This window comes from Pelmatolapia mariae, linkage group LG17, assembly GCF_036321145.2.
Source record: "Pelmatolapia mariae isolate MD_Pm_ZW linkage group LG17, Pm_UMD_F_2, whole genome shotgun sequence".
Lineage (NCBI taxonomy): Eukaryota > Metazoa > Chordata > Actinopteri > Cichliformes > Cichlidae > Pelmatolapia > Pelmatolapia mariae.
This window is the reverse complement of record NC_086242.1, coordinates 21,627,083-21,699,171: the sequence shown is the minus strand read 5'-3', so window position 1 is coordinate 21,699,171 and position 72,089 is coordinate 21,627,083. Positions and strand designations below refer to the sequence as shown.

The 72,089-nt window shown below is 40.4% G+C and overlaps 2 protein-coding genes and 1 long non-coding RNA gene across 3 annotated transcripts; all 3 read right to left on the bottom strand.

Annotated features, from left to right (window-relative positions):
- Positions 1–10,215: 10,215 nt before the first annotated feature.
- LOC134615939 (nuclear factor 7, ovary-like) lies at positions 10,216–11,889 on the bottom strand. The gene has a single exon (XM_063460626.1). It carries the CDS (start codon positions 11,887–11,889, stop codon positions 10,216–10,218), a length of 1,674 nt encoding a protein of 557 aa, XP_063316696.1.
- Positions 11,890–32,855: 20,966 nt separating this feature from the next.
- On the bottom strand, positions 32,856–34,084 carry LOC135932165 (uncharacterized). The gene is made up of 4 exons (XR_010573303.1): positions 34,044–34,084; positions 33,898–33,930; positions 33,410–33,593; positions 32,856–32,936 (listed from the first exon to the last, which is right to left on the bottom strand). It is a non-coding gene; the product is annotated as an uncharacterized LOC135932165 (long non-coding RNA).
- Positions 34,085–41,850: 7,766 nt separating this feature from the next.
- On the bottom strand, positions 41,851–46,113 carry LOC134615977 (uncharacterized). The gene is made up of 8 exons (XM_063460697.1): positions 45,971–46,113; positions 45,484–45,630; positions 44,746–44,906; positions 43,997–44,133; positions 43,734–43,827; positions 42,781–42,947; positions 42,541–42,604; positions 41,851–42,165 (listed from the first exon to the last, which is right to left on the bottom strand). The coding sequence occupies exons 1-8, from the start codon at positions 46,053–46,055 to the stop codon at positions 41,851–41,853; spliced, it is 1,170 nt and encodes a 389-aa protein (XP_063316767.1). The 5' UTR covers positions 46,056–46,113.
- Between the last annotated feature and the right edge of the window lie 25,976 nt (positions 46,114–72,089).

Here is a 72,089-nt window from a genome sequence, read left to right as displayed (position 1 = left end):
TATTTTAAAAATTAAATAGAATAAACAATAAAATAAAATATACAGAGGTTGGCAGTTGGAAATGTGCAAAACAAGTGGCATTTATATACAGTATGGAGTGCAAAATGTTGAAGTTCTGGTAAGTGAAGGTGAGGTGTCTATGAAGTGTTCAGCAGTCTGATGGCCTGATGGAAAAAGCTGTCTCTCAGTCTGCTGGTACGGGACCCGATACTGCAGTACCTCCTTCCTGATGGAAGTATTCTGAACAGTTTATTGCTGGGGTGACTGGAGTCTTTGATGATCCTCCCCGATTTCCTCAGGCACCGCTTCCTGTAGATGTCCTGGAGGGAGGGAAGCTCACCTCCAATTATCCTTTCCGCACACCGCACCACTCTCTGGAGAGCTTTGCGGTTGTAAGCGGTGCTGTTGCCATACCAGGTGGTGATGCATCCAGTGAGGATGCTCTCAATGACACAGCAGTAGAAGGTCCTGAGGATGCGGGGGCTCATGCTAAATCTTTTCAGCTTCCTGAGAAAGAAGAGGCGCTGCTGCGCCTTCTTCACTGTTGTGTTTATGTGTACTGACCATGTGAGATCCTCTGCCAGATGTATACCAAGGAAACGGAAGCTGCTCACTCTCTCCACAGCAGCTCTGTTGATGGTGATGGGGGTGTGTGCTTCTCTGCACCTCCGGAAGTCCACTATCAACTCCTTTGACTTTGCGACGTTGAGGATGAGATGGTTGTCTCGGCACCAGTGGGTCAGGGTGCTGAACTCCTCCCTGTAAGCCGTCTCATCACCTTTGGTAATAAGACCCACCACTGTAGTGTCGTCCACATACTTCACAATGATGTTGGAGTTGCTAGTGGCCGTGCAGTCGTAGGTGTAGGTGTAGAGTGAGTACAGGAGAGGGCTCAATTCAATTCAATTCAATTCAATTTTATTTATATAGCGCCAAATCACAACAAAAGTCGCCTCAAGGCGCTTTATATTGTACAGTAGATACAGAGAAAAGCCCAACAATCATATGACCCCCTATGAGCAAGCACTTTGGCGACAGTGGGAAGGAAAAACTCCCTTTTAACAGGAAGAACCAGGCTCAGGCAGGGGCGGTCATCTGCTGCGACCGGTTGGGGTGGGAAAAGGAAAACAGGATAAAGACATGCTGTGGAAGAGAGCCAGAGATTAATAACAGATATGATTCAATGCAGAGAGGTCTATTAACACATAGTGAGTGAGAAAGGTGACTGGAAAGGAAAAACTCAATGCATCATGGGAATACCCGGCAGCCTACGTCTATTGCAGCATAACTGAGGGAGGATTCAGGGTCACCTGGTCCAGCCCTAACTATGTGCTTTAGCAAAAAGGAAAGTTTTAAGCCTAATCTTGAAAGTAGAGATAGTGTCTGTCTCCCGAATCCAAACTGGAAGCTGGTTCCACAGAAGAGGGGCCTGAAAACTGAAGGCTCTCCCTCCCATTCTACTTTTAAATACTCTAGGAACAACAAGTAGGCCTGCAGTGCGAGAGCGAAGTGCTCTAATAGGGTGATATGGTCCTACAAGGTCATTAAGATAAGATGGGGCCTGATTATTTAAGACCTTGTATGTGAGGAGCAGGATTTTGAATTCAATTCTGGATTTAACAGGAAGCCAATGAAGGGAAGCCAAAACAGGAGAAATATGCTCTCTCTTTTTAGTCCCTGTCAGGACTCTTGCTGCAGCATTTTGGATTAACTGAAGGCTTTTCAGGGAGTTTTTAGGACATCCTGATAATAACGAATTGCAGTAGTCCAGCCTGGAAGTAACAAATGCATGAACTAGTTTTTCAGCATCACTTTGAGACAGGATATTTCTAACTTTAGAGATGTTGCGCAAATGGAAGAAAGCAGTCTTACATATTTGTTTAATATGTGCGTTGAAGGACATGTCCTGGTCAAAAATGACTCCAAGGTTCCTCACAGCGTTACTGGAGGCCAAGGTAATGCCATCCAGAGTGAGAATCTGGTTAGACACCATATTTCTAAGATTTTCAGGGGCCGAGAACAATAACCTCGGTTTTATCTGAATTAAGAAGCAGAAAGTTGGCGGCCATCCAGGTCTTTATGTCTTTAAGACATTCCTGCAGTTTAACTAATTGGTGTGTGTTATCTGGCTTCATGGACAGATAGAGCTGGATGTCATCTGCATAGCAGTGAAAATGTATGCTATATCTTCTAATGATACTGCCTAGGGTAAGCATGTATAATGTAAACAGAATTGGTCCTAGCACAGAACCCTGTGGAACACCATAATTGACCTTAGTGTGTGAAGAGGACTCTCCATTTACATGTACAAATTGGAGTCTATTAGATAGATATGATACAACCCACTGCAGCGCAGTACCTGTAATACCTACAGCATGTTCTAATCGCTCTAATAGGATATTATGGTCAACAGTATCGAACGCTGCACTGAGGTCTAGCAGGACAAGCACAGAGATGAGTCCACTGTCAGAGGCCATAAGAAGATCATTTGTAACCTTCACTAAAGCTGTTTCTGTGCTGTGATGAGCTCTGAAACCTGACTGAAACTCTTCAAATAAGCCATTCCTCTGCAGATGATCTGTTAGCTGTTTGACAACTACTCTTTCAAGGATTATTGATATGAAAGGAAGGTTGGAGATTGGCCTATAATTAGCTAAGACTGCTGGGTCTAGAGATGGCTTTCTGAGTAAAGGTTTAACTACAGCCACCTTGAAGGCCTGTGGTACATAGCCCGTTATTAGAGATAGGTTGATCATATTTAAGATTGAAGAATTAATTAATGGCAGGACTTCTTTGAGCAGTTTTGTAGGAATGGGGTCTAAAAGACACGTCGATGGTTTGGAAGAAGTAATTATTGAAGTTAACTCAGAAAGATCAATTGGAGAAAAAGAGTCTAAATGAATATCAATGGTACTAAAAGTAGCTGTAGATAATATTACATCTGTGGGATGATTATTGGTAATTTTTTCTCTAATGATTAAAATTTTATTTGTGAAGAAGTTCATGAAGTCATTACTAGTTAACATTAAAGGGATGGTTGGCTCGATAGAGCTCTGATTTTTGTCAGCCTGGCTACAGTGCTGAAGAGAAACCTAGGGTTGTTCTTATTTTCTTCAATCAGTGACGAATAGTAAGATGTTCTGGCTTTGCGGAGGGCTTTCTTATAAAGCAGCAAACTATTTCTCCAGGCTAAATGATGATCCTCTAAATTTGTGACACACCATTTCCTCTCCAGCTTACACGTTATCTGCTTTAGGCTACGTGTTTGAGAATTATACCACGGAGTCAGGTACTTCTGATTTGAGGCCTTAGTTTTCACTGGAGCTACAGTATCCAGAGTCGTACGTAGTGAGGAGGTAAAATTATTAACAAGATAATTGACCTCTGATGGGGTAGTGTTCAGATAGCTGCTCTGCTCTATGAGCATTGAAGATGATAACAGTGGGTGGATTATATTCTTAAACTTAGTTACAGCGCTTTCAGAAAGACATCTACTGTGATAAAGTCTGCTCTCCACTGCTGTGTAATCAATTATTGTAAATGTAAATGTTATCAGGAAATGATCAGACAGGAGAGGGTTTTCAGGAAACACTGTTAAATGTTCAGTTTCTATGCCATATGTTAACACAAGATCTAGAGTGTGATTAAAGTGGTGGGTGGGTTCTTTTACATTTTGAGAGAAGCCAATTGAGTCTAATAACAGATTAAATGCCATGTTGAGGCTGTCATTTTTAGCATCTACATGAATGTTAAAATCACCCACAATAATTATTTTATCAGAGCTGAGAACTAAATCGGATAAAAAGTCTGAGAAATCAGAGAGAAACTCTGTGTAAGGCCCAGGTGGACGATAGATGATAACAAGTAAGACTGGTTTCTGAGTTTTACAGCTGGGGTGGACAAGGCTAAGCATCAGGCTTTCAAATGAATTAAAAGTCTGTCTTGGTCTTTCGTTAATTAATAGGCTGGTGTGAAAAATTGCTGCCACACCGCCCCCTCGGCCTGTGCTTCGAGGTTTCTGGTAGTTAGAATGACTCGGGGGTGTTGATTCATTTAAACTAACATAATCATCCGGATGCAACCAGGTTTCTGTAAGGCAGAGTAAATCGATTTGTTGATCAATTATTAAGTCGTGTACTAACAGAGACTTGGAGGAGAGAGACCTAATATTTAATAATCCACATTTCACTGTTTTACTCTTTGGTTCAGATGTGGATACTGTATTGTTCTTTCTTTGTGATTTTTTATGTTTAAGTTGTTTGTTGCTGGCTTTAGTTTGTTTTTTGTCTTTTTGGGAGCTGACACAGTCTCATGGAGATGGGTTTTTTTTTGGGGGGGGGGGGGGGGGGGTAGCAGGAGGAGAGAAGCTGCAGAGAGGCGTGTAAGACTGCAACTCTGCTTCCTAGTCCCAACTCTGGATAGTCATATTTTGGGGGGTTTAATAAATTTGTCCATATTTCTAGAAATGAGAGCTGCTCCATCCAAAGTGGGATGGATGCCGTCTCTCCTAACAAGACCAGGTTTCCTCCAGAAGGTTTGCCAATTATCTATGAAGCCCACATCGTTTCTTCGACACCACTCAGACAGCCAGCAATTTAAGGAGAACATGCGGCTAAACATGTCACTCCTGGTCTGATTGGGGAGGGGACCAGAGAAAACTACAGAGTCCGACATTGTTTTGGCAAAGTTACACACCGATTCAGTACACACCCCTGTGGAGCACCAGTGTTCATTATGACAGGGGATGAGGTGATGCTGCCCAGTCTGACCACTTGGCGTCTGTCTGACAGGAAGTGAAGGATCCAGCTGCAGAGAGAGCTGTTCAATCCTAGATCCTGCAGTTTCCTGTCCAGCTTCGAGGGAACGAGGTTGTAGATGGGTGTAAACACTCCAGCCAGCTGAGCCGCGCATGACTTGAGGACGCGGCCAGGGATACCATCCGGACCAGTAGCTTTGCGTGCGTTCACCTTCCTGAAGCACTTCCGCACATCCTCCTCAGACACAGTGTGCACACTGATGTCATCCGCAGTCCGCAAACTGTCCGGTCTCGTGGTGTTCGCTGTGTCAAATCTAGCGTAGAAGACATTTAGATCCTCACACAGAGAGGGCGTGGTCTGCGGTGACAAGTGGTCTGAGTGTCCAAGGTGGGGGCGGGGCTTCGCTCTGCACACACTGGGAATGTTTGTGTAAACAATATCCAGCTCGTTTTTCTCCCTCTTCGCAAAGTCCACGTGTTGATGGAATTTCGGATGCACTGACTTGAGATGTGTTTGTTTGAAATCTCCGGCAATAAACAGTTCATCGGGGTGTGGGCCTGGTTTCCTTCATCAGGCCACTCCCTCATGGACATACTTTTCAGACAAGTATTTTCGTGGCACTGCCTATTTTGTTGCCTGCCTATAATGTGTGCTTTTGTCTTATTATTATTTGTATATATTTCTCCTGTTTACTATTTATACCATCTGTCAGCTATTATATTGTTATTCTGGCAAAGCTGGTGTGGAGTACATACAATGTCTTGTACATGTACAATTACAATAAAGGGCTATTCTACTCTATTCTATTCTATTCTATTCTATATAGGTTGGATGATAGCGCTTTAACCAAGATAAACCAGAATCTTGCTTTACCTCCAAAGCAGAAATGTGGTTGTGATGGAAACATTTTTATCAGCATTTTATTTTCAACTCATTATAGTACAATATATTGAATTAATATTTTTTTAAAAAGACAGTGTGACAGTCCTAAGGTTCACTGCTAATGCCAGACTGGTTTGTGGTAATTTCTGCTGCCTAAAGCTCTCAGCTGCAGGACAACAAATGATCTTATATATTATCAAAGAGAACTTTGAAAATATAAATTCACAAAAATGTGAAATTTTTGCCTTTCATATATTGCAATTAGAGGTAGGAGATTTTATGCAATGTTACAGTTTCCATTCTGTATATATCCTATAACACATTCTTTTGTGTTATCTTTTACATGATACAAGCTGAACATCAAACTTTAGTATATTTTTTCTTTTAGTTGTGTCAAGGTAAAAATTAAGATGCTAGTACTTCCTTCAGACTAACAAGTGTGGTTTTGGGGGGTTTTCAGCTTATGCTTGCACTAAAGTAAACTGACAGCACTAAAAGTGATTTTAAAACTGTTGTCTTGTATGTTGAGGTATTAACCTCTTAAGCCCCAAGCCTACCTGATCTCCTGCCTTTTGCCCCCGTATCAGGGGGCGTTGGGGCTTAAGAGGTTAATGTAGGAGTAATTGTGGCTCTGGAGCTCCCGCTGCCTGATTGGCAGCTCATTTAAACAAACACGGTGAAGGAGATGAGAGACGAGGTTTAGAAACAGGTAGTTTATGAAGCTTGGAGAGATGAGCGACACTTACAACATCACTGATACACTCCTCCTTCTCGCTGTAATTGAAACCTCATTTAGTGAACACAATGCTGATTCTCTACTTTTGTTTTAAACTAAAGGCGACAGAAAGAAAAAGAACCTGGATTTACCTGAAACCAACAGAGGAAAATCTTCTTCTACTCTTTAAAAGCCTCTCTAAAAGAGCTGACATAAGATGGACACGAGCAAAATGAGTCTTGTTAGAAGTTTTAAAGAACCTCACAGAGGATTCAGTGCGATTGAAGGGGTTGTACTAATACTATTCTCAGAGTACCATGAATGTCTGCCAGATTAATGCCATGTCAGTTTCACTCAGCCCATTTTATTATTGTTTTTTTCCAGGCAGACTGAAGAGAACATTTTGGCTGTGGAATTGACGTGTTTGATGTGCTGCTTAGAATTTATTGATACCTAGACTTTTCCACTGGTGCCAAAATAAAGCTGACATTTTAGCTTAATTGTTACATGTCTTCACTGTTACGTACACAGCCATAGCTCTTAGACTGTGCACTGCCGTCTACAAAGCAATGGCCTCTGGTAATATAGACCAATTCAAGGTTGCATCGTACAATGCGTGCAGCATGGTAAAAAAAGGCAAAGCAGAGCTATGGGGAAAAACCAAGAAAGCCCAGCAGTGTCTCTTCTTCCTCAAAAGACTTAAAGACTTCCATCTTTCTCTGAAGGTGCTCAAGAACTTCCACTCATGCTCCATCCAGAGCATATGAAGGGAAATATCTGCACCTGGTGTGGGAACAGCACCAAGCAGGACAGACAAGCTCTTCAAGGAGTTGTGGGCTTTGCTGAGCACATCATTCGCTGAGAGCTTCTTGCCCTGCATTCCATTTACATTAAGCAGTGCAGTACCAAAGCCAGGAAGATTATGAAAGACCTTTCTCATCCCAATAATGGACTCTTCTCACTGTTGAGGTCAGGGAAATACATCTGCTACCTTAAAACCAACACAGAGAGAATAAGGAGGAGTTTCTTCCCCCAGGCTATTCAGGAGTGTCCAGGTGCTGGACTGGACTCTTTACACATTTCTACAAATCACTGCACGTGCACCTTAATAACAATGACAATAATGTACTTCTGATCTGGTCTCATACCACATCATTGTACATGCACTTAACTCTGCACACCATAACTTTGATTTTAATTTTCATTTTATACTTGATTTTTAATTTCAGTTTATTCTTGTATTTTTATTGGTCAGAAATTGCAATTGCAAGCATTTCACTGCATGTCATACTGTGTATGATTGTGACAAATAGAATTTGAATTTGATTTGAGTGGTACAGACACTGATGACTGAAGCATTAATGATTACCAATTTAATTTATTATACAATACATAACATTAATGGGCATCACTGTGGTTAGCACTATGTCCTCATGCATGTCTGGAGGAAGCTTCAGTTTCTGGAGGAAACCAACATGGGCACAAGGAGAAAATGCAAACCCCACACGGAAGGCCCCATCTGGAATTCAAACCAGGAACCTTAATGTCCTAATGTCTTGAGGCAACAGTCCTAACTACTCTGTGCACCACTGCATGATGTAAACACAATGCAACAAGGATGAGAAACTGAGACATGAATGTTTTATGCAATTAAAGTAGAGTTGAGCAGATTTCCTATACATTGTAAGGCTATTACTAATGTCTGTGTTTGAATACACTCAGGGCCTTTGCCACTGCTCTCTTCTAGCTATCACAAAAACTAAAAATGGAGAGAATAAATTTAGGCATGCCCATCATAATCTTGTGATCCATTCAAGCATGGAGTGAAACAGGTCACTTTAGCCTGAGCACATTTCTTTTCACAACGCTGTACTCTGTAAATGTAATTTGAAAGGTAGCATACTTCAAGTTTCCAATTCCATGCTTTTTTTTTTCAGACAGTCTGTCTGAATTACAGCTCTAACCTCAAACCCAGAGGTTCACTTGTGACCTGCTGGACGTTACAAGGCTAAGTCAATATATTGATTTTTGTGCTATAAAGTGGCTTTAAGAAAGTGTAGTGGCCCATATCAAAATAATGATTTTTATTTTATTTAGAGAAAAAGTTACCCCCACATAGGCTCCTGGATTTTACTTAAAAGGTCAGAAACACACAAAACCTGAACAAAATGTATACAAAGGAAAGATAAAGAGATGAAAAATGACAAAAGGAAATACTTGAAGTGAGACAAGACTGCCCAAAATACATGGAACTGCCACAAAATCTGTAAAAGGAGAGGTTAAAAGTAAGAACTGATTCCAGATTTTGATATAAGTGTAATGTAATAATAAAGTGTGAGTAAATGATATTTGAACAGCATTATTTTGCATATAGCTGCACTGCAGGCAGATATCATTGTCTTATATAATGATAGAGAGTGTAGAATAATTTATGTGGATAAATCTAGTGAATGCAAGCAAGTAATTAATTGTAACCTGTTATTTTAGATTCTTTCCCTTCTAATATGGATAGTTAAATTTTGTAAGTTTGTGGTTATTCTCAGTAGAATGTTACAAGTCAGAGTGACAGTTCTCTCTTTAAGCATGCAGCTGTCATAAAACAAGTTCGTTTTAGTCACGAACCGATCCTGAAGCCATCACTGAAATATCTAGCGGCAATAAAACAGCCAACATCTGTCAACATGTATACTACTAATTCAACCCTTGTCTTCCAGGTATTATGATAATTAAAATGCTAAAACTAAAGTCGCAACAGTTTCGACACACCCATGATAGCCTTGTGATCCAGCCAAGCTCTCAGTGAAACAGGTTAGTTTACTCTGAGTGTTTAGTTAATGTTGGCAAATACTCACTTCTAAAGTGAATAGTTGCTTGAAAGCATAACATAAATCTGTCCCCTCACCCCAAACCCATCAAAGCAGATAGCTGCCCCTGCCTGAGCCTTGTTCTGCCAGAAGATTCTTAGTTTTAAAATGGAGTTCTTCCTTCCCAGTGTTGCCAAGTAGTTTGCTCATAGGGGTCCATTTGATTGCTGGGATTTTCTCTCCATTACAGTAGTCTTTACCTTAAAATGTAAAGTGCCTTGCGGTGGCTGTTATTGTGATTTGGGGCTATATAAATATGAATGGGACAAAAAAACCTTCCGACAACCAATACTGTCAGAGAAAGGGTTAATGAGAGTATTATAAGAAATTCTTCATGTAGCACTTAAAAAACCCAAACCAAAACAAAACAAAATCATAGTAAAACAAAACAAAACAATTAAACAGTTTTTTGAAAAAGAGGGAAAAACTATTTGCCACATGTCAAACACTTCTAAAAACCTCAGTAAAAATAGATCAAGTTACTGGTATGCTATTCAGATATGGAGCTGAAACGTTACTGAAAGCACTTTAAAAACACATGAACAAAAAGTTGTACGCTAGTAACTTGGAAAAAAAAACAACAACAAAAAAAGGGGGGGGGAAAGAAAAAAAAAATACCATCAGACTGAGACACCGGCTTTCAGGCAACAATTTTCTTTGATTAAAAAGACAAAGTCAGCACTACACTAGAGGTGTAAGGTGCTGTAAGATCACCTTTCATGTGTGTCAGGGTTTTTCCATCATTCACTATGAGCTACAATTTCAACTCTCTAAAAGACTGGAACGTCGTTGAGATACAACTTTACATTACCATAACAGTCAGTGGCAGGTCACACTAATGGGTAAAACTATTAATTAAACCATGTTTTAACCAGTTGTAATTCCTGCAAACTAGAGATAACAAGATTCAAGAACTACCAACCCCCCCACCCAAAAAAACCCACCAAAAACCCCCCAAAACAACATCAACAACAACAACAAGAACAACAATAAAAAATTAGTCCAATCTTTGCTGTTTGACAGGAGTGATGATTAGGGGGGCAGTGTTTGTGCCACTGTCACTACTACCTGGACTGAAAAATGGATAAAGTTTCTCTGTGAAGGTTTGGCCAGTATATGAGTGAAGAAGAACTGCAGCATTTACATCATAAAAGGAAACCAAACCCTCCTCATAATCCACAAAAACTCTCACCTTCTCTGGGTGATCATTCACAGAGAGAGGGACAGGATGGGCAGCAAGTGCAAAGTACTCATTTCTGTCCCTCAGACATATAGTCCAGTAGCCGTTCTCTGGGTTTAGTTTAATTTCTCCCTTCCTATTGACTGACCCTTTGGCCACTCCTAACGTCCACCCAGTCTTTCCTTTAACCTGGACGTCATAGTAAAGTCTTCCACAGGAGAAGCCGCGTGTCCCTAAAACAGAAATTGCAGGCTCAAATCTTTTTGAGCTGTCTGGCAGTTCCTTCCATTCATCACCACAATGAACTTGCTTCCCATCATTAGACAGGATGAGAGCAGGATGTGCCGTATCGGGATCCAAAGTAACATCCACCGCATTCTGCCGAATGTTGTTGAACTGAGCGTCCTGTATCATCTTCACCTCATTTTTGATGGTCTCTGTCAGCTCATCCACAGCTTTCACCAAAGCTGTCCTTGTGATTCCCTCGTATATTGCTGGACAGATGCTGACATCTGTCCAGTCTTTGGTGGGTGGAGCAGCATTCAGGGACGGGAAGCTCTGGAGGAAACGAAGACGGTCTTTAGAGTGTGAGAGTTCCCCCATCTCAGCACATCTCCTCGTCAGCTCAAAGACCTCTTGCTCCAGCTCTGTGATATAAACTTTGGTCTGTTTCTCTGTCCTTTTCTGGTTCTCTTCAGTCATCACGATTAGCTCTGCCTGAGCTCTTTCCAGAGACTTAATCAGAGCCGAGAAGACCCGAACACCATTTGCTGTCTCTCTGTCTGCAGCTTCTGTGCTGAGCTTGAAAGATTGTTTGAGCTCCTGGACTTTTCTTTGTCTCTCTTGGATCATGTGCAGAATTTTAGCCTCTGTTATCCCAAGTTGTGTTTTTTTTGCTTCATAATCTTCTTTCAGGGGAACTACCTGGTGAAATCTGTGATCTGTGTCCACACATGACTGACATATGATCATTTGTTCATTCTTGCAATAGAACTCCAAAGGTTTGCCATGCTCAGCACACATCTTGTCTTCTTCCTTCTCCACAGAATTAAACAACTGGTGAGTTTTTAAGATGGACACTGTTTGATGAAAATGTAGATTAGCTACAAAGAAGAGTGTAAGAAAGGTTAAGCTAAGAGTTATGAACAGGCAGGACTTCAGGGATGTCCGTTTAGGTGCAGCAGGAGCATCATAAGAAACTTCTTGTGTGGCATCATGTTGCTCCGAGCTATCATCAGCTTTCTTTCCAACAGTTTTTCTAAACTGAACAGCCATCTCAGATATGAAAGTATTCACACCAAGCTTATATTTCCTATCCACGTGCTCTTTGCACATGGGACACTTGCGCTGGGAATTAAAATTCAAATGCTCCGTGATGCAGTCTTTGCAGAAGTTGTGTCCACATGGGAGTGTGACGGGATCCCTGAACACGTCCAGACAGATGCAGCACAAAAGCTGCTCTTCAGTCAGAAGATAGCTGGCAGCCATCATGTTGATGATCTGCAGCCAAAAGAGAGAAAACGTAAAGTGAAACTAGCCATGTAAACGTAACTTTCTCACGGAACACATTGTACTTCTGTTCTGTAGAAACTTACACAGCCTGCAGCAGCCACATTACAAACAGTGATTACTTCATCTTACAATCTGCCTTCATTTTATGGTAACTGAAATTGTACTGACCTGTGCTGCATGTGTTTTAGTCCTCTGCTGTGTTGCCGTAAGGATGAAATTATATGCTGTCACCCTGGTATTTAACAGCAATGCCATGGAACCTTTTCAGGCAAGTGTGCACACACCCACGACTGTGCAGTAAAAGTAAGCAATTACTAAATTATTTCAATTAATTGAGCTCACTTGCATAAGAGGACAAAGAGGACTTACTATGATCCCATCCCGCCCTTCCTCAGAATTTTTATTCTTGGAATCTACTCAGTTTGCTTTACATGATTCACGCTATGTAATATTCCTGCATTACATGAATTCATCACAAAATTATCTTCTCTGAATTGGAGAGGATACCTGCTGAAAACAGCCCAAAGGTGTTCTCACACCTATAATTTCTTTATTCTGGTTACTCCAGTCCACTGATGTGTTTGTGAACTTCACAGATAAAACCAAGTGAACTCAAAGCAATGCATAATGCGTCACTACAAACCATGTGAGAATGTTCCTGTAAATTATCCCTCTGAGCTTTTTATAGACCAGCAATTATATTCAGTTCACACAAGTTCAAGTTCTGACAAAATACATCTCAGCTATTAAACTTTCTCATGCAACATAATTTACTTTTGTGTACAAACTTATACAGCCTTTTTCATCTATGAGTTCTGTATATTACAAACAAAAGTGGTTATTTCATCATACCATTTTAGGGTAACCTAAACTATACTGGCCTGTGGTGTGTGTGTCTTAGGTCTCCTCTGCTGTGCCGCTGGAAGATTGATAACTCTGTGTGTGCTGTCACTCTGTCTTGTTATGCAAATGCAAGTCCTTTTCAGCGTTGTGCACACGCCCATGGCTGTACCATTTAACTGAGAACACTTCCACTAAATTCTGTAATTCAGTTCAGCTCATTTGATAATACATTCAGGGGATTTACTATGTTTTTTCCATATTCTAGTGCCATATTTCTTTGATTTATCACCCAAAATTCACTCTGCTAACCTTGTCCGGTCAGCTTGCAAAGCTAGCGGGGACTATCCCATCTCCATCGGATTGTTTAATGATCGATCCCTCTCCAGCAAGGGAGCTCTTGTCTATGATCTTCTTAATGATCATAATCTGGACTTTCTATGTCTGACGGAGACCTGGCAGCGTCCAAATGATTTCGCCAATCTCAATTTGACCACTCCGCCTGGACACAGGCGCGTGTGTCGGGACGTGGGGGTGGCCTTGTGATCCTGTACAACAGCAAGTATAAGGTATCCTCTTTCTGCTCCTGCCTACTCCTCGTTTGAATCCATGTTGAAACAAATTAATGGACCATCTCCCACAGTATTAGTTGCTGTTTATCGTCCACCTAAACCCAACTCTGACTTTTTAACTAATTTTTCTAACTTTCTCGCTGAAATCCTACTCTTATCGCCAAATATACTACTGCTGGGCGATTTTAACATCCACACGGACAACACATCAAATTCAGCCACAAGAGATTTTATATCCTGTCTGGACAATTTTGGCTTGCACCAGGGGTCAGCAGCCTTTCTGATGATGAGTGCCATCTAAAATTTCCTCAGAAGTCAATGTGCCATATGATTGCACTAGCAATAAATTTAATAACGCTCTATATTAACAGTTATACACTATATAAAACAACTTTATAGAATTATATTTGTTCGCAGATGTTGGCAGCTATCAGCGAATAGTTTTCAAAGTGTCTTTTTTGAAACAAAAAAAGACACTTTTTATCCATAACAAGAACTCCGTAACAGCAAATGAACTGTACAACATAAAATGCAAATGCTATTTATGGTCTCCTCACAACAATGATAAGAAAAATAAACTGGGCCAATATGGTATGTTTGTTAATACAGAGATACACATGTTAATGTGATCGATCCTCTCCCACTCAGAGACACAGGTCTCCGAGTGTCCAGCATTCAGACGACTACTTGAGGACACTCATGTGAGAGAAAATCTGCTCACACAGATATGTAGAGCCAAATACTGTCAATAAGGTCTCTGCAATGTTCTTAAGACAGTTAAACTTGTCAGGTAGTGATGTCCAGCAGGTGAAAATGCAAGCTCCATGAACACGCACAGCTATGGATTCCAGCTGCGTTCGTAGTTCTGCGAAAACGCATTGTGAATTCTGTCTCGAGTCTATGGATGTATCCATAGACTCGATGCTGCACTGAGCGAACAGCTGCTGAAGCATTTGAAGTGTCGGAATGTGGAAATTTCAACATCGCTTGAAAAAACTGCCAGCTAGCATCGTCCCTCTCACCGGTAGGATAAGTTATTTTTAGCCAATTACAAGCTGAATCTGGTAGTTGGGGTTGTTAGCTAAGATACCGTCATTAAGAAGCGGCACAACTAATGTGTCAATGCGAACTAATTTGCGATGTGTACCGCTGGCCCGGCCATTTATTTTTTTTAATGCACCTTCTCAGATTAATTCACTGCGTGTCGTGCCCAGGGCTGGACTGGGACAAAAAAAAATCGGCCCGGGCATTTTGACTAGAGACCGGCCCACCAGGTATTAAAGCCATAAAGCCTTTGAATGAAAACAAACACTGTTGTGACAGTGATGTACACTGTCTTGTTGGTATATTTATGATTTCTATACATTTTATATCAGATATAAACTTTGGTTGTAAGATTCAAATAATTATTTGTTAAAAGCTAGACATTTTAAATGAGAATAAGAAAGAAAAGTATTTCTTTGTGCCCCCCTTTCCCTGTTAATGCCCTACCTGGCCCCACTTTGCTAGACCCGCCCCTGCACAGTTACCAGATGTCAGCTACTTAGAAAAGGATCCTGGTGTTATTTGTCTCTCAGAAACAGTTGATAACTTCCCTTCAAATCATTCATGTCACCTAAAAGGTAAACCTGTTTCTCCATCACCTGTTCAGCTCTGATGATTCAGTAAGGACATCTCCTGGTTTCATCTTCATGTTTCCCTCTCACCACATATACAAACTGATATCATGACCAGCAGCTTTTACAGCTGTGGCTCCAGCAAACATCAGCTGATACTAGAAATTAATATTAAATAAATTCTAACAACAGCTGATCAATCTTAAACGTGCTGCTGTTGTTTAGCGCAACATCCGCTGGTTTCCTCTTTCTGGCGCAAAGTGGGCGATAAACAAACAAGAGAGAAAAGCCGATCAGCTGATCACTGATCAGTTTCATGATTGAAGTAGAAACAGGAGAGAGAGGGGAGAGAATGAGAGAAGAAAAAGGCAGCTGCGCAGCAGAATAACTCCAGCTTTGTGTCTTTTTCCATTCTAGCTGAAGTACGTGACAAACTGTGTTTATGTGTTTTTTACTGGACGGTTGGCAACTCTACTAACTAAACTTATGAACAAAATAAAGTTCACTATCAGTAACATCATAGCACCCGCCCAGCTGTATAGAAACTCCGTCATGCTAGCTAGTACGCAGTACGAGTTATTGTAACTGACTGTAAAAAGTCAGCACAACGAAAATAAACTCCACCTAAACTTGGTTTATATCTGACCCAGTTAGACTGCAGGTCATAACTTCTTACCTGAAGTTCAGTTCACCTGACACTCGGACCGGCGGCCGCCTCGGGTCTCTCCTCCTCTTGCCTTTCCCTTTCCCTCATCCACCCGCTGGCCTCTGTGGACGCTCCGCCATAGCCACCACCAAACAACTGAGTTATTTTTACACATCGGCCAGCATCTGGCCAATCCACCACCTTTCATTGTTTATACCGTTACAAAAAACAAACAAACAAAAAACCCACCGGCCATAAAAATGAAAAATCACCATCAACAAACCGGGCAAATGCCCGGTATGCCCGATGGCCAGTCCAGCTATGGTCGTGCCATCAGTTAACCCTTCGCGTGCCAGCTGTGGCTCCCAACAAAAACTCAAACTGTTTCTTTCTCTCGCTCTGCCCCATGGTATTCATCTGAACTTCACCAACTTAAAGCTAATGGACGCCGCCTGGAACGTCTCTCCAGGAAAACAGGACTTACTCTTCATAAGGACATGTATTTCAGTCATATACATCATTATAAAGAAGCTATTCATCATGCAAAATCTGCCTACTACACCTCTGTTATTGAATCCGCTGAAGGAAACACTCGCACTTTGTTTTCTACATTACATAATATTGTTAAACCCCCAGATACCTTTGCCATACATACACACTCTGCTGCAGTTTGTAATAAATTTCTGGACTTTTTTTTTTTTTTTACACCAAGATTGATAATCTTTGTCAACATTTGCCCTCATCCTGTGATATGGTCAATTGTTCTATCTGCAAATTTTGCCCTTCTCAACTGTCATCCTCTCTATCCAATTTTGAACTTCCCACAATAATTCAGCTATCTTCCATAATTACTAAGTTAAAGTGTAAACTTGATCCACTGCTGACTAATCTTGTTAAACTCACATTCCCATCTCTTGCCCCACTGATTGCTAATATCGTACACTCCTCTCTTATATCTGGTTCTGTTCCTTCTTCTCTTAAAACTGCAATAATAACCTCAATACTGAAAAAGAATGGTTCAGATCTGGAGGGATCTGAACCATTCAAATTATTTAGATTGGAGGATCTAAATAATTTCAGGCCAATTTCAAATCTCCCTTTCTTAGCAAAAATTCTGGAAAAGATAGTGGCTGCACAGGTTCATTGTCATCTGACTGTAAATAACTTGTACAAACAGTTTCAGTCCGGCTTCTGTTCATGTCATAGTACAGAAACAGCTCTAGTAAAAATCACCAATGATCTTCTGACTCTGGACTCCTCTCCATCCTCATTATCCTTGACCTTACAGCATCTTTTTGTTGGAAATAAAGATCCGCTTTATTGTGCTGTAGTGTATCGTCCACCTGGCATCAATAGCCTGTTTTTAAAGGATTTTAGTGACTTCTTATCCTCCACTTTGAAGCTGTCCAGACTGGCTATAGTCGGGGATTTTAATATACACATTGATGATGACTCTGACCCCTTTGCTAGAGGTTTTCTTAGCCTCATGGACTCTTTCCATTGTACACAGCACGTGTCTGGTCCCACACACACTAAAGGACACACATTGGACCTCGTTTTTACTTTAGGTTTAAACATTGATTTTATTTGTTCTGAGGACATTTTTATTTCGGACCATCACTGTATTCTTTTTAACTTGTCTTTCCATCTGTCCATCTCTCCTGTTCCTCATGTGGTTAGCTCTAGCATCATAAATTCCTCTACTGCTGTTAAATTTTCAGATGCTTTTAAGTTAGTTTTACCTCCTTATAACGATGTTGATTTGCTAACAAATGTTTTTAACTCTTGTCTCTCTATTTTAGACAATATTTGTCCAGTAAAAACCAGATTAGCTCCTGTTTCTAAGTTGTCCCCCTGGATAAATGACAGCATTCGCTGTTTAAAGCGTTCCTGTCACAAAATTGAGCGGATATGGAAGAAAACCTGTTTACATGTTCATCTCCTTCACTTAAAGGACCTTTTAGTTGCATTTAACATTTCAGTTCGTGATGCGAGGGCTGCCTATTTCTCAGACCTTGTATCAAAGAGCAGAGGTAACCCCAAGGTATTTTTTGACACCATTAGTGATATTGTTGCTCCTGCTCCACCTGCTGTTTCAATTACCTCGAATGAAGATTGTGAAAATTTTCTTTCTTTCTTTGTTGAAAAAGTTATTAATGTCAGGAACAATATCTCTCCTTCTGTGTCTCTCTTGTCTGCTCCAACCCCACCTAGGCCTGTTATTAAAGAAAGATTTTTACCTGTGTCCTTACCTGAGCTGGTCAAATTAGTTAATTCGATGAAAGCGTCCTCCTGCTCTCTTGATATTTTACCTGGATCTTTGTTTACTCTATCGGTCCCTGTGTGCTTACAATTATCAATACTTCACTGGTTTCTGGTCAGGTCCCTGGTTATTGTAAGAATGCTGTCATTCACCCTCTGTTAAAAAAACCTAAGCTTGACGCTTCTCTTCTTAGCAGCTACAGATCAATTTTAAAATTACCATTCATTGCTAAGATTTTAGAAAAGGTTGTTGCTAAGCAGCTTATAGCTGTTCTAGATGAATACAGCATTCTGGATAAATTCCAGTCTGGTTTTCGTAGAGCACACTCTACTGAAACTGCACTTATTAGAGTCTCCAATGACATCCTGATGAATTATGATGCAGGAGAATGCTCTGTCCTACTGATGTTGGACCTGACCTCTGCCTTCGATACTGTTGACTATCACATTTTGCTAGATAGGCTGAGACATTGGGTGGGTATATCAGGGTCTGCTTTGGACTGGTTGGCATCTTATCTGTGTGAACGATCTTTTTCCGTGGCTAATTCTAAATACAGGTCCTCTTCTACTTTTCTTGAATATGGTTTGCCACAGGGCTCTGTTTTGGGGCCTTTATTGTTTTTGCTGTATATACTCCCTCTTCAGCACTTATTGAGCACTTTTAAAGATATTTCTTATCACTGCTATGCAGATGATATTCAGTTGTATATCTCCTTTAAGCCCCAAGATGTTTCCAAACTACTGATTTTGCATAGGTGCTTAGATTCCATTAGGCGATGGATGGCTGATAACTTTCTTCAGCTAAATGAGGAGAAAACTGAAGTCCTTGTTTGTGCTCCCAAAAAATTGGTACCTTTGGTTATGGAAAACTTGGGCCCTCTCGCTACATTTGCCAAACCTTCTATCAGGAACCTTGGTGTAACTTTTGAGTCAGCTCTGACTTTGGACACTCATGCTAATTTATTGGTTCGCTCCTGTTTTTATCATTTAAAAAATATTGCTAAGCTGAGTCCCATTGTTTCACGCTCAGAACTAGAAATGGTCATCCATGCATTTGTCTCATCTCGTTTGGATTATTGCAATTCTTTGTTCACTTGTTTAAGTAAAGCCTCTGTGGATCATTTGCAAGTTGTTCAGAACGCTGCCGCAAAGCTTCTGACCAAATCTTCTAAATACTCCCACGTTACACCCCTGCTGATCCAGTTGCACTGGCTCCCCATAAAATTCAGAATCCACTTCAAGATTTTGACTTTGACATTCAGGGCTCTGCATGGACAAGCACCAACCTATATCAGAGATCTTTTACATCAGTACATCCCCAGCAGGTCCCTGAGGTCATGTGATCAGGGCTTGCTGGTCGTCCAACATACAAGGCTGAAAACAAAAGGCGATAGAGCTTTTGTAACTGTGGCCCCCAGACTCTGGAACTCCCTTCCTTTAAGCCTGAGATCTGTGGACTCAGTGGGTTCATTTAAAAAACAGCTAAAAACCCATCTTTTTAAACTTGCTTTTGGTTGATTTCTGTTTTTCTGTTTTAGTTTTTCTGTGAAGCACTTTGTGATTTTTGTCTTGAAAGGTGCTATACAAATAAAATTTAGCATCAATTGGCATCAATGGTACAGTACTCGCCTGGTTTACCTCTTATCTCTCTGGCCACTCACAGTTTGTTTAATTACTCACTCACAGATCAGTATCTACTGCAGTTAATTACCCCAAGGCTCTGTCCTAGGTCCTTTACTTTTCATCATCTATCTCCTATTCCTAGGTAATATTTTCAGGAAGCATAACATCCAGTTTCACTGCTAGACACCCAGCTATCCTCCAAACCCACAGCTACTCTCCCACCCACATCCATTTCTGACTGGTCTCAAGGTCTGGTTTACTCACAACTTTCTCAAACTTAATGGCAATAAAATAGAATTAATTTTCATAGGCACCAGATCAAAGTACCAATCAGAAGTATTTCATTATCTATTGATAACTCTATTGTCACACCCTCCCCTCAGGTTAGAGTCTTGGTGTCATCCTCGATAGCACTCTGTCTTTCACAGCACACATAGATAATATCACTCGGTCTTCCTACTTTCATCTCCGTAATATTAACCGCCTTCCTCCCTCACTCACTCCAAACAGTACCGCCATACTTGTCAATGCTCTTGTCACATCTCGTTTAGATTACTGTAATTCTCTTCTCTATGGTCTACCTCATAAATCCCTCCATAAATTGCAGTTAGTTCAAAATACAGCTGCTCGTATTATTTCCGGAACTAGATCCACTGAACATATAACACCTGTTCTTAAACAGCTCCATTGGCTTCCAGCTCACCTCCGTGTCAATTTCAAGATCCTGCTTCTCACTTTCAAAGTGCTTCATAACCTCGCTCCTCCATATTTATCCGATCTTCTCCATACATACTGACTACATTGTACACTCCGTGTCACGATTCTGGGTCTTATGACCCAGCGTTTTGAGTTTTAGTTTATTTTGATGTTTATAGTATATGGTTAAGCTCATTAGGTTTTCTAGTTCATTTGTTATTAGATTCCCCTTGTGTCTTCCAACCCCTGTTAAGTCTCCCTTGCCCTTCATGTGTTTCATGTCTGTGTCTTATGTTGTCAAGTTCAGGTTGTCATGTCTGCGTCTCATTATGTTTCCTGTTTTATTTTGAAGGGGTCCTGTGTTCCTATGTTCAATGTTTTTAGTTTTACTCTCCCCTTGTGACGTCGTTATGTTCATGTGTGTCAGCTGTTTCCCCATGTGTTCCCACTTCCCTCATTAGCCTCCCATGTGTATTTAGTCCGTGTGTTTTCAGTCATTCCTTGTCAGGTCGTCTGCTCATCCACGTCACAACTTCAGGTATCCATGTCAGTTCACCATGTTTAAGGTTTTTTCATGTTTAGTTTTAGTTCACCTAGTTTAGGTTATTGTTTAGTTTCACCTATGCCCTTTGTTTGTACCTTGTTTCCTAGCCTCAATAAACGGCTTGTTTTTTGTTAAATCCACGTCACGTTCAGTTTTTGGTCTGCGTTTGAGTCCTCTCTTGCAAACACATACAGTCTGCCTCAGCCAGACTGTGACAGAACGACCTGACCATATAATGGACTCAGCAGACCGCGAGCTCAACGAGCATCGGGAGGCAGCCTTCGCCCAACTGGAGGAAGAGCTCCGCTGGAAGCCGTGGCGTGCTCCCGACTACGAGCGCATTTTCCGTGGGACTCGGCTGGCTCTTGGAGGTCCCAGGAGCTGCCGAAAGTCCCCACCTGTTGCTCTGCCTGCATCCAAGCCCGCTTCAGGTGGGAGTCCTCCGTGTGGCTTCAGGCACTCACGCTCCGGCCTCAGTGTCACCGTTCTGTGCACCAGAGACTCAGTTGCTCGCTCCGCCAGCTTCCTCTGTTCAAAGGAAGCGGCGCACACGCCACCATAAACTGGACATTGCTGAGCAACTCACGGTGGTGAGGGACAATGACTTTTATTCTCACGTCCCATCTGACGTTAAAAGTAATAAACTCACCTCTGATCCGTGGGGAACTTCCCTTATGGATGATGACATTGACTGGGAAAATTATTTTCATTCAGCTCCCTGGGAAGGGGGATTAATTAAGGACAAGTCACACACTTCAAACCCTTCAAACACCACTAAAACAAAGACTGTAAAACGTGGTGGAAAAAGTGCAAGATTCAATTTTGATATGAAATGTACTGTTGACCCAGTACATTTTGACCCTGAGCCTGCCCATTCTAAGACTGTTTTTTTCTGAGCCTGCTCCTTTGCCTACTTGTGTTCCTGCTCCCAGGGCAGCTCGGGCCCAGCGTGCCCCTGCACCCGTATCAGTTCCTCGGGTGAGGGAGGCTGAGGTCCAGCTCGTCTCTGCTCCGGTTCCCAGGCCGGCTGAGGCTCTGTCAGTTTCTGCACCAGTACCAGCTCCTCGGGTGAGAACGGCAGCTGCCCAGCCGTTGCCGGTGCCTGTCCCGGCTTCCAGGGTCAGGGGGGCCATGAACCAGTCCACTACTGCACCCGTACCTACTCCTCGGGTGGGAGTGACTGGTGTCCGGTCCACCCCTGCACCCATGCCGGTCCCCAGGGTGAGGTCAGCCAGGATACAGCCCGTCTCCACACCCGTCCCTACTCCTCGGGTGGGAGCAACTAGTGTCCAGCAGGTGCCCGCACCCGTTCCTGCTAATGCTGGAGGCTCAAGTGAGCCCGTCCAGCATTTTTCCTTGTGTTCAGGAGGCTCAGGAGAATTGGATCAGTTACCTTCTTGTCCACCATTACTACAACCACTACTACAACCTCTGCTTCAGTCATTAGCTCAGTCTCTAGCTCTGTTGTCAGCTCTGCTACCTGCTCAGGCATCAGCTCGGTTTCCAGTTCAGTCATTAGCTTTTTCATCAGTTCAGTCAGTTGCTCAGGCACTTCCATCCTCTGCTGGAAGCTCCAGTGAGCTAATTCAGCCAGAAGGGCACCGCATCTCTCTAATAAATCCCGGACAGACTGTTTGCACTGCACAGCCCCAGCCGTTGCATCCTGAGCCACCTGTGTGCCCTGTGCAGCTTCAGTTAGCGTCCCTTCAGCCAGAGGTCTCCGTACCTGCTGGCTCTGTGTCGGTCTCTTCAGCTGGGCGTTCAGGAGAACCGCACCAGCTGTCTGTTCCTGCTGGAGGCCCCGGAGAGCCCCTCCAGCAACTTTCCTCGTCAGCTGGGGGTTCAGGAGAACTGCACCAGCCTCATGCCTCGTCAGCTGGAGGGCCCGGAGAGCCCGTCCAGCCTCATGCCTCGTCAGCTGGAGGGCCCGGAGAGCCCGTCCAGCCTCATGCCTCGTCAGCTGGAGGGCCCGGAGAGCCCGTCCAGCCTCATGCCTCGTCAGCTGGAGGGCCCGGAGAGCCCGTCCAGCCTCATGCCTCGTCAGCTGGAGGGCCCGGAGAGCCCGTCCAGCCTCATGCCTCGTCAGCTGGAGGGCCCGGAGAGCCCGTCCAGCGTCTCTCCATGTCCGCTGGTGGCTCTGGTGAGTCCGCTCAGCCACCTTCTGCTTCACCACCTGCGGCTCCCACGCCGTCACCTGCAGCGCCACCGCCTGGTCCTGCCCTGCCTGGTCCTGCCCCAGCTTCGCCTGGTCCTGCCCCAGCTTCGCCTGGTCCTGCCCCAGCTTCGCCTGGTCCAGCGTCAGCTTTGCCTGGTCCAGCCTCTGCTTCTGCCTCTGCTTCTGCCTCGCCTGGTCCTGTGGTTGTTACACCGCCGTCCAAGGTACGTCCAGCACCTCGGCATTGCCGGCCACTAGCCGAACGTCATCGCCGTCGTGGGCGACCTCCGGAAGTGTTTCGTCTGCATCGCCGCCGCTGCCGTCCGCACGGTCGGCCCCCGGAACTGTTTCGTCTGCATCGCCGCCGCTGCCGTCCGCACGGTCGGCCCCCGGAACTGTTTCGTCTGCATCGCCGCCGCTGCCGTCTGCACGGTCGGCCCCCGGAACTGTTTCGTCTGCATCGCCGCCGCTGCCGTCTGCACGGTCGGCCCCCGGAACTGTTTCGTCTGCATCGCCGCCGCTGCCGTCTGCACGGTCGGCCCCCGGAACTGTTTCGTCTGCATCGCCGCCGCTGCCGTCTGCACGGTCGGCCCCCGGAACTGTTTCGTCTGCATCGCCGCCGCTGCCGTCTGCACGGTCGGCCCCCGGAACTGTTTCGTCTGCATCGCCGCCGCTGCCGTCTGCACGGTCGGCCCCCGGAACTGTTTCGTCTGCATCGCCGCCGCTGCCGTCTGCACGGTCGGCCCCCGGAACTGTTTCGTCTGCATCGCCGCCGCTGCCGTCTGCACGGTCGGCCCCCTGAACTGTTTCCACGTCGCCGCCGTTGCCGTCCGCACGGTCGGCCCCCTGAACTGTTTCCACGTCGCCGCCGTTGCCGTCCGCACGGTCGGCCCCCTGAACTGTTTCCACGTCGCCGCCGTTGCCGTCCACACGGTCGGCCTCCTGAACTGTTTAGACTCTGGTGCTGCTGTCCTCCGGGTCGGCCTGCTGAACTGAGTTTTGGACTGTTCCCTGTGCCGCTGATGGACATTTTGTTTTGGACTTTGTTTTGGACTTTTAAATCACGTCTGAAAACCCATCTATTCAGAATTGCATACTCCTGATCCATTTTTACCTTGCTCAGCGTTTATACTAGTGGTGTGCGGATCGATATTGAAATATCGATTCTTCTGATACCAGTAATTTATATTCTAGAATCGATTCTCATATTAAAATATCGATATTTTAGTACTTTAGGGTAAGTTTGTAGTTTTTCATTAACAGGAACACAGTGGAAAGAAACTATATCATTCAGATCGTCTAAATTGGAAGGAACTACTTCCTCTTACACCTTTCTAAGTCATATGCAAAATACGGCTGTATAAATGTGTTGCAGCCCCTGGCGTGCGCACTCACAACAATGGCTGAGCGTAAATGGAGTCATGTGTGGACGTATTTTACCTCCACAAACAGCCAAGATGCGGTTTGCCATACATGTGGCAAGACAGTGAGGTTTTGTGGCAACACCACTAACCTCGTCAAACACCTCAGAGTAAATCATATCACAAAATATAATGAGCTTATGTTGAGGTGAACTGAAGAGGAGGAGAGGGACAGGTGCTGCTAGAGCGAGACAGACGTCTCTAGGGGAGTCCTTTAGTGCTGCAGGCAGGCACCGTGTTCAAATAGTGCACAAATTCTGGTTTTTATTTCTATATGATAATTCTGCATTATTAAGCAATAAGAACAAGTAGTCATTATCATTAATCATTATGAAGCTATATTATTATATTATTATTACAATTACATAATACAATTATATACTGTCTTATGAAATACAATGAAACATTAAGTTTTTGTACAGAGTATCGGTATCGGATCAGTATTGTCTATACCACCCTTAATTTTACTTGGTATTGGATCAGAAAGGAAATGAGTGGTATCGGACATCACTAGTTTATGCTTGCTTTTATACTTTTATGATTGTTTTGTCTTTTTTACCTTATGTCTAAATTTTATTTTGCCATGTTCATTATATTTTATTGCTGCTATTGTTCTTGTGTTATTGTAAGGCGACCTTGAGGGTCTTAAAGGCGCCTATAAATAAAATGTATTATCATTATTATTATTATTATTATTATTATTATGAATCATCACTAAATTGAATTTTATATTTTGATAATGAATTTATTTGCCTTGAAACTGTATTTTATCCTTTAAAAATGTAACTCTCGAATAATTTCATTTTCACTTCTACCGTTCAGTTTCAGTTCTACAATTCAATTTCAGTTCCAAAATTCAGTTTGTCGGGACTTGCATCCGGTTCCGGTTCCAGAGTAATCGAACGCAGATTAATAGAACTACGTTTTACCAGCGGACCGAAAGTGTTACTGACGGGAATCTGCAGCATCATCAGCTGGAGCTGGATTAAGACTTCAAAAGTCATTCGTCACGTCTAATGACCAGCGGATAAACTTTCAGGTTGGTAATAAATGTATTACATGTACAAGAACAAGCGTCATGTTAACAAATGATAGCCGTACAGTAACTTATGCTTATTGTAGCTGTTAGCTAAAACCGCCCTGGGTTCAGCTTTGACGAATGTGGTGGCGAGAAGGAGGATAACCAGTAAAGGTGACTAAAAGATGGTGACAACGCCACCTGGGGAGGGAGTTACACCCCAGGAGAGATTTCTATAGACAATGTAAATGTTATACTAGTTACAAAAGCCCCACGGGCTCGTTATTAGCAAGTAGAGGTGAGGCAGGTCAATTTTCCAAATCAAAATTTATTAGGAAAAACTACTAAAAGCATAGAGCTGTAAAATCAGAGAACTTCTTAAGGTAGCAGGGCTGACAATGCAGGACCATTAATTAAAACACTTTATTAACAAACATAAATTAAAAAGACAATGCTGGCTGCCACAGTGCTACCCGAGTTAAAATAGCAGCTTGGTAAAATAACTAAACAAAATGGTGGAGACCGGCCACTTGAGGAGGCAATCCACAGAGAGGAGTGCCCAAGGGTGCCACCAATTACTCACCCATGTCGTTCCACTGCAAACCTCACTGTCACTGCAATCTAAATGGTGCAATCTACCTATTTCCCCAGTGTGTACACTCTCATGCATCAGGGGAGATTCCACCTCATGTCCCTAGCCCCACAACAAGCCTCTGTTTGAAGTGGTATAAATGATGTGACCATCACTGTGTTTAACTACCATAATAATTCTTAGGTTGCTGAGTGCATGCTATTGTTTGTTTTTTAACATACTGCTCCATTGTTATGTTTGACAGGCAGAAGTTGTCAGGTCACCAAGGCACCTCCTGTTCATCTGAACAGAATCAACTTTTGGGGATTTACTCGCCGGTATGATTGAGCATTCATCAAGAAGGTCCCCCCCCAAGAAAAAAAAAAACAACAAACCCTTAGCCCAATTGCCTATATTGCTGATTTAGTGACTCCACATCTAGATAATATACTGATGGTTATAGTGATGTAGAATGGTAAAAGAATTTGTTAGTTGGTCACAATTTCCTTTTGGGGCTTCAGTAAATTAAGGCTGTGATCAGCTGACCTGTGCTGCTATTGTTTGTAGATTTAGCCAGCTGAACTCAGCCATAATACATCTGCTCATATCTTGCTGATTTTTAAAAACCCTTGACACTTTGAACTGGAATTCAGTGATTTAATAATCAGCTTAAATTTCATTCATGTCTCTTGCCCTGTTACACTGACCATGAACACCACCGCTACCCTGCACTGAACTTAAAAGCTGTCAGATCTGAAGCCACTTCATGTATTGAGTTTGTGTGTTCAGGATAGTTTTTCCATTGTTGATTTAGTTAGTGTTGATCCACCTGACTTCTTAAAATGTCATAGTGCCATTATGGGAAGAGGAAGAAAAATGTTCCTGTCGTAAAGACAAAGATGCATGTTTGATTATTTTCTTTATTTTCTGCTTTTGCATTTTGCTTATGTGAACTTGCTGCATTCAAAAGCATTCCGATCATGTGCCAGTAAAACCAAAACAAAACTGCCTCATCTCTTCCTTTAAAGCCAAGCCACGAACCACAGCCTGCTGGCACAGGTGGATTTAAAAACTGATGTTGAACCTCATGTTTTGCTCATGGGGTGACTTGGGAACTGAAAATACAAGCATGTGTGCATGGGTGTGGCTGTAAGAGGTAGAGGTGAGAATGGCTGAGGGAGTGGCACCTTTAAATGGTCACTTTGTGATGACTGTGAGGTTTCAACAAAGAAAGCAGATCAAAACAGGTGTGTCTGGTAACTGATGTGAGTTAAAAAAAAAAAAAAAAAAGAGCCCCAGGACACCTAGTGCACAGGTAATGAATGGCAGAGTACATGAGCAAATTACCTGGAGTAGTAGTAGACAGGAAATGAGACGCATACAAGTAACTATGGGTTGCACATTAACTCCATCTTCTAAAATATCTCACTAACAAATGAAGCTAGAATGCTGTGGGGACAGCAAAAACATCCCGAGATGGCAACAAGAAAAACTGTCGAATCATGTAGATTGTGCAGAGCAAGGGCGTCGATTTGGCATGGACGGAAGGGACATGTCCCCACCAATATCCAGCGATTATTGAATTGTCCCCACCAATAATTTGATCTCTTCGAGTAAAGAAAAACAAACCCGATAGAAAGGAAAAAAAACCCGATCTGTCAACGTCTCATTCACCCAGTGGAAAGAGTTAAATTACGTTCTCTCCTACATCATGTGACAAATATGGTCAATGTGATTGGCTGTGCCTTTCAGGGAGCTCTGTTTAGTTTTAGCAGTGGCAAGCCTGCGCTGCGAGGACCTGCAAGGAGGAGAGGAGGACGGCAGCAAAAAGGAAGAACCTGGATATAAGAAAGTATTTTTCAAAGAAACCTGTAAGTCACTTAAAGACAACTTAACTCGTAAAATGTGTCCGTCATAATAACGTTACAGGCTATGCTAGGCTTTGGCCCACATCAGTCTAAAATTGTATGTAACCACGAATAACGTGTTTTGGAAACTAACTGCACAACAGGCAGCACTATTAGTTATCTCAGTGTCCCAGAGTAGCATTTCTAATTTTGATTGAAACTGTCAGAGAGCAAGCCAGGATATTAGTTTACAGACGCTGTTAAAATTATATGTCTAACGTTAAAATGTTGGTGACACAATAATTTCATCCTAATGGTACTGACATATTCATAGGGTTAATTTTTGACACAAAATATCATGAGGTAGTCATGATTTTGCAAATATTCCACCTTGTGGTGCAGTTTGCACAAATTGTTTTAAAAATGTACTCACCCTACAAACATTACTGATGAGTCAAGATCTGCACAAATCGACAGAAACACTGAAGCAGCTACACATTTTATTCTTATTGTCATGTATGTCCTATTTGTCAGGTGACAGAAGAACCAACACAAAGCTCAGAGAGTAACGGTGATACAAGATCACAGGTGAAATTGGATGATGACCTGGTGGTTCATGACTGTATTTGAAGCACATGTGTGACTGCATGTATTTGGAATGTCTCACTGTTATTTATCAGGTGACCGAGGCAGCTCTGCCATGTTGTAGCTCAGACAGAGGTGAAGAGGCGAGGTCACAGGTGACTGACTGATGTTTTGGTGCTATAGATTAACTAGTATTTATTATCATGACAATTGTTAGGCGGCTGATGTAAATTGATTCATTAGTGTATGTTTGACAAAGAATGTGAATTGACATGTCTCACTTTTTATATGACACGAATCAATGTGTTATTTTATCAGGTAGCAATATGTCCTAGTGCAGTCAGAGGGGAAGAGCCAGGGCCAAAGGCGAGGCACATCACGCACATAATAATCATTTTAATCTGAGGATAAAACGCATGTACTGAGGCTGAAAGAAGATTCAGTGTCTCAGAAGACTAAAAAGATGGCTAAGGTTAACAATGACTTAAATGAGATTAAACAATGCTGCTGTATGCCATGTCCACCAGGAGAGACTGGACAGTATAGATGTAAAACAAATATGCCAGCAGTTTATCTCAGTTAACGAGAGGAGAAGGCATGTGTTTGGCTGCTTCACATAGTGGACATTGAGTTGTTGTGTGGGGCACCAGTAGTCCATGTCTGTTGCTGTAACAGTAGTTCATGTTTAGAATAAGAAACCCCAGCTCACTGATTTAATCGGGGCCTAAAATGTTTCATAATTTTGCTGAGAGATTTTTTACTCTGTGGTAATCTTAGATGAGTAGTTTTATGGACAAAACCCACCAGGTCATTCAGTGTTCCCTTAGTGCTAATGTATCAGAGATGTTGGTGTACTATAACTGAAGTAATGTTGTTAAGTCCTTAAAGTCATATTCTTTTATTGTCATGACTCTATTTGAAGCTATTTTTTATTTTTGTGTGATACCTGATTTATATGGAATATGGCTGAAGTAAAGTAAAGCCTAAAATACTTAGTCAGTCATTTGTTTAATAGTAATTTAACATTATATAATTCATATATAAAACTATGAATTGTAATTTTAAATGGTTTAAAGGCACGTAGAATAGGATATGTAGGCAAGTATATTTCTCCTTTTTTTATTTTTTATTTTTTATCAAGAAGCAAAGACAAAAAGGGGAAAAAAAAAGAAACAGGGCAGGGTTCGGCGGTTGAATCATCCGTCCCCACCAATGCCAAAACCAAATCTACGCCCTTGGTGCAGAGTATGGCAGCCTCATCGCAAGCTCCCTCAAACAACAGTTGTTTGTTTAATTCTACTTTTACTACATGTCATGTCTTTCTGTGTACGATTGCCAAACTTTACTGAACATAAGAGCTGGACTTCTACACCTGGACTTCTTTCTGGAGTTCTAGTTTGACTACACAGATCCTCCATTTGTAACAAAGTCCAAAACAAAGTAGGCATGCTTACCCACCGTTATTTTTAGTCTTCATTGATTGATAACCATAGCCTCAGCAAAACTTTTTTTTTTGTTTAAACCTGTAATTGACTTTAATTCCAATACATATCTCAAGTTAATATCTGTCTCACATTACACATATATCACAAAGAAAAGTATGTATGTATGTTGTGATAACCACAGAGTTTGTGAATTTGAATGTCACTTTATATATAGGACTAGTATAGCTCAAACGTCTACCACCAAATGTCTAGAATACACTTTATGGACAAAAGTGTTGGGCCACACTTCTTAATCTCAAAATTTTAGTGTTTTCAGTCCATTTGCCACAGGCGTATGAAAATCAAGCCCCTAGCAGTTCAGTAAACCTTTGCAATCTGAAAGAATGGGTCACCCTAGCTAGCTCAATATATTTGCTGGTTTTACTGTAGTAGAACGCCACCGCTGTAACAACTCAGTTTGTGAAATAACAGTCAACTGTAAATTTTGTTCTTGCAAAATGAAACCTTTTTAGTAACCACAGCAAATTTACCAACATCAACAGTAACTGCAAAGCTCCAAACCTTCTCTGGGACTAACATCGACATGGATTTCCATGACCAAGCAGTGATGAACCAGCGACATGTTGGAGTGAAGGCTTGCCTCTGTGTTCAGAACCAACAGACAAGCTACTGTAGTTGAAAGTGCTGAAAAATTTGGGCAACACCGATGAAGACAGTGTGTTGCTTTGGGTAATGTTCTGCTGGGAAACCTTGGGTTCTGCCATCCATGAAGATGCTACTTTGACACGTACCACCTACCTCAGCACAACATTAATGAAAACATTTATTCCTTGATGGCAGCAGCCACTTTTAGTAGGACAATGTGCATCGCCAAAAAGAAAAAGTGGTTCAGGAATGGTTTGAGTAGCACAACAATGAGTCTGAGGTGTTGACTTGACCCCTAAATTGCTAAATTTTCCTAAATCCTAAATTTTGGGGACTGAAAATTCCCCAAAATTACATAGCAACTGTTTAAGAATTAAATCAGTAAATTTGTTTAAAAACAAACAAACAAACAAAACAAAAACAAAAAAACTTCACTGATAAGAGCTGCTGATTTCAGACTCCGATCATTCCTGGTTGTATGTAAAAAGACTAATTAGGTTGGCAACTGCTTGTTTATATGGCTATACATCCAAACCAACACATACATAATACTGTCCAACATTTCCCATTTTGTAAATGTGGTCGATTCATATTAAGCGCATATCAGCTATTGTCAATGACAAACACCTTTATTTTTTTAATAGTAGCTTACAGTTAAGCACTTATCACTGTTACTGAACAAGGTTGAAGTGATTGAAAAACTACTGTAAAAAGTCGAAAGCTCGTGGTTCATCTGATAAGTCGTTTACTTAACAGTCAGTGGAAGGTTTTTTTTTTCTAAGATGCTGCCAACTTTGTGGGAAAGACTATGCCCTTTATTTAAACTTGACTGTATTTTGATAATTGCGTCGCCGTCACCAGTTGTTATGTGGTATTTGGGTCAGTTCAACATTTTGGTATACCCTATGAGGCTAAGGAGCTTGGAAAGAAAAGCGTCTGGGCTTCTTTTAGTTGCTTAAATACAGATGTCGAGCCAAACCGTGTTGGTAGACTGTTAGAAACTACCCTCTCCCAGGAACCAGCTCAGTACTTTCAGTGGTGTTTGCAAGGTTTTAAAACTGGATCACCTTGTGCACTGGTATCATTGCCTTTACCATGGTACTGAGTTAAGGCCAGACTAAACTACAAAACCCGTTACTAAATTTCCAGATCTCATAAATATTTGATCTAGGGGTGATTCTCTTTTTGCGGTAATATTTTAGCTTCATAACTTTTGAAAAAAGTTTCATATTTTTTATAACTTGTTTCAATATTGACATGTTTAACTATATGAAATCCATTATGGTCAAGCTCAGGCATAGATAAATAGTAATTACAGGTAGTTTTCTTAAACATCACCTCTGAATTTGTTCCATCATGTTAGGGACACAGAAATAGTTACACATGTATTGCTCAATAGTGACTTTTTATATAATGTTTTACAAAAAAGATTTTAATTTTTAACCCATTTTTTCTGGCAGAAGGTAAAATATTTGCAGTTTTAAAAACATGTATATGTGCATTTAATATTTGTGACTTGTCAACATGGCACAGCAATTTTCACAAGACTTCATGATTCTGTTGAATTATTAAAAAAAGAGAAAATCCAAACAGGGTGGAATGGAACATATCTATCGATATACATTATAAATATTGACTTGCAGAACACAGAAACATGAAATACAATGGTCATTGTCCCATGTTCAAGTATTTGGACATTTTGAATTCGTCACTAGTAACACGTCTCAAAAGTTGGGACAAGGGCAACAAAAGGCTAGAAAAGTAAGTGGTATTATGCTGCACTCTTCTCTGGACCATAGCCATGTAAGAAGAGAGAGAAAGAAAAAAAACAAAACACAACAACAAACCCCCCCCCCAAAAAAACAAAACAAACAAAACACACCACTTAAACCCAAACCTCAACATTTCCAGTTACAAATGAAATGAAGACACCATCCATCCATCCATCTTCTTCCGCTATATCCGGGGCCAGGTCGCGGGGGCAGCAGCCTAAGCAGAGAAGCCCACCCAGATAGCAAGGAAACATTGAAACAATGTTGAGTCAATATCAGGCGATGTCATTGAACCAACGTTGAGATCTGACGTTGACCCAACGTCACTCTTGCACCCATTTTTAATGTTGAAACAACGTCAGGTTTTGATGTTGAATCAATGTTGAAACCTGACATTGATTCGATGTTATATTTTCTAACACTGTTGACATTGAAACAATGTCAGATTCTGATATTGAAACACTGTTGAGATATGGTATTGATTTTCCACCTCTTTCGCACAGTTGCTTTTTATTGAAAAAAAACAAAAAAACAAAAAAGGTCAATAGACATGTATCATTTGCAAAATACTTTATTAAAAGACAAAGTTTCCTATTTACATTTCTATGTTTCACGTCACTTTTTATTATTTACTCCGGGATGGGGATGGATGATGGGCGTCCTGCGTGCCACCCGTACGATCTGGAGCATATCTGAGCCATTTCTGGATTGCTTGAGCAAAGACCAACTCAGACATAGAGTTCGCCCCTACCTGCTGCGCCAGGCCATCTAGGACAAAAATAGACACACACACAAAAAAACAAAGACAAAAAAAGGGAATTAGAGCACATGAATAAGCTCTTGTTAATTGTCTTCAGCAGGGAGAAAGTATGTAAACTCCTAGGCTAATAAACATGAAAGTCACCAGGCGGAAATCAGCAAACTGCCACATTTGATTCCCAAAGAGCTATAAGCTGAAAATGTGATATGTCTTAGCATGGTGTGCCGTGTATCCTTTAAAAAAAGAAAAAGAAAACATGGGGTCCTCGGGCTGTACAAAGTGTACAACCCGAGGACAAAACAAGCCGAAGACCAAAGACTCCATCTCCAGATTAACCGGACATGAAAGTCTTGTTATTAAGAAAGACAAAGTAATATAGCAAAAAACAGACATAGGAAATGTGAAACACACCCAGCACATCAATTGATCCCTTTATTGTTCACTTTAGGCTCATAAAACTACAATAAATGTTAAAACTTACCAAATATGCATCTGCACGGCGCTGTCTCTTTAAATGCCCTTTTTTGCTTTGTCTGGTCCTTGTTTTTTTTCCCCTGTCCAGTTGAGTACAGAGGCCAGCTCCTTTGTAATGGCATAAACCATTACACGGCGGACTCGCACCTCCAGTGTGGTCCAGCAGCACCAATCAACGCAAAGCGTCTCACCTATAGACACATTTTAAGAGATGGAATTAGCGTGTCTCATGTCTTAAATGTGTGTGCAAGTGCTTGTGTGTTTACTTCATGTAATTGATGATAGAAACATGTCATTTGGTTTTCCCTAAAGCCTGGTTTTCAAGTCATACAAAGAATAAACCAAAGTATTGGCAGTACAATGTATTTCTATTCCCTTTTGTTGGATATTCATTTGTTAGTTCTTGTAACTGCTAAAAGTGTTTACTAGTTTTTGCCTGTCACATATATTTGTTATACCATGTAAACTGTGAAATTCCAAGATTTTCAAACTTGCCTTGCAATAGTGGCCTCACAGAGTCTCTGGAATCTACAGAAAAAAAAAATCACAACAAGATGACATTCAGGAGTATAAACTGGTGTTTTGAAGATAAGAGTACAATGACATTGTGATGCAGCTTTAAAGCTTTTTTAAAAGCATACCATCTATAGGGAAGACATCAGACTCTGCATGCTGGGGAGATTGCAAAGCTGTGTCGGTTTGTGCCGGAGTGGCGAAAGGTGCCGGAAGCTGGGTGGGGCATTATGATGGTTGCTATCAGTGGGCTGGGGGGCAGACTGCGGAGTGATGAGGGCTGTTTAGAAAAAGATAATTTTTTAAGTATTTAAGAATACAGACAACTTGTCAAAAAAGTTTCCTTGTGTCAGACACAGATATGTACACAGACACTAGACAGTATTTTATTACCTGGTATTTTCACTCGAGGGGCCTGGGGAAACCGTTTTTTTGTGGGCTGCTCATCCTCTGAGTCCGTATATGTGTATAGGGGATTTGGTCTAAAGAAAATAAATTAAAAACGGTCTTAAGTAATTGTAAATATGCTTTTGGCATATTGTTTCCTAAAGTTAGTTTGATTTCTAACAACACACACAGGAAACAGAGACGTGCAAGAAGGTACAGTATACAATGAATTTTTGAAGTGCACAAGTGTACACGGCTTTGCATTTTTAAAAAGTTTACAAACTTCCACTTTTTGGACTATATTATGTGGCGATATTGCAGTATGCAAGCACCACAGATATGTATAAAAGACAAGATCATAAATTCTTAACAATCAAAGATATGTTTGTGAATAAAAAGGTTTTACTTGTGCTTTCTTTTAAGACTGGTCTGGGTTTCTTCTTCGGACTGAAGGTCAGACGTATCACAGCGTTCACGTGGAGATCTCTGAAGACTGCGTTCTGCTTCGTGAAATGTGCCTGGAAATACAAACACAATGTACGGCCAGACATACATTACGTGTGGACAAAAGGTGCAAACGCATAGAAAAATCAGCGGTTTCAAAAATACCCTGGTACGTGTGGACGTAGCCTTATTCATTATTCAAGGCACAAACGGAAAGTCATGTACGCGTGCAACTTAAAGTTAGGTGAGCGTGCAACGTACAGTCACGCATGCTGCGTGAGCTTTCAAACTGAGTCTAAAGTTTTCGTGTGCGAATTGAAGCGAGTGCTCTCCAATCATCAAAAGTAACAGTCATTGAACACGTTTATACAGTTAACTTTACGTTTATCAATCATATATCACAGATTTAGAATTTTTTGTAGTACTAAGCAACTACAGAGCGAAAGTCTGGGTCAAGCGCCGAGGCGACGGCAAGAACAAAGGAAACCTCGAAGCGTTAAAGCTAGCTTTGTAAGGGAATATAACGAAGAAATTATGAAACGAAAATGTTTTCTTTGTTGATATACTTTGTTTGCAGTGCAATTTATTTGTTGCCGGATTGTAAGAAGTATAGACACAATTTCGGGCTCCCACATTTTGTGGGAGCAACGTAAATAACTGTAAAAAGCTTGTTAATGTACAACATTAACGAGTTTTTTACTGTTATTCAAATGCAAACATGGAAATAACGAGTAGGGAAAAAAAATCATTCATTCTTACCTTATACTAATCGTGGTGCAGGCCAGTGCAGTGCATGAACTGATGCCTTCTCCGGTCAATTCCGCTGAGAGTAAATCAAATGTCCCGCTCTACTGTACAAGACAATGAATACCTGGAGGGATGTACCAATGTGAGAGGGGTGCTGTGGAATAGTCCAAGTGATCGCTGCTTTAATTTCCCGGTCAACTATACATAAATTGCACGTAGACACGATTTTTTAAAGCTGGTGAACTAGACCAAGTCATTCATAACAAATGAACAATAAATCTACTTTCTCTGGTACTTTATACCCGATCAGTTGCAATGCAATTTAATGCTCAACTACAAATCGATGGTTTTTGATGGTGACCAGAGCCGATCGATCGTCAACTATAAATAGACGTTTTCTCGACATTGTTGTTGTCACCTGGTCGACTATAAATAGATCAAATATCAATGACAAAAAAACAACGGTGAATCAACATCGTTACAACGTCTCTATAGTAAGACCGTCGGTTTACCACAGTATTTCAATGTTGTTACAACATTGGCATTTCAACCCCGACCATATACGACGGTTCGGATGAAAAATCAACATAGATTCAATGTCGTCTTGCTATCTGGGCAGACCTCCCTATCCACAGCCACCTCCTCCAGCTTATCCGGGGGAACACCAAGGCGTTCCCAGGCCAGCCGAGAGATATAATCTCTCCAGCGTGTCCTGGGTCTGCCCCAGGGCCTCCTCCCGGTGGGACATGCCCGGAACACCTCACCCAGGAAGCATCCTTGTCAGATGCCCGAACCACCTCAGCTGGCTCCTTTTCATGTGGAGGAGCAGCGGCTCTACTCTGAGCCCCTCCCGGATGGCTGAACTTCTCACCCTATCTCTAAGGGAGAGGCCAGCCACCCTTCGGACGAAGCTCATTTCCCCCCCAAAAAAACCCCCCACACAACAAATATGTTAAACTATGTTTCTGTTCATCAGGTGTCTGAACTAACACTGGACCTTTCAGGGTCTTTCAGCAAAAAGTGACTCATCAGTAACCTGATTTGACAGATGATCTGCTTGAAAGCTCCATGAGACCAATATAGTTGTTAAAACTAGCACTAGATGCTGTTGATTTAGTGATAGACAAAATTCATCACAAGACTAGGCAAGTAAATCCTGCTTTTGTACATTTAATAAAATTGAGGAAAATCTAGAGATATCCAGTGAATAAAGCTAAATCAGAGTGCTTACTTGACAGGAATACAGTGATGCAAGGGTCATTTAACAGCATTAGTTTGGCAAATTTGTTCAGTGTGTTCACCCCCCCTCAAAAAAAAAAAAAAAAAAAGGTTCTCTCAGACAACGTAGAAATTTTTTTTGAGTAATACATCTTGTGAGTAGACTAAACCAACGATTAGAATAGAATGTGCTCGGGTTGTTGCTTGCTATGGCTGCATGCAGGGAGGATCTCCCAATGCGCATTGGTATTAAAGCTTTGATGAAATACTCCAGCCTCATCTGACCCTTCTTCTCCAGCTGGGATTAGTTCATTACCAGGCCTCTGGAGAAATTCAAGATATGTTGAGGTGGTAATTTAGCCATTTAAAATCAGCTGTGTTGGATTAAGGACACAACTAAAACTTGCAGGACACCAGCCCTTGAGGCCAGGAGTTGGACACCCCTGCAGTAAAGCCAACAGAAATTGACTGGTTTTTTTTTGTTGTTTTTGTTCCCAAACAAACCCAAAAACAAAACAGAAAGAAGGAAAGTATAGCCAGAAGCGCAATGGACACAGATCACACAATCGCGTAAGAAAACACACTCCTGTCTGCATCTTTAAGAGTGTCTTCAGTCCTGTGCTGTAATGAAAGGTTTGAGAGAGAAGAAAATCTTCCATTCAGCTGCTGTCACACTGCAGCAGGCGTGTGTGTTTGTCAGACAGATATTAACATATCAATAGTTTGTTAGTTTCCACCCACTTCTTTTCTGTTGGGTCATACTTGTGGCTGATTATTAGCAGACACATGGAATGTGAATTAGAGCAGGTAAAAGCTTTCTGTCAAGCAGAACAAAATAACTGAACAGAAATCGGAAATATGAGGTGGTGGTCTACCTAGAAGGGTGGCATGGGGTGGCAAGTGCCACCCTAAAATGATCCCTTGCCACCCCAAGTGCCACCCCAGTTTTGCATATGACAGTGTTGTTTATTAAAATAAGATAGCAATAACAGTTTGAGCGTAGTTACAGTCAACAGTGAATATAAATGCTAAAACTGAATATATTGCATAGTGTTCCCCCCCCCTGCACCATTAACAAATGGTTCAGCCCATAGCAGGACCGGCTTTTTTCTTGTTTTCAGTAGCAAGCCATGCTTATGATTGTGCCAGAGCACATTTTGAACAACACCATGGGAATTTCGGATTTTACACAGGTGGTCGGTTGTTACACTCTGGAAATGGAAGGAAGGTGAGTGTTATTAACCCTCTGTGGTCCACGGACACGCTGCACCTCCAAATCACATGACTATTTTAAGCTGACATAGCAACAAGCTGCAGCCACGCTGAGGCTCTATTTCAGCCCACATTGAAAGTTCGGACTTCAAAGTTTTTAGTTTTTAATTACAGGCCAGTAAATCCAGAGTTGTGATAATACATAAGCCACGCTTTTTACTAAATACTGTCATCACGTTTGTGTATGTGGGTTTTAAGCGTTTTCTAACGAAAGCGCGAAAACTGTAAAGAAAGGAAAAAAGCCACCTCTTTCCAATCGATGGAAAAATGTACCATGTCGACCAATTAAAAAAAAAGTCAACACGTAGGATTTCGTTGTTTAGGAAGAGGGAAAGGTTTTGAGAGTGACGGTAACAGCAGCGAGACAGAGCGAGCGAGCGAGTGAGAGAGAGAGAGAGAGAGAGTTTTTAGATGTGGGAGATTTCTGGCGTTTAGTGTGGAGTGTATACTTAGTGTGTTGTGTTGTCTTGTGTAGTTGTTCTGTTGTGTAGTCGTTTTGTTTTGTGTGTCAGTGAGGGCACTAATGAATGTCACAAAGGCACATTTGCAACGTAAACACTGCCACTAAGTAGAAAACCAGCGGAGTGATACACCACCTGTTGTCAGGCCTGCAGGTTTGTCCCTGTGCTGCTCTCCTCTGTCTTTTGGCGGACAAACTTTTTTTTTTTTTTTTTTACTGGCACACATCATTTGTGGGGCATCTTATTGTGACACCTGATTGTTCTCTCATTTTAGTTTTAGTAATATTTTTAAATGGTTGTATAAAATGAAAAAAAAAAAAACGTCAGGTGTATTGGCTGCATTTTTAGATAAATAGTTGTATATGTTTACAAAACGTACATTTTATATTCGCATTTAAAGTTATAAAAATTTACTCAACATGTCTGTGGTTTTTTTTTTTACAGTAAAAATACTACTACACAGCAAAATTGTAAGTGTAAATTTAACTCTCTTAGTGTTAATTTTAACACTTTCCCGGTGTTTATATAATCCTCACCGGTCCAGTGTTAAAATTACTCTTTCAATAGTGTTAATATTTTAACTCTTTTGTAGTGTTAATTGTCTAACACTCACAGTGTTATTTTGTTACACTTTATAGTGTAACAAAATAACTTTTGTAGTGTTAATTGTCTAACACTCACAGTGTTATTTTGTTACACTTTTAAGTGTAAAACAAAACACTGCGAGTGTTTTTTTTGTTACACTTAAAAGTGTAACAAAATAACACTGAGTGTTTTATATATATCATTTCAACAGAAAAATAAATGTAATTAATCTCTACCAAGCTTGAATGTGCTTGATTTAAAGGCTCAAGAAAAAAGATGCATAAACAAATTAAACAATAAACATTTTATTCCAAAGGAAGTGTTCCAAGCACCAATACAAACTGGCCACCAATTTGCTGCCTTAATACAACTACAAATAAAATAAAGGAACAACATATAAACAGTCAACACCAGTATGTGCATGTTGCAGGTCAAAGGGTTTGTAAATGATAAGATTGTCTGCTTTTATAACATCCTTTTCATCAGTCTCAAACACTCTGTAGGCATGAAAATGCTCATTGAAGTTATCAACCAGAAGTTTGTCCACAAGGAAGAACGTAGTACTGTCAGCTAAGAGGATCGTTGTTATTCTACCAAATACAGGCATTTCATTTTCAACATTAATGCAAATGATTAGTCCTTTTCTGTACTCTGTTCCAGAAAATTTGATCCAGCTAGAAGAAAATAAGTCTCTCGGTGCAGCATGCAGTGCTCTTGCAAACATCTGTGTATTGTCCTCACGGTCCAAATTAAATGATTTTAAGGGTCCATATTCGATGTGGTTTAAAGGTGACGTCTCCCAGTGGTATCCTATGAAGATTTGATGTTTTCTTGCAAGTGACTTTGTAACATTTTTGAAGTTTTTTACAGTATTTTTGAAATCCTTATGTTTAGCCTCAAATCGCATGCTCCACATATGTATCAGAGGCCCAATTTTTCTTATGCAGGAAGGATAGTGTATCATAAAGTGATGTTTTGGGATGAGGTTCCTATTTGGATACAACTGTTTAAACAAAACATGATGTTCTATTATCAAATGCTTCAAATGTATAGTCATGCCTAATGTAAGAGAAGGAGAAAATATTATGTTAATGATCTGTAATAAAAGCAACAGCAAAGTCCAGTTTGGGTTTCCCTCAGGCAGAAGATCACCAAAAATGAGTGGAAGGTTTCTTACAAGGCAAAGAGTCTGCATGGAATTGAGCCCTATGCTATTACCACTGCTGTCCAGGTTAATCCTTGTAGGACGATTTTTGCGCTCCAAATACCCGTAATCAAAAGCGTAAACTCTTGAAAGCAGATCATTTTTTGACAAAACATTTTCAGAAAGATACTCCATCAGTAACTTTATCTCATACTGAGCCACCCCTTCGAGAATGTCGTGCATTATGTCCAAAGAGAAATTGTGACAAACATGAAAGAACTGTAGGTTATTTAATGTTGAATTGTGCTTTAAGCCAAACACTGATAACTTCTGTGGTTCTGACTGCAACTCATTGCAATGCATTTCAAAAAGATCCTTTCCACGCAAGATTATCTTAGGGTCATCTTCATCATAAACATTCTGGGCATCATCTTTGTCAACCAAACACAAACGGCAGAAATGTCGTGCACTAAAAGACTCCGTAAAACCCAGAATGGTGTGCATCCCCAGGTTATCTCCGGTTATCTGACATATAGTGCCATAAACTTTTTCAGAGGAGAATGGTAAATCAAGGCCAAAGCACTCCAGTATTTTGATGTCATTAATAAGAGGTTGTAGAATTGGATCAAATCCATATTTTTTCATGTCTTCAGTATGAAACAATGCTACCAGATGAATATTCATAAGAGCAGAGTTGAACTTAGGTGGCAGATTTCTAAGGACAAAATACAGAGCACCTACTTTATGGACAGTGCGTTTTGAACCTAAAGGGTTTGCAGTTTCAAAGTCATCATAGTACAACTGAATTTGTAAAGAACTTTGATCTTTAGAGAACAAGGGATGTGTCTTATAATAGCTTCCATCACAAAAGTCTTCAAATGTGTTCGTTTTTGATAAATGTGGCTCTCTAAGCAACTGACAAATTTCCGCATTACGACACATAAATTTAATCGTTTCCAAAATTGGAATGTAAATAAATGTTTCTTTAACTGGAACTTGATCATAGGTGCCTGTTAATTTATTTCTCCTTGTATCAAATCGAACTCCCAACATTATTTCAACTGGCTCCACAATGCCCCATTTCTCTCTGAAATATGCCATTCTTTTGGTTTCGGTATTAAAGCTAATTAAAGGGTTTTCGTAATTTTCAAAGCTTTCGTTTAATGTAGCTCTTACAGGGTCATCCTTAGAGAAATGAGCCAAAATGTCATGTTTTACCTGAGCATGTAGACCAGTAGCAAGATCTTCCAAATCATTAACAACTGATGAAACAACACTATTTGCCATACCACTTCCTTGCAGTTTACCAATAATTGAAGCACAAATATGTTTCACATTTTGGATTTGAAGACCAGATCCCTTGTTCTCAAAGCTATTAGTTTCTGGGTTTTGCATGGAATTTGTATCTCCATCTTCAGCATTGTCTCCTGAACAGTTATCTGTGAAACATGCTGATTTTACTGGATCAACACTTTGACAAAATTCCTTTTCATGAACAACCAAATGTTTTTTGAAACCTGAATACGTTGAAAACTGTCGCCTACAGCGGTCTTGTGCACAAACCAACTTAAACCTGGTGCTTGGATAGAAACTATGGTCAAGTCTTAAGTGAGTTATTAGTAACTGGCTAGCGGCATGTACAGCTTGACAGATGAAACACTTGAACATTTTTCTAACTTAGTTGAAGAACTTTGCCCGAAGTTCACAAACCCTTGGAGAGCCACTTGTTGTTGTAGCATCAATGCTGTAGATTGCTGTTTGCACAAATGTGTAGAGCTGGACCAGGGACTCATCATAGGACAGGTTGAAAACGTAGTGAGATTTAAACAATTCATCAAAAGCACCCAAGGAGCTGGTGGCTTGGCAGGGGATAAGGTGCTTGTCCACGACAATGTAGAACTGATGGATGTTGTTTTGGGTGCGGCCCACAGCAAGGATGTATGGCTGCTTTCCCTCTCGTTTCCGCAGGTGTTCATCAATGCTGCAGTTTGACTGGGAAAAAGAAACATACACTTGAAACTGACACATATTTACAGTCATATTTTAGTCTTAAGTACTCCAGTATGTCCCTTGAGCGACTAAAGAATCTGAAATATTGTCTAGAAATTGATGGAGAGATATTAATGTAATTGTTCACTTTTTTGTAAGAGGAAAACTATTAAAAATCAGAAGGGACACCTAACAGCAGCACAGCAGAAAAATTAGCAAGTCTTCAATTTTTACCAGTGCTCCCAGAAAGCTGTAGGAGACCAAACTGCACAGGACATGGCCTTACATTATAAAAAGTCTATTTGTAATGTCAACTTAAAAATATGCTGTTGCTAATGGGTTAACGTTATTGGATTGTAGTAGAAGAGGTATATTCACCTTATGAAAGTGCACCATTTTGTCCACAGCATCACATGGACTAATTTTTGTCTTCTTCCGACCAGCAGTGGGTGGCAACAAATGAAGGAGGAGCAGCAGAGAAGCCATATCACTGTCCCAGTCTTTAGGCAGGGAAAGACAAGGAAAAAACAAGACATATGGACTATTACAATTCAAAAATAAAAAAGCTTTAGCTGGCTGGAATACAAACCAAGAGAGAGAGTAGCCTTACTGGTTTCATCATTTGTTGCAAGTTTCTCAGCAGCTTTCAGAAGTTGGTGCACCTCAGCTGATCGAGTCAGATGTCGGGCCTCATCAATAATCTTGGGTTTAAACGCTATTTCCCACTTCTCAAGGAGCTTAGATGCGGTTTCAGCCCCAAACAACAGTTGGAAGTCTTGGTTTAGCTATTAATCATAAATACATAAAAATACTTTAAGTAAAATGCCATTGTAAATTGCCAACATTTGGCCCGATAAGAAAAAACAGCAGTAAAAATAAAAACACCACTCACTAGTCCCTTGATGTCTAAAAATCGTGGGAAGGTTTTGAGGACATCTGTCGTTCTCTGTGGATCATGCACGAGGTTCTGCCGATGTTGAAAGGTCATCTTCATCTTTTCAAAGATGACTGTCTCATCATTACAGTGAAGAAGAAACGATACAGCCTCCCTGCAGGCATCTCCATCAAGCTGTTGAGGCACTGTCACTGTTGATCTTCTGCGGTTTGGTCCTTGCGCTTGAGGAGATGTGGCTACCTTCTCTGGCCTCCGATCTCTACTCCTGGACATGGTTTTGAGGCGCCATGCTAAATATCCTGTGCCTTTTTCTCCATCATAGAAGTGCTCCTGTCAATGTATTTTCAAAAATGTGGAAAAATAAGTAAATCACTAAGTGATCTTAGAATTGCAGTTATAATTTTATAACCTAAAAAATTACATTTTTATCTATAGGGTTGTAGTTTGATAGATAGATGTTTTCAACAATTGTTATGCATTTTATGATAAATTCCTACTGTCAGCAAAGATTTTAATAATCAATTACATTTTTAGATAAGCAACTAAGAAAAAAATGTACTAAAAGTTTTTGTTTTTCAATTTTTTAACTGATGAATTATATGTCAAACAAACATTGAAAAGTTACAGTCTATAAAGCTAAATTGTCTTCAGGTATGAAGTTTGTTTTTTTACTTACATAGCCTTTTGGAGAAAAAGGATCCTTCAGCGAAGGAAAAAGTGTAATGATTCCCAAGGCATACTTCTCTTTCTGCTTACGTGAAGGAATCCTCCTTTACAGCAAAGAAAACAAATACAAACAGAAAAATCAAAATAAACCCTGCCACTTTAATAATAATGTCGTTTCCTAAACATAATTCAGTGTTACACGTCTTGAAAACAAAGCAGTCCTAGATCACCTCTTTTGATCTGAATTAGTTTTGTTTCTTCAAAACCACTTACCCATGCATCTCAGTCATGTGACTAGCTAGTATGTTAACAAGCTGCCTGCGCGTGCGATGCTGCAGTGATTTCTCAGACTTGTACTCCTCCAAGACATCCTCACCTCCAGGTTTTATGCGCAATGCATTTTCTACCATCTTCAACAAAAGAATTGTCAATTAGCACATGTATGTTATTAAATAAATCTAACCCACCATTACAGATTCATACAAAAAACTAACATTAATAGGGTACAGAGCAACCCCACTCCCACACACCGAAATCCCATCAGCAATGCATTAAGTTATCTTCCATCCAATTCATTCGCTTCCACTTATCCTTTCCAGGGTTGCGGCTGGAGCCTATCCCAGCTGTCATAGGGTGAGAGGCGGGGTACACCCTGGACAGGTCGCCAGTCTGTCACAGGGCTAACACACAGGGACAGACATCCATTCGCACTCACATTCACTCCCACGGGCAATTTGGATTTTTCAATTAACCTAACCGGGTACACCGGCTTCCTCACCATAGGGAGGAAGCCGGTGTACCCGGAGAGAACCTACGCAAACACGGGGAGAACATGCAAAGACCCGGCCTGATGGTGGAATTGAACTCAGGACCTTCTTGCTGTGCGGCAGCAGTGCTAACCACCGTGCTTATCTTACCTTGCAAAAATTTTATAAGTTTAAATGAAACCATATTTATATTGTGACAAGCTAAACTTACAATAATAATTAGCTAATTACATTTTTAAAATGCATCTAAAGTACCTCTTTTGCAGCCTCTGACTCTGAAACTTCTGTGGTAGGCTTGTTCTTAGCCCCAGTGCTCAGTCTACTTCCAGTAACGGGGATCCCCAAATCTCTGTGAAGATCACTGTCACTTGAGGACAGAGACATGGTATCCGTGAGGGACGATGATGTTGAATGAGCTATAGAAAAAAAAAAAACAAGCTTAAAAACATGAAAAAGAAAGAGAAAACTAATGGATGACTGACCTAGAAGAGGGGTGCAACTCTGGGGTATCATACTACCATATAACATAACTACATACAACTTAAAATAATCAGAATGACAATATGGCAGAGTCATTTAAGTTCTTTATTTTTATTTATATTCCAAATTCAACTAAAAAGAAAATAGCTTTTTTGCAGGAAGGGGGATGGAGTGTATAAATGAGTGTGATAAGGGTATAAGTGTTTCTGAGTGCATGTGTACCATAGCTTTTATTCATGTATTTTGGATCAATTAACATGTGTAAAGTTTTTTCATCAGTTTTAATTATGTAAAGCAATTTGTTTTTATGCTTTCATGAAAAGAGTGTGCTTAATATGTAAAATACAATAATGTATCAATTGTAGTTTGAAATGTTTGCTAATTGTATGCTCAGTTTTGTCTTAATACATTTTAATATCCAAATTGCCACAGCCAAATAGTGTAAAAAAATATGCAGCTGCAAATCCCTGAACACTCGTTAAAACAAGACTTAACAATGAAATGAAACCTTACCATCTCCTGCTGCACTGTCACATACAGTCAGGCATATGTCAGGATTGGCCTCTATAAGTTCAAGAAAGATGTCTTCCTCCACCGCTGTGTCAGTCTCATCAAAAATGTGCAGTTCAGTAACATCAGGAAGTCCAAACTTGTTTTTCACTAAACGAAGATGATAACATGTGACGTAAACATATCTGAAACAGAATTGAATTCGAATGGAACAAAGGCTGTATCTCCAAAGCTAATGTGAAATTCCACATTGCTTTTATTTAAAAGCAGTTTAGCAATGTGACATTTCAGTCACTAACTTGTGTGTTTGCAAAACCAATTTGAGTAATTTATGTGTGCTAACTCAACACTGTTAGTCCCACAAGCAGTCAATCTGGCCAGTTCACACTGTGCATTTTTCGGCTATCTCCAAGGTCTGCTTCATGCCAAAATATCAAAAATATTTTTTCTTGTCCTGCTTGTTATAAAGATTTACAAGATTGCCACCCACCTTCACTGATGAACTCCAAGTATGTGAAACCTGGCTGTAACCGTATGTACTTCTTGGAACTTTGGTACTTGACTTTCAGCAACATGATGACATCTTAGAAGAAATCCAAAAAGAGGAAAAGTAGGTGTTAGGGCTTGACGTGTGTAAAATGTATGTAAATATTGCAAAAATAATAAAAAGTCATATCAGATAACTCAACCAAGCCTATTAAAATATACATCTTCAAAGGAATGGTTAAATTCTTTGGTGAGCGCACAGGAGAAGGCAGATTAATGTAGCGTTATGTTAATTAGCTCCCAAAGCAATAAACGAGTTCCGCGTTGGGTTCGTAGCCAGTAACTAGCTTTACTGTCAGCAAACACAGTGTACAGTTGAGTCTTAACAGCTTACTTACCGCTGGGCTCATCAACCACTCTTTTTGGCTGCAGTGGTTATTATTATATTTACATGCTTTCATTTAGCGTTTCTCGAGGGTAGCAACTCCTAAGTTTCTCCCTCCCACACAGAACGGGAGGGGGAGTCCCACACGTTCTCCCTGCAGCACCGACTACACTGCCTACAAGGGCCTGTAGCACTCTGCACATATTGCCTTCACATTAAATCATTTATGAATAATGAAAAAAATCACTTCAAGGGCTAAATCGCATTTTGTTTCTTCACCTAAATATACAGGCTGCATGTAGGAGTGACGTGGATTGCAAGTGGCCCCGCCTGACCTAAGGCTTTGGCAAGTTTGATTCGAAATTAAATAAAGGGCGTTTAATAAACACTGAGATATATATTAACAAGTTGTAGTTGTTATATTCTCCCAACAGCCAGAATATGCTAAATGAATATTAGGAAAGTAAGTGGTACTTTGGTGGAGTTCTAGCTAGCAGTAGACCAGCTTAATAAAAAAAACAGTTAAAATTCAAATATGACACTTAAAGATCATGCATTTTGATAGAAATGCTATTTTCTTACTAGTTATCGTGTTACTTGTACTAATATCAATCTAAAACTTAATATTTAACCGAATAAAACTTACCGCAGCAGCAAGAAAAGATGGCGACCGAAGAAGATTCTGAAATGCGCTGCTCCACAGGAAATGAGGGTGTGGTCTAATTTAAAACTCATAGTGTTAAAATGCAGTAACAACTAAAATCCACACTAACACTTTTCAGGAATCCACTCCCGATGTGGTATTTTAACTCGATTAAGTGTTGATCAGACTCCGAACTCTGTTGAATTCAACTAACACTGAAAAATCAACACTGGCATTTTTGCTGTGTAGGATTTTAAGTTCTTTGTGTGATTTCAGATCAGTAGTACTAATGCAGTATGTCAGTGAAAAAAACAACTAAATTCTGTTTAGCTGAAAAGAATGATACCAAACAAGACAAGGGGAAAAAATAAAATGAAACAATTTGAGGGTGAACTATAAACGTAAACTCAAAAGGAGTCAAAAAATGTCCGGTTGTATTTCAGACCTCAGTGGGTTAATCCAACAAATCATGAAAAATTAGGTTTATATTTTTGTTCATGACAGTGTAGATTTCTGACATTTTGTGTAATTTAAGCATGTAACAATGTGATTGTTTTCTAACAAAAGACAGTGTGAAACTTAGACTTGTGTTTGTAAATGAACTGCCCCATGTTGTGTAGCTTTCTGGATTTTATACTCATTGGGATACATATTTATTTCTTATACAGGCTATATAGTACATAAGATCAAAACTCACATGTTTTATGTAACTAAATTGTGTAATTATGTGGGCTACAGACAATAATTAAGTTATAGACTATATTTATATGAAAAACATGTATACTTACTGCATTTGAATTATTTTAACCATATGTAACCACCTGCATGAAAAAAAAAGGCTTTGATTTTGCCACCCCATTTGATTTCTTCGCCACCCTAAGAAAATTTCTCTAGATCCGCCCCTGGTGGTGGTACAAAATTTAGAAAAGAGCAGCTACAACTACTTATTGCAGCTTTAACCCTAAGACACTGGGCAACAAACTGGGAAACACCTGACATGTTCAGCAAGCACTCATTTCAACATCCAGCAACCACAGAGCATCCTTATCCATTTAGCATAAATTGATGATGATTAAGTCAAATAGTCACCATCACTGCTTGAGGTAGTGATCTGCTCCTTTGCTAGAAAATGATCGATAGATGCTTTTATGCCATGTCTACCATTCATGAGCAGCTCTGGAAAACAAGGTTTTTACACCATGCACATGGTGCTCAAATTCAAAACGACAAACTGCAAGACACCCACATGAGAATCAAGAGGAATCAGGAGAATTTACACTGACAAACAACCCTAACCCCCTACAAACAACCCCCCCACGCAAGATGGGTAAAAGATCAAAATGCCCTCAAAGATACCACAATAAGTCACTAGCCATACAAGACACCAAAGAGCAAAGTAACCATAGGATGAAACAAAATTAGAAGGAAAAAAAAAAAATCCCGTAAAGGAATGCAAAACAAAATTCCACAAAGAAACAGAACCCATTTTGCAAACACAGAGGGATGTTAAACAACTAAACAATGAAGTAAAACTGTCAAAAATTGATCCAACCCACTTGCAGAGATAGAAAATTAAAAGGAACACGGCAATATTCATCCATCCATCCATTCTCTTCCACTTATCCAATTCAGGTTGATTGGTAGGGAGGAGAGCCCAGCTGCCACAGAGTGAGAGGCAGGGTGCACTGGAGAAGGTTGCAAGCCTGTCGCAAAACTAACACAGAGACAACAAGTCAAACACCTATTTAGAATCTGTTAACCTAACCTTATTAAGTAAGTAAGTAAGTAAGTAAGTAAGTAAAACTTTATTTATATAGCACCTTTCAAGATAAAAATCACAAAGTGCTTCACAGAAGCTAAAACCTAAAAATAAAAATCAACCAAAAGCAAGTTTAAAAAGATGAGTTTTTAGCTGTTTTTTAAAAGCGACCACTGAGTCCACAGATCTCAGGCTCAAAGGGAGAGAGTTCCACAATCTGGGGGCCACAGTTACAAAAGCTTTGTCGCCTTTTGTTTTCAGCCTCGTGTGCTGGACAGCCAGCAAGCCCTGGTCACATGACCTCAGGGACCTGCTGGGAATGTATGGATGTAAAAGTTCACTTATATATGTTGGTGCTAGTCCATGCAGAAAGTCAAGGTCAAAACCTTAAACTGGATTCTGAATTTAACGGGTAGCCAGTGCAGCTGAATCAGCAGGGGTGTGACATGGGAGTACTTGGAGGACTTGGTCAGAAGCTTTGCAGCAGCGTTCTGAACAACTTGCAGATGCTCCAAAGAGGCTTTACATAAACAAGTAAACAAAGAATTACAATAGTCCAGACGAGATGAAACAAATGCATGAATGACAATTTCTAATTCGGAGCGCGATACAATGGGACTCAGCTTAGCAATGTTTCTCAAGTGATAAAAACAGGAGCGAACCAGAGATTTTACATGGGCATCCAAAGTCAGAGCTGAGTCAATACTAACACCAAGGCTCCTAATAGACGGTTTTGCAAATGTAGCAAGTGGACCCAAGTTTTCCATAACACTAGGTACAAAATTTTTAGGAGCACAAACAAGAACTTCAGTCTTCTCCTCATTTAGTTGAAGAAAGTTTCCAGCCATCCAACATCTAATGGAGTCTATGCACTTATGCAAAATCTGTAGCTTGGAAACATCATGGGGCTTAAAGGAGATATATAACTGAATATCATCTGCATAGCAGTGATACGAAATGTCCTTAAAAGTGCTCAATAAGTGTTGAAGAGGAAGTAAATACAGTAAGAACAATAAAGGCCCCAGAACTGAACCTTGTGGCACACCATAGGCAAGAAAAGTAGAAGAGGAACTGTACTTAGAGGTAGCCACAGAAAAGGATCGTTCATGCAAATAGGATTCAAACCAGTCCAAAGCAGCCCCTGATATACCCACCCAGTGTCTCAGCCTATCTAGCAGAATATAATGGTCCACAGTATCAAAGGCGGAGGTCAAGTCCAACAACAACAGAACGGAGCATTCTCCTGCATCACATCTCATCAAAATGTCGTTGGAGACTCTAAGAAGTGCAGTTTCAGTAGAGTGAGCTCTACGAAAGCCAGATTGGAATTTATCCAGAATGCTGTATTCATCTAGGACAGCTATAAGCTGCTTAGCCACCACCTTTTCTAAAATCTTAGCAATTAACTGCATGTTTTTGGACTGTAGGAGGAACCCGAGAACCCACACAGGCACAGAGAACATGCAGAGTCCACACAGAAAAGACCTGACCAGTTGATGGATTGACACCTTCTTGCTGACTGCATGCAGCAAAATGCATTCGCATCAGAATGAAGTCGATCAGCCAGCATGCAAAGGACAGCCAGTTTAACAGGAATCAAGGGTAAAAAGCAGAACTCGGGCTTGTGGCAATTTACAGTTATTACTAGAAGTAAACCACAAAAGAATCAAGATGTCTCAATACATTGTCAGTAATCAAGGCAAAGGAATTCCCAAAAAATTGAGTCTGTTCACCTGGATGCAGTCTTCAGTGTGAAAGCAAACTATGTCCAGGTAAACACTGTCAACCTTTCAGTTTAATCAAACTCAGGTAGCCTGGAGCAGGTCAGGAATCTCTGCTGAAGAGAATAGTTAGTCCAGATGAGCATCTTGTGTTGATTTAAGGAAATGAGCAAAAAGATTTGAGTTCTTACTCGCTTTGTCTCTTGCAGCTGTTGGAATGAGGGGTGGGATGCAGGCAGCCAGGTGCGCTTCAGTAAGTGGTAAACTCAAGGTAGGTTTTTTTTTTTTTTTACCTTCAGTCATTGCTCATAAGAGGTTACCTGGAAAACAGACAACAATTACAAATCTAACATACAGCAGGCAAAGACAGCACAGACCCTGATCACTACCATAAAGTAAACAACAAGCTAGCAAGGAGCAAGAACATGAGCATTAAATGTCAGTCCTTAAGTACTGCAAGCTAGATGAGCTGAAATGGAGACAGGTGCGATGACTTACTGAGTCTCAGTAAACCGGTAAAGTTGTGGACAACAGTGTGCCGCTAGGGTTTGATAAAATGGACAATGGTGCCTGGTTTTCCTAGAAAAGTTGCAACAAGAAAATCCAAAGCATGCACGCACACACACATACACCTTTTTCCAAACCTCTCCCTGTAATAAATCACTGCCACTGCAGCTGCTGACGGTGTCACTGTCATGCTCTGCAGGCTGAACTGAACATGATGTAACTGTCTCATCTTGCTGCAGGCGTTTGTTACTCATTAATATTCACAAACGCTGCTGTGGAAAACATTTAGTTAAGCCGATCACACTTCAAGTGTTTATCCAGCAGAGGTAAAAGCTGACGACTTTAATTGCACCTTGTGTTTAACTGCAAGCAATGGCTGCAACTGCATTCTGTTATAATTTAATTTAGTTTCAGACATGATTGAGCAAAAGTGAAAACAAATTTCTAAAAATGAAGATGATTTTTTCACATATGGAAAACTACTCAGCCCACCATTACTTTCTTGCAGAGTGCATTTGATATGAAAATATGAAAGAGGGAACATTACCTAATGTGGATATCCTCCTCCAGCTTTGCAGCAACAATAAGCCCTCAAAAAGATTTTAAATATATTACTCTAAAAGAATAACTAGTTATATTTCTTAAATGAGAACTATGGTGATATCAATTTTCCCAGGCTTATCCCATTGTGCATTGAAAGCTAGTAGTATAGATTCCCAGACCATCACTCAAACTGAAGGAGTCAGGTGAGACTAAAGCATGTCCTACATCTGTTCTAGTGGTCTCTTCATGGTTGGATAAGCCAAAAATGCAGGAGGCAGGAGACATGATGAGTGCCTCACCTTATCTCTAAAGGTTTTGCTGCTTCTCTGTATCTGCTGCCTCTTAGTTACATTCTTAGAAAAGACAAAATAGTTTTTCATTGTTATGCAGATGACACTCAGGTCTATGTGTTAAAGTCTATACAAACTTTAAGTGAGTGTCTTGAGGAACCCAAAGTTTGGATGGCTCCAAAGTCCCTAAATTTTAAATGAAAAGGAGACAGAGGAAATTGTCTTTGGTCTCAGTGTCAGTAGTGGGTCTTCTCCTGCAAACATGGGTCCTCTGACATAGTAGAAAGTCCTACTGTCACAAACTTGGGTTGGGCAGTGATTCTAGACTGGGTAGCCAGGTAAGTGCAGTGGTGAAATCCAGCTTCTTTTATCTGAGATTGAAATTGAATTTGTGAGGATAAAAATACTTCTGTCAATCCATGAGTTTAAAACAGTGATCCACGCTGTCATCACAGCTCTCATGGACTACTGTACCTGTTGTTGGTGTTAGCCAGTTCTCCCTGTCTTGATTCCAGCTGATTCAAAGCAGTGCCTCACAGCTTTTAACTGGAACACAGAAGATAAACCACATTACTCCCATCTGGGAAGGTTCTCAGTCATCCAGGTCATTGTAGTCTACGGAGCTTGGAAAAAAAGCATCTGGACTTCTTTAAGTTTCCTTGAATTCAAATGAATTTAATTTCAAGAAAGCTTAAAGAAGTCCAGACACTTTTCTTTCCAAACTCCTTTGACCACATTACTTGTGTTTTCTCCACACTGCACTAGCTGCTTGTTCATCTTAGATTTCATTTTAAAATTCTTTTATTTTTAAGTTCTTAAATGATTTTGCCCTATCCTATCTCTCTGAGCTGCTGCACTTACACTCTCCTCCCCGTTCACTCAGATCAGCTGACCAGCTGCTCTTGGAAGTGCCAAGGGCACAGCGGAGGCTCTGGGGGACGGGCCTGAATTCTAGAATTTGTTGCTGTTGCTCTATAGACAGGCCTCATCGACAGCCATTTTTAAATCCACTCATAAGACCCACCTCTTCTGTTTGGCTTTCGAGCCAGTTTTACATGTTGATTTTGTTTTGATTCTGTTGTTTCCACTCATGTTTTTATTTGTGTCTCATATTTATTTTGTCTTATACTTACATTATTGTATGCTTATTTTATACTAATGTATTTTTATTTTTATTTCTATTGTTCTGCACTATTTTTTTTTGTTCTGCAGTTATTGCTGTTCTGTTAAATAAATTTGGCCTCTTTGAGCAAAATCCATTTCTTCCACTTGCATATTTTCTTCCATATGCATGACCTTATTCTTTTTGTTGATAGCCTCAGTCTTTGGTCAGTGATGGTAAGAACGTAGACACATTTGTCATCAAGGCCCTGAGATTTGCATTCCTCTACTTGGGTCAACCACTTCTCCCCAACCTGAAGTGGACACTCCACCTACTTTATTCTGAGAGTCATGGCCTTGAACTTTGAAGTGATAATCTTATCTTACCTTCCGCTGTACTGCAAAACCCTGCAGTGCGAGTCCAAGGTTACCACTCGATGAAGCCACAAGGCACACCAGCACAAAGAAACATTATGATGCCTCTTGGTTACTTCTGTGATGTTAAAATGTGAACAAAAGAAAAAAAATGTTAAACATGCACTGATTTTTTTTTTTTTGATTGACCAACTTATAAAAATCAAATTACCAACATTTTAACATCAGTGGAAATCAGGATTCATATTTAACTGTCATCAGTTAAATATGTCTGTATAAACTCTGCTGCTGTTAATAAATTAACTCTGCAAACACTGTGATATGTATGTGTGATACAATACATAGTTTGTTGTTAATTGCCTTCAAACAAACATTCAGTGTATTCAGTAATTTTAGCTGCAAGGCTGTGGAATCGTCACCTCGTCTTCCTTGCAAAGACATGTGCAGTGTGTGTATGTGTGAGAGAGAGACTGAATATAATTGGCTCCTTCAGGAATTCACCACATTGTTAGATTTTTTTTTTCTGTAAAATTTCTCCACTTGGCAGAAATCTTTGAGTAGAATCTGACCAATCACAGGGCCACTGGGGGTTTCTACCAATCAGCACATTTTCCAGTAATGAGGCTCTTATAGAGACAGGCAGGTGACATAAAAATAAATACAAAAACAGAGAGAGCCTCCTTATAATTAAACTCTGCCAAACCTACCGCAAGTGACTGGATAAAGTTTTTTGCCTCATTAGCTGATTGTGTCTCCTTTGTTTGATGACTGGTTGTCGGCCAGCCCCACCCCTCATTTTATCCAGGGCATGTGATCAGTCCAGCAAGCAGTCATTAGTGGTAAAAAGCAAACAAACAGGGGCTGTAAATAACATGAAAATGAAAGACAATTCCTTTTTTTAATATCTTCTATAAAGTCTTTAATTTCCTTTCCTCTAGGCCAATCAGATCATCCTGCTGACTGTCGGCATCAATCACCGGGCAGATCAGTCACTGTAATAAATGCCCTAGGCTGTGTGTGAGGACAACACACACACACATATATATATATATATATATATATATATATATATATATATATATATATATATATATATATATATATATAGAGAGAGAGAGAGAGAAATGAGGTAAACACAGAAAATAATTCAACCTTTCACTGTTTTTCATTTCAGTTTTCATTATGTGTCTTTCTGTGGTTTTCTGCTCTGCCATCAGCTCGGGTTACAGTGAAATGTGTCTTTAATGACTTTAGTTTCTGGTCCAGACTGACAGCTGCTCTGCTTTAAGTGCTGATTCATCCACAGAGATGCAGCAGATAAAACTTTCGAGAAAGCAACGATTACATTTTGTAAAAAACATAAACTTTCAGCAACTTAACTTCTCTCCAGGATTTTGGATGTAACTGATAACTGATGCCAGTTATTTTGTTAACTGCTGACAGCAGTGAGTAACAGAGGGATGAGATAACGGCTTTGTTAGAGTGAAAGCAACTCTGTGCAGTGCTGTCATTTGTTATTCGGTGAGTTATCGAAGAGGACTTTGATTTACTATAGTGACATATAACTTTCTAATGCAACAGAAACTTACCTAAAACACCAAAAACCAGAACTTGAGCTCTTCAGGGTGTCTTTGGTTTCTCTGGTAAGTGTGACTTTCACCCAATCTGTCACATCAGATGGTCATAACTTTGCCTCAGTATATTTTTAACTGGTAGTTACAGCATGGCTGTCATAAAGACTCGAGACCAGACCCTATATTTTTCTCTTTTTGTACCCAGATGAAAGTGAGCTATGAAGTTGGACCTTCACAGCCAGCCCCAAGTGGACATCAGATGAACTGCAGCTTTTGGAAGGTCTGCTTCAGCTTAATTGTTGAGCCCTAGATACTGAACCCTAAAATTGAACCCTCTAATGTCTAATCAGTGTGTGTGTGTGTGTGTGTGTGTGTGTGTGTGTGTGTGTGTGTGTGTGTGTGTGTGTGTGTGTCTGTCTGTCTGTCTGTCTGTGCCTAAAACCAAATTTCATTGGTGGAGAGTTTTTTTTTGCCTCACAGAGCTTCATTATGCCTCAGGAAATCATTTTTTCAAAGGCATTCCTAACTGAACTGAAATTCAAAAAATCTTGGGAAAATGCAGAGGACTCTTTTAAACACACTTTAGAAATAGAAATTTAAACACAGGCACACACAAACACACTGGTAGAGGCAGAGGCTGTGGAGAGGAAACATCATTTATTCAATATTTCATTACCTTCTCATTTGCGGTGAGGGACTCATTTATTCTCATCAGGAAAGCGGGAGAGAAAAAGGATATCGTGTATTAACTCCATCAGTGTAATGATGTGGAGCCTTTATATAAAGTTTAAAATAAAATGCTGTGTGCGTGTGTGTGTTCCTAACATGCATGCAGCTCTCCCAGCAGCCACTGGGGGGTGCTGCACCTCTGTCCATCAAAATAAACCATCCTCTGAGCAGGTTTTCGTCGCTCACCTGCCTCCTTTCTTCCTTTGTTACCCTGTGATTCCTCCTTTCCTTACTGCCACGCTGCACTTCTTTTCTTCCCCCTGTCTTGAAATATTTTTGTTTTTCTTTCTTTCTATCTAACCACCTTATCGTGCCTTAAAGTGTTCCTTATCTCCATTCTTTTTCTCCTTTCTACACTCTCAGAATCGGTAAAGTAAAACCAGTTTGTCCCTGCAGATGTGATTCACTCAAATGTGACTCCTGAGACTGATTATTAGATGTCAGGTAGCTACGTGGATCATTGCGAGGGCCATAAGAGGGCACACATCTACATATTTACATCGTTCCTTTCATATTTCAAAGAGTCAGAACTCCTAAGTAATCTCCTTACAGAAAACAAATTTATTTAAGCATTAATTTTTGTCCAAATGTAAGGCCAAGCCTGGTCTCTTTAAGGTACCAACAAGGGTACAATAAGTGCAACGGCACAGGACTTGTCACAGTGTTTTACCCCTAAAGGTGGATGAAGTCCATCTTTGCCCATCCTTTTTACATATATTTCATCGTTCAAATACTTAAGAATTTCCTTGTGTTTTTCAGTGCTTCCTTCCATTTTCCTTCTGTACCTTTTTCTCTACCTTTTATTTCTCTGTTCATGTCTCTTTATCTGCTTTTTAAAATTTGTCTATTATTTTTCTTTATAACCCCTTCTTTTCTGGGATGTCCCAAAGACCAGTTTTTAACACTTCACACTTTCTGCAATCGTGAACAGCGATTATCTAAAACTTCCCACTTCACAGGGGTGGGCTGAGGCTGAGGACAGTAAACAGTGAGTGCATGACCTCGCAGTTGTGAGGCAGTAATCGAATCTCTTGCTCTTGTTTTAAGTTGCTAAGGAGGGGATAAAAAGTCATGAAGTTATAAAGTTTAAAAACTGAATATTTAAGTCCATTTTCCCCCTCAATAACTTTTTCTTTCCTCTTTTGTTTTTCTTTAACTCGTCTCTTTACTGTGACCCAGCAGCAAATTTACTGCTCTGTCATTTCTCCGATTACCTCCTTGGTCGCTACTTTCTCACTGTCCAGGTGAAAAAATTGGACTTCCAGCAGATAAATGGATGGGTCTGAACAGATGGGTGGCCTAATTTCACCCTCTCCCCTCCTTCTATTGATCTGTCCATCCCTCTATCAATCCATCATCCGTCCATCAGTCTCTGTAAAACAGAATGAGGAGGAGGAGGAGAAAGACACAGTCTGCTTGAGATAAATACTCTGAAACTCTGCTGTAGGTTTTCTTGTTTGCTCGAGAAACTCAAGGAAAACAAAAACACTCTTCACCTTCTCAACTGCTATCCAACTTTTTTTTTTTTTTTTTTACAGGATGATATACTGAATGATTTAATATCACAGGCCTTAATAAGACTTACTACATGCAGTTGTTTGTTCTGATGTTATCGCAGATATCGTCCCAAAAAGTTTCCCTTCTGGAATATTTCTGATTTTCAAGCATCAAATAATAAACAAAGGATACTGGACTTATTAATCCATCCATCCATTTTCAGAGTTGCTGGGGGGCACTGGAGCCTATCCCAGCTGTCATAGGGCGAGAGGCGGGGTACACCCTGGACAGGTCGCCAGTCTGTCGCAGGGCTAACACACAAAGACAGACAACCATTTGCACTCACATTCACACCTGTGGGCAATTTGGATTAATCAATTAACCTATCCCCACAAACAGCATGTCTTTGGATGGTGGGAGGAAGCCGGAGCACCCGGGGGAAACCCACGCAAACACGGGGAGAACATGCAAACTCCACACAGAAAGACCCTGGCCTGATGGTGGAATTGAACTCAGGACCTTCTTGCTGTGCGGCAACAGTGCTAACCACCGTGCCACCGTGCTGCCTGGACTTATTAATATTTCCATTATTTATTAATATAATGGACAGTGATGACAGAGACCTTTGTGGGTTACATTTTAATCAGTCACACCTGAAACATGTGTTGGGACTGATCTAAATAATGCTTTGACCTGCTGTGTCACATGCTACCACCAAAGGACACTTTGTGCCTGGCTGACACACATCAGCAAAATGGCTTTACACTCTTTAAATTTGAATAGTTAGAATACCACTTATATAGAATGTTTAGGACTATTATGGATATTTGATGATTGAGAAATCTGATATGTCAGCCAATATTATTTTTTCCTTAGCTGTAGACACACTTAGCTGTAGTTTTGGGCTGAATTGGAGTTTCTTTTCCCGGCAGGTGTGTCTGGGTTGTTTTTGCTCTTCCCTGTGGTGGTCTCGGTTCCCACTCCTCGCCTGGCGCACTTGTCCTCCATCTGGTGATTGGTTTTTAAGGACCAGCTGGAGGCGCAACTCTCCGTCAGATCGTTTTGATCAGCATGGTAATCGGCCAACCTAAGGTCTTGGTGTTTTGATCGTTTGCCTTCTACCTTCTGTCTTGTTAAAGCCAAGTTAACCTGTTAACCCTTTAAGACCTACCATAGAATCAAGTCCGCCAGAGCTTATATTATATTTTTACATGCTGTAGTGCCATTTTTGGGAGCATTTCAAGTTGATATACATCAATACAACCATTATAGCCCAAATTTTAATAATATGTATGCATTAAGTGCATAGTAAGTACATAAATTGCAAAAAAAGTGCAATAAACTACAAAAAATTTGAAAATCGTTTTTGTTTTTTTAACATATATTTCTAGTTAGAGAAATTTAAGAGGCTTATCCCTCAAAACTGTAAATACAAAAAAGTTGCACAAACTAGTTTCCCACCACAGGAAATTTATTTTAAGTGTCTTCATAGTTTTATTTTTGAAATACACCAATTTACATATACTGCAGGAAAAACGAAAATAAATATTATAATGCAAGTTTGCAAAAAAGCAGCATATGCATCAAAATAAAGTATTTCCAGCAGTGCAATATGAGTCCTAAGCATCCCAGAAACGACACAGAAAGTCATAAAGTCAAACATAACTACATAAAAAACTACATAACTTAAAAACACCAGTATAGGCTCATGAGGCCCTGGTGGTAAAAAACTACATTTCCGCAAAATGACGTCACTTCCGGTTTCGGGCAGGTCATGGCGGACATGCGAGAGTTCACGCTGATGGACATAGGAAGTGTTACGAACAGCTGATCGGATCGGCAAAGCGTGTTTCTGGAATATTATGTTTTTGTTGCTGCAAGCGCTTTTTATGCAGTTTTTGCAAAGCTATAAGTGGAAGGAAACTGTGACCTAGGACAAGCTGATGGCATAAGATGTAAGTACAACTCCTCCGGTTTCATATGCAAAAAAAAATATCGCGCTAGCTTACGTGGTTGCAGTGCTACAGGGATTTAAAAATAGTTACGCAAAACGGAGCGTGTCCGCTCCGACCGGCTTTAAAGGGTTAAAACACTCAAATCATTTCTTTGAATTTCTGAGCTGGTCCACATTCCCTGATGGAAACCCCCCCCCCCCCCCCCAAAAGAAAACAAATTAAAAAAACCTGTTGAAACTTACCTGCAATACTAACCTGTCTGTCCACCCTTTTCTACTCTAACGAACTCTGCTCACTTTACTCACAGCTTTCCTCTGCTCTGGCTCAAAATCCCCACCCTGTCCTCTTCCAGCAGATCAGCCTTCTGAACTAAATTCTGTAACCTCAGTGACTGGTCAGCCTCACGTGCTTGTTGCTGTGAGTGAACCTTTTAAATAAAACTCACCAGCATGTTGTTGGTACTTTAAAAGTCCTAAAGGTCAGAACTCCTTGGCTTTCAAAGCTTTGAGGTGTTGGGCACATGGTCCTGCTGCAGTATGAGTCTTTCTCCAGGGGGTGCTGCATGTCTGAATAATGGAGTGCTGTCCAACCTCTGTGATATCCTTTTGTGTCCTTACATTGGTAAGTAGGACTTTTGTTCATGATAAACTGTAAAATGCTCATGTGTCTCAGCCCAAAGCAGGCGTTTCTCCTCGTTTCCTCTCCTGAGAAGTAATTTAACGACTCTTCTTATGCTCTGAGAACACTACTAGCCAGACCTTTGCTGATTTCCTCTTTTATTTACCAAATTCTTTATCTGTGATCATGTTGCTTTTCTGCCTCTTTGTGAGCAGTGCTTGATGTATTGATCTTCTGATAGTGTGCTCACTTTTGGCCTGCCTGATCGTGTTTTGGATGCAACTAAGCCAGTTTTAACAAAGTGTTTCAGACTGCCACGCAGTGCCCCCCCCCCCCAGGACTCTTCTGTCTAGCCATGCTGAGAAAGGTCCTCTTTACTCAGAATAACAATCTGACTTCTGACACCATGTTTCCCACTATCACAGTGATGATTAGGAAGGCATGATCTGCTGGAAACTGCAGGAAGAGCCATATTTCTATCAGGTGAAGAATGGCTGAAGGTTGAATAAGTTAAACAAGTCTGTGATGAGTCGATCAAATCTACCCGAGAGTCATCAGAGTGCTGCTCCAGTGTTTGAAAGGACAGAGAACATGGTCAGTGCAAAGTCACCCGCTGATATCTGAACTCTACATTTCTTTTAGACCACAGGTGTCAAACTCCAGTCCTCTTTAACACGTGTCCCTGCTGCAATACACATGAATAAAATTATGTCATTAGCAAGACTCTAAAGAACTTGACTGCATGCTGAGGGGGCAATTCAGCCATCTGATTCGCGCTGCAGCAGCTCATGAGTGAATGAACATGGTTCAATAAGAATACCTTTAGAAGTACATTTTTTCAAAAACTTACATTTATTTAAATTTACTTCGGTAGGGTTAGGGGTTGCCACCTCAACATGCAGTCAAGTTCTATAGAGTCTTACTAATGACCTACTAATTTAACTCAGGTGTGTTGCAGCAGGGACACATTGAAAAGTTTCAGGAAACCGGCCCTAGAGGACTGGAGTTTGACAATCCTGCTTTAGACTTTTACTTTTTTAACAACTTAATAAGAAAGAAAAGCAACAAATCTGAACAGATGTCTTAGATGATCTGTTACCATGATAATTCACACAGATAAGCTGTGTCCCATAACTGCAGTAAAACTTTGATGGTAGCTAACTAGTGTAGCCCGGTCAGCAAGGTGCACCTCTAATTTCATGGGGTGTCAAACTTATTTTAGTTTACTGGCCACATGCAGCAAAATTTATTAAACACTACATTCTCAATATGTTGCAACCAATGAATCGTTCATTAATCTCTAATGTTTTACCAGATTCAGGCAGTCTGTTGTCATTACTGAGAAAGCTGCCGTCTCTGCTTTACAGTCAAACTTTGGTGTGGTAAAGTTTATTGCAGGTCACAGGAATTTGGAAAGCAAGTGACTTAAGCGATTACCAATGGGAGTGACAGATATCATGACATAAGAAGGGGTGGTTAATACATTTCAGGGTTACTCACAGTGTTCACAACCAGTCATCAGATGTAAAGCAATATGTGGTTATATATATCATTATGTATGTGGACAGAGTTTTACAGAAAATTATTTTATAACAACATCTGACTTGGATTGAACAAAATTTGGAGGTCCTCTCTGATGATGTTGTTCAGGCTTAACAACTTGCAGTGTGGCACTAGCTGTATCAGTCCTGGTGTGGAACCTTTCTTTTAAAAATCACCCAGACTTAGAGGCTCCTTTGGAGGGTCTAATGGTTAACGCATTTGGTCTAAACAAAATGCTCTTCTCAATCAAGACTGCACAGTTTGGTTCTTGTGAATCAAGCAGACGATTGGTCACCAGTGGACATTCTGGGCTAGGAAAACCCATATAATATTGACCACACCCTCATATGTCAATCAGTGTTATTCATTTGTCGTGACTTCAATGACTTGGTTCACATTTTTTGGAATATTAAATTTGGAAATGGTCAAATTAAATAGAAATTGAACAGAAAGTGAGATTACAGCCAACCCTCAAGTGGCTGTTAGAGGAACTGCAAAATGTGGCATTTCTGTTTCAGCCCTGCAGGTCGCCAGTCGCCACTTGCTGCTTAGAGACTTGCATGACAACAGATCAATTCATTCTGACTTTTATAATGTTTTTTTCTTTTGTGTGCTTCATTGTGTGATTGTTCTCAAAGACAAGTATTTGTGTTAGGGTGCGCACTCCTGCTGGCATGGCCTCCACTGACCGCACTGTCAGTTTGTTGTTTTCACCAGACAGACCAACAACAAAACATTCTTATTTCTTCAGAAAGGAGGTGGTAAAATCGTTCTCTGTGTGTGTGTGTGTGTGTGTGTGTGTGTGTGTGTGTGTGTGTGTGTCAGCAGTGGGTAATCGGCTCAGTACAGAGCTCAGAGACCTGTCCTAGGGGATTGTGGGTATTTTCATGTGTCAATTCACATCAGGTTCAACATGAGAGAGTTCAGCAACAACTACACACACTGACACATGTGCACACACACAAATCTTTTTTCTCAATACCTGACACACACGCCCATATGGCCATGTTTTTTTTATGTTTGTGTGTGTGTGTGTGTGTGTGTGTGTGTGTGTGTGTGTGTGTGTGTGTGTGTGTGTGTGTGTGTGTGTGTGTGTGTGTGTGTGTGTGTATTTCTCTCTCCAGGTGTATTAATCATCCAGGAATAGACTCAGCAGTCTGTCAAAAAGCTGTGAAAGCTAACACACACACACACACACACACACACACACACACACACACACACACACACACACACACACACACACTGACTGTTGACTGTTCAAGCATGTGCCGCTGAGCTGTCAGTCATGCAGAGGTCCAGTTAACACAACGGTCACCCACACAGTCCACATAAGTGATTCATGACAGTTACATAAACATGACTAAAGGATAGTCCACATTAGTTTCTACTACACTCTGTTTTTCAAAACTGTGTGTTGAAGGTTTACTCTAACCTGACCAAATGCAAGAAAGCTTAATTTTTGTACCCAGACAACACAGGCGTCATTTTTCATAGTGAAGTTTGAAAGCTGAATAGTAACTTTATTTAATAAGTCACAGGAGAGACTTGACTGGTCAGTGTAGCCTGTTTCACTGTGGGCCAGCTATATATTAACCAATGATGTAGTAAAGAAATAATCAAAAATATGCTTCTTGTGAGCCTGATGACAGCACTTTGACTTCTGTTTTTCTATGGTTACTGATTTCTTCCCTTGTGGCCAGTACACAGCTATCAGCCACAGTTTAAAATCACTGGCAGGTGAAATCAATAACATTGATTGACTCATTCCAGTGATACCTGTCAGGGGGTTGGGAAACATTAGCAAGGAAGTGAGCAATCACTTCTTATGTTTATGCGCTGAGGAAGAAAAAAAGCCGAACCTAAAGATCTGAGCAATATCAGCCAAATCACAATGGTTACACATTTGGGTCAGAGTAGGTTTGTGGAGAGTTCTCAGTATGTCAATGATCCAAACAAATAAAAAATAATTTAAAGAAGGTGCCCTGATCTGAAGGATCATGTTTGCTTTTCCATCATGTGGGTAGCTGAGTGCTTCATTTACAGAACATCAGGATAAAATACACAAAGAAAAAACTTTGCTGAAGTCACTATAAAGTGCTTAATGGCAGCTATATTGTTTATTTGCATACATTGCAAATACACAATTTATCTACATTTTGCTTATGTGACAATCAAGATGACAATGTAGGATCGAGTGAATACGGGTTGAGTCAGAGGACCTTATTCAAGCCTAGGGACTGATCAACGACAAACTAGGCCTACTGAGTCAAGAGGGAGAAATGAGTTGCTGAAGGTTGCTGGCAATCACAGGAAAAATGATAGCTATGGCTCCAGTCACAGAGGCCTACAGAGCAGTCACTGACCCCCAGTAACCACCTGTCGCTAGGGAAAAATGTGTCTTCCGGTTGGCAAAAACCTCCTTGCAGCTGTTTTGTTTGCTAGCAGATTTCTGTGTTTGGTGTTTTAAATAGAAGTTATAGACCACACTAAAACTGTGAAAAGTGTGATGCTTCTCGAAATGGAGAAGATTCACCTAAAATGGCATGGATTCACCTTAAAAATGGCACATCTCGAAACATTCTGGCTGCAGCAATGAGGCACAACTCTGAAAGGATGACCGCTGGGCGCGTTAGCATATCTGGAGACAAACATGGAAAAAACACAACCACTTGGAAGATTTTGGTGCCACACCACCATCACCACCACCCATAAACCTTAAGGAATCATTGCCAACCAATCGGAGAATATGCGTTTTTCCTAGCAACCAGTGATTGCATTGAATAGGCCAGACAACTCTTTAGCCATGTGCGAGTGACATCATGTGAGAAACCTCAATTACTTGATAATTACTGAAAAAATGATTCCAACCCAATCAATGACTTGCTGTCTTCAGAATATGTTCAGAGGCCTTGAGTCGGCAAGCCAGAGATGATTTGGCAATACAAGTGAGAGGTACCTACATAATATTAGGCAGGTAGTTTTTCTGTTGTGGATGATCTGTGTGATCAGTGAGCTCACTGTACATGTGACCTCCATGTTAACATGCAGTAAGCAGCCTGTTAGTGATGATTTATATGGCTTTTATAATCAGATTCACCACATTAAAATGGAGCAGAGAGCATGCTCACTGTTGGGAGGAGATATCATTTCTGTTGGGGTTTCATCGCGCCTTCACCTCACATATGCAGGTATGCAGCCCAGAAAGTGGGGAGTGTGTGTGTTTGGGGGGGGGGGGTTGTGCTGCAGGCAGGATGTTGATTGGACTGCCATCAATAAGTGATGTTTGAACCTCACAAGCTGACATTTTCATATCATGCTTCTGCTGCTCAGTCTAAAGGGAAAAAAAGACACCTGAAGAAGTGCTGAAAAATACCCTCCTACATCGAAGAGCATCATAATGCATACTTACATTTACATTCTCATTCACATCAAATATAGTTTCAATTTTCTACATACATTAAAATGACACCATGGCATATTTAATTCGGGTTTTAAATTGCACTTAAAGTACATAAACATTTGTACAGAAATTTTTATTTTTTAAAACATTTCAGCAGTCTGCTGAGGACATCAGAAATGTTCACAAGTTTTATTTTAGTGAGGAATACTGACTACATGACAGAACATATCATATTATCTGGAGATGATGAAATTTTCTAACGTATTAAATCACAGGGTAAAGACAGGTGGTTCATGCAATACTGAAGGGATGTTCAGGTAGGGTAAGGCCCAGGCAGGCAAACAACAACAGAGAAAAAGGCAGAGACCCAGATCTGACTCTAAAAAGGTAATGAGGCTGGTAGGAAGAAAAGAAAAGAAAAGGTTGGCGTGCTAAAGCAAATGCATGAATGGAGTGCTTTGACCCACAGAGAATCGGTTTATTCTTGTTCATGCGCTAGCCCTGTTCAGAAGCGACCTTGCAATCATCTCAGAGCAAACCAGTACATTTCAGTAACAGCTGCACACTCCAGCTCTAAGAGGAAAAAGCGCCAACCACCGTGACTGGATGTAACACAAAGCTTCTTAAAAATAGGACGCCATTCAGTGACTGACAGCGAGTAGCTGGCCTTCAAAACAATGAGCTTGAGGCTCCCTGATACCAGGTCTCATGGTGAGAAGCAACCTGTCTCCAAACGATTGCGGTCTGACTGCAGTCACTCTCAGACAGACGGGTGTATGTTCTGTGTTCTGTGTATGTAGACTGAAACAGAAGTTCATAAGAGTTAATCACCATATTATCACAGGCTGCCAGCTTGACCTCATTCATACACAAACTGATAGCAGACTGAATCTGTCTTATTGGGCTTTTATCACCATCTTTACTCAGCAAAGTTGTTTTGAAGATGGCGGCTGAAGTGGTCATAGAGCTGTTTTTTTTTTTCTTTGAAGGAACCGTTTCAAAAGCATAAAGATCACGACTTTCTTGAAAACATTCACAATGGTGTTGGTCATACAGTCATTTTAAGTAGATTCACCTCAGGTTTTTTGTATTGAAATATGAATGGATTTTTACTTCTGCATGATCTGAATCCGTGTTTTTTGTTTTTTGTTTTTTTTGCATATGAAGCATGCAATTTAGAATGCCCCTGAAGGCCACTTATTAAACCACCTTAAGAAACCACCTGCCTCTGATCCTCCTATATTGATCGGAGGGATCGATTTGTTTAGATTATTATTAATCAGCCATCTGTCTGTGCAGGTCTAAATAAAAGCAACTGAATTCTCTGAAGGTCTGCTAAATGAACATCAGTTTAAGCTGAGTCCATTTGCTCACAGAAAAACTCAATAATCCTTTAAAATATCACAGGCCCACTTCAAATCCCCACAGCAATATTACAACCACAGGGGCCTGGGAACACATTAAAACTGAGTGAAATCCCACAGCACCACTACAACCATCTGAGCCCACAAACACATTAAAGAAAAGAGCTCCAGTGAAATCATAGCGCAACAACTCCAGAGTCAACTCCCAGAGGGGCAGCAGAGAGCTTCATTCATATCTGATGGTGGATACAGTGGATTTAAATACTGTGTAACAGTGATGAAAAATGTATGTGTTTAAGAGAAACATTTAGACACGTTTAGCAGTCTGCGGTAGGTCCTAGTTTACTTTGTGGGTTTAATCATGATTTTATTTTAGTTTTAATTTAGGTTAGGTTAAATTTCAGAGTTTCTTTTTTAAAAACTGGTTTATTCTCATTGATTAAAATTGTGTTTCTGTGACTACGCTTCTGCTGATTTATTCCGTTTTGTACCTCTGTATATAAATCCTGATATTTGCTGTTGTTGCTCCTGCCCCACACATGTGACCAATAAGCTGAGTGAATGTGGATGTCCTGTGGTTTGTCTTGAAGCATTTTGGCTCACTTGGAGATTTCTCTGCATAAAAAGAAACAAGCAAAGAGAGAAAAAAAACTCAGTTTACAAACTCATCATCTGATTCAGGCCCGAGTCAATGAACTTAGAGGTGTGAAAACTTCCGTAGACAGCAGAGTAGGCGCAGAAAAACAGTAACTGTCTCCAAGAAAAAAAAAAGTTTCAGTATGCTTTGACATCTTGACTTTTTCATAAGAATCACAATCAGTCAGCAGGATGGCTGCTACCAAGGTCACACTGATTGGTCGGCTTCCTGCGGTGTCAGCTGTGTGTGGCTCATCAGCGATCGAGCAGAGGGTGTTGCATCACTGTGTGGCCCGCTGCAGTGTGTTCATCACTGCCCCCAGCGGGACAGAATCAGGCTGAGATTGTGATAACATACAGAAAAACGAATCACTCAATCTGTGCAAGTCAGAGCCGGATCAAAGGGAAGCTGCGGTTTGTGCTGACTGAACCCAACAATACACCTCCTGTGGGGAGGAAGAGAAGAAGAATGGGAGGTTGGAGGGAACTGACCTGCCGGCAGCCGTGACAGAGGATCTATTATACGGCTGCACAGAGCGAGGTTGCCATTTGAGCTACACTGCACAGTAATTCAAATTAAATAGCTTCTAAAACTTTGCAGGAATAGGGAAACAGACTGACTGTAATTGGTCACAATGAAGACTGCAAACGCATTAATTAAACAAATGCATGACTATTAGTGTTATACATCACATTGTGGCAGATGCTGCTCTGATTCAGTGTCTGGGTGCTGACTGTATACATATAAGAATCGCTTTTTCACATTCTCCCTGTAAGTAATGAGGCGGGCACAGAAATGCTCGACACACTATTATTAACTAAAGTTCAAACTCAGCTTTTATTTCATTTCTCCGACAGACAAAGTGAATAATATTTCCATCAGCCTCAGGTTTTGCTTCATACGTCTCGCAGAGCTGCCAGCATGTCTGCAGGCTCACCCGCCCTCTACCCTCCACCTACCCACTCTGACTCTCTATGCATATTCACATGGAGTGCCCGCCACATTAAGTGCCATTGAAACCAACTCATGTTAAGTGGGAGTGGGTTGATGCAGGTTTAGTAGCCACAATCCTCACAAGTGCTTTGCTTCCATTTTAATGCAAATATGAGTTCTGCGTGGTTTTAGGGCTGCACAAGAAATCAATAAAAAAAGGTGATGCTGGAAATTTCGGAGTTATCTGAGCGCAGAATCTCTGGAATAATGTTTAGTGACGTAAATACATTTTGCCAGAGAAACAAAACACTTTTTACACCTTTGCAGGAAAAACATTATTTAAGTGTGTCATAAACATAAACACTGCTCGAGCCCTACATCATAACCTTCATTACAGAGAATGGACCACCTCAAAGGGAGAACTGCCACCACCAACCAGTGTTTTGTGGCAGTCAAATTGCAGATCAATGGAAGCAAGTGTTTAAATGCTGGAAATAGCATTTTAAACTTCCCTCTAAATGCAGGAACTATGCAGAGGAACCAAACTAAAAAAAGAAATCTGAGGAAAGACAGTAAGAAACTATATCAAGAAGTAAGCCCCGGTCACAAAGTAATATTAATGTTCCCAGTTAAATTGTTTAGCAGTTGCTAGAGGCTGCAACGATTTGGGATTAACAAAGTGTTCTCCAGACCAGCCACTCCCAACGTCAAGAGTCCTGCAGCCCACTTAAAAACCAGATAATTTCATCTTAAATCTTCACTTCAATCAAAATACAAGAGAGAATTTATTTCTTAAAGTATTTATTCAAAAAACATAAACAAGATAGACTGCTGGCTATAAATTGCTAATGCTACCCAGTCATGTGCAAAGTGTTTGGTGCCATTGTGTAACCCATCCTCCACAGGGATACAAACGTCAATTCAAGAGCAGTAAATGTAGAGTTATGAGTAACATCACAAAGTATCCGCCTCCTATTTTCAGTTTTAATGAACTTTTTATTTAAATGAATACACGTGTATAAATTTCTCACTGTACATACATTTCAAATGAAATGTCTGTTAATACTGAGGCCCAGCTGCAGTACCTTCATGGCCCACCAGGGGAATCCCTTATCTAGATGCAGGAGCAACACTCCATTAGTGACACTTTTATTTTGAAGGCCTAATCTAAATCGAGTTGCAGAACCAAATCTTCTATTCTAGTGGAATTCTAGGGGAATAAAAAGTTCCTGTATAGACTCACCAAAACATTTAATCACTTTGTCCTAAATAAGATTAAGATTGTTTTTCCTTCAACAGGTTATACTTCTAATTGACACCTGCAAAGCAGGTACCCTGCTGGGTTTGGATAGGGATCTAGAAATTACAGGTAGGTAACCTGGATAAGAAACTACTGACTGGTTCCTGTTGGCATCTCTGATCAGCAGATGATTCCTGTAAAACAAGCATGACAAGCATCTCTGTGAAGGTTTCTACAGGCTGCAGAACAGAACAGTTACTGAAGGACTCAACAGACACAACTTTGTCTTCAATGTGAGGAAACCTGTCCAAATTCTTGACTAATTCAGCTGTAAGTCAGTAAGTGCTGTAAAATATGAAACACATGTAAGGTTTTAAATAAACGTCTGACACGCTTCACGTGTAAATAAAATATTTTTACGTTTTAGGGGAAGAATAAAGGTTCTTATTAAATATGGAGCTTGCTTTCATGTTTTTGTTCTACTCGTTCAGAGAACAACAAAGGAATATTAAAGCTAAAAACTCACTACTGTAACATACATATCACTGCAAACATAATACATGCCCTATCTCAGCTCCCTGCAGCCAGTGAGAAAAGAAGCAAATGAGGGAAAATCAGAGACGGATGTAACAGAATTAACCACTTTTTTGTTACCGACCAAAACACCAAAGCATGTCAGTAATTTATGTTTTGTTACATTAAATATATTGGACTCATCTGCATTAGTGAGAGACGGTTATCTGTCTGTGTGTGACTTCTTCACTAGTTGCTCTGCTCTTTTCTGATTGGGTGGGTAAGATGGCTCATTTGGATGGACTAAACCCAAACCCGCTCAGGTTCGAAGCAGGAACATTTTAAAGACAGCAGGATTGCAGTTTTAGCATTCTGTCGAACAGTGTCAAGGTAAATGGAATAACCTTTGCAGAAGTGCAAATATAAAGTGCCGAAGGACCATTTAGTGTTACATTGATGAGATTAGTTCTTGTGATTAATTCCCAAGTACCTGGTTTTAGTCCCTGAGGCAGTATGATCACACTCAGTACTCGGCTGAGATGAAGGGGGATTATTATAATAACTAATATAATAACAAGACAAACGTGTTGATGGACCGTCATTATACAGGCAGGGCTTTTGTTTGTTCTGATTTTATATAAACACACACATATATATATATATACACACACACACACATATTTGCACAGAGGCTTGGAAACATTTGAACTGTTTAAAATGCTAACAATAAACAATGGTTTCCTCCAAACTGTTTTCACTAATAAATTCAGGACAGTTCACATGTGTGACCCATGTAAGTCGGAAGAACTGGAGGCTGAAGCTTTTTCACGTGTAGTTTGCAGCGTTGTACACCCAACACAATAGTCACCTCTCATGAGCATAGTTCTGACAGAGGTTTCTTTCTGTTTAAAAAGGAGTTTTTCCTTCCCACTGTCACCAAGTGCCCATAGAGGACCGTCTGATTGTTGGGTTCTCTCTGTATTATTGTAGAAAATCATGAATTCCAATGTAAATGGGAACTAAGAATCAAAGGCCTAAGGACAGAATATCTTAAATGAGGAATTCAGTGCTATAAGAAAAAATAGTTATGTCATGATTGCTGGATATTAGTTTTTGGCTAACTGTATTACTTGGACCCAGCTGGGATAGGCTCCAGCTCCCCATGAACCTGAATTGGATAAGGAGAAGAAAATAGATGGATGGATGAATTCTTTAACACACATGAAGTGCAGTTTGATTAAAAAACAAAACAAACAAACTGTAAATTTGCACTTTCAATTGACATTTTCATTAGAGTTTACTCTGTGTTAGCAACATTAGCATGTTAGCAGAAGGAACTTTGAAACAAACAAGTTTGTCTTTGAGAACCATTGATCTCTGGTGGTATTTATTCTCTTCATCCTTATTTTTAACAGCTTTTCTTTAATAGTCAAAGCTCAATTTTTCTGCCTCTGAGAGCAGTTAAGAGAGTTTGTCCTAAATATAGTTCTTAATTTAAAATGTATCACATAAAAGAAGAATAGTATTCCAAAAGCATTCATGCCATATGTTGATCATACATATGTTATATCACAAACTGACCTCAGCCTTTGGATCACATGATAGGTGATAGAAGACTTATTGAGTAAGGCTAAGGGAAATAAGACTTTATGTTTGTGTGGTGATTATAATATTGATCTTTGTAAAGAGGCAAATGATAAGGCTGCGTCAGATTTTTTTGAATTATTATTTGGAAAAGGATTTTATCCTTTAATTATAAACCCGAGTAGAATAACCGATAAATCAGAAACATTAATTGATCATATTTTCATTAATAGCTTGGAGAGCAATATTATGAGTGGCCTCATCATAAATGATATAAGTGATCATTTACCAGTCTTTTTTACTTTTGATTTAAATATGAAAAGAAAGGAAGAAGTTGGTTTCGTGAGTCATAGAAGGTTAAGAAATAACGAGGCAATTAACAAGTTTAGACAAGATCTCATGGAAGTGGACTGGAAGGAGGTTTATGTTAATGAGGTCAACGTTGCATATGGAGCATTTTTAAATACTTACTTGGCCTTGTATGATAAACATTGTCCATTGGTATCATTTAAGTATAAGAAAAAGAATAAGAATTTGAAACCTTGGATAACTAAGGGTCTTGCAAATGCGTGTAAAAAGAAAAATAATTTATATAGGGATTATATAACACAGAGAACTAAGAATGCGGAAATGAAATATAAAGTTTATAAAAATAAGTTGGTATTAATATTGAGGAAAGCCAAGAAAGACTATTATAATAAACTTTTTCAGGAAAACAAGAATAATATTAAGGGCATTTGGAATATTTTTAAAGAAGTATTGGGTAACAAGAACACACCCTCAGATCGGCCTATTTATTTCATTAAGAATAATCAAGTTGTCGATGACAAGACTGAAGTAGCAAACGAATTCAATTCCTTTTTTGTAAATGTTGGACCTTCTTTAGCAAATTTAATTAGAAAAAATGACGACCCAGAATATGAGGAAGTTTGGAAAGGAGAAAGTAGAGTGGTTAATTCTATATTCTTAGCTGATATTACCATAAAAGAAATAGTAGCAATTGTAGAAAACTTTAAAAATAAAAAATCTACTGACTGTGATGGTATAGACATGGTTATAATTAAAAAGACTTTAGACTGTATAAGTATGCCTCTATGCTATATTTTTAATCTCTCGTTATAATCAGGAGTATTTCCTGATCGAATGAAAGTGGCAAAAGTGATACCCTTATATAAATCAGGAGATAAGCATAGTTTTAACAACTATAGGC

Coding starts and splice junctions, on each gene's coding strand:
- LOC134615939 (XM_063460626.1), bottom strand. CDS start 11,889: ATGATGGCTGCCAGCTATCTTCTGACTGAAGAGCAGCTTTTGTGCTGC.
- LOC134615977 (XM_063460697.1), bottom strand. CDS start 46,055: ATGTTGCTGAAAGTCAAGTACCAAAGTTCCAAGAAGTACATACGGTTA. Junction 44,907..45,483: donor TGACAGTGCAGCAGGAGATG/GTAAGGTTTCAT, acceptor TTTTTTCTATAG/CTCATTCAACATCATCGTCC. Junction 42,948..43,733: donor CTTTTTCTCCAAAAGGCTAT/GTAAGTAAAAAA, acceptor TATGATTAATAG/CTAAACCAAGACTTCCAACT.